The 72,089-nt window shown below is 44.2% G+C and overlaps 1 protein-coding gene across 1 annotated transcript; it reads right to left on the reverse strand.

Annotated features, from left to right (window-relative positions):
- Positions 1 to 5,590: 5,590 nt before the first annotated feature.
- Lhcgr (luteinizing hormone/choriogonadotropin receptor) lies at positions 5,591 to 53,669 on the reverse strand. Its single transcript, XM_027418006.2, has 11 exons — positions 53,497 to 53,669; positions 35,868 to 35,939; positions 33,871 to 33,945; positions 30,309 to 30,383; positions 28,009 to 28,083; positions 27,843 to 27,920; positions 20,355 to 20,423; positions 17,682 to 17,756; positions 15,609 to 15,794; positions 12,535 to 12,615; positions 5,591 to 6,743 (listed from the first exon to the last, which is right to left on the reverse strand). The coding sequence occupies exons 1-11, from the start codon at positions 53,667 to 53,669 to the stop codon at positions 5,591 to 5,593; spliced, it is 2,112 nt and encodes a 703-aa protein (XP_027273807.1).
- Positions 53,670 to 72,089: the final 18,420 nt, after the last annotated feature.

The following is a 72,089-nucleotide window of genomic DNA, read 5'->3' on the forward strand; positions in this document are numbered from 1 at the left end:
TCTTTTGGGTATATGCAGAGGTGATGCCTTAACAGTAATGCATTAGGAAAGGAAGAGATTGAAGAGCATTTGAGGAAGTAGGTAAACCTGGAGTTTGGACTCTAAAGGAAGTAGAAAAGAGGACAAAGGATCCATCACTCTCGTGTAAGAACGCCATGGGCTCGGACATGGAGGTGCAAGGGAAAGCACGGCTCAGGGAAGAGTAACTGGGTTGTTTTGTTTCATGAAGAAAATAGAAGAAGAAAGGATGGGCAGGTCTGAGGGCAGAGTCCACATTCTACGAGTGTTAGCCCAGGGGTTAACTTACATTCTCCAGGTGTTGATGAGTTGCCTGGGAATTCTGTGCAGGCACACAATGAGATGGGATAGGATTTTGGAAGGTTTACTGCTGGTATGTGTGACAGTGAGGACTTGGGAAAGACTGGGTGTGAATACAAGTTAGGTAGCTGTGGTAGAGTCCAGGAATAAGTAGGGGGATGTCCTGAGAGAGACACATGGCACTGGGGATATAAAGAACAGAACTGAGTTGGAAGACAACTCAAACATAGATTTTACAGGTGGGAAGGTATGAGAATGAGGGAGACAGCAAAGTGCGACTTCATTTATTAAAGCTTAAGTCAGAGTATAGAAAATGAAGACCATCATCTGTGTAAGAGGTCATGAATGGCTTTCAGAGCATCTATGAGGTCATGAATGGCTTTCAGGGCATCTATGAGTTCTTTAGGCTCAGACTGTTTGAGTGTGTGCTGTCCTGAGAGCTTATTTACAATGATGGGTTTACATCTTCTTATTTTACTTCTTTTCTTACTGAGTTGTTTTGTTTCTGGGATTTATGAATCAGAAAGAATATCAAGTAGTTACATAGTAGCATGATGAGTTGATATTCTGCTGTATTGCTGAGACAGACTCTAGAACGAGCATGATAGATAGCTCCATCTGAACCAAGTCATTTGTTATGGAGCAGAAAAGTCACAAATGGGAAAAAACACAGATTTAAAAAAGAAACAACTTACAATTGTCTCTGGATCATTTTGCATAATGACTTAAGAATTGAGAGCAAATGGGATGTGCAGAGTCTGGTTATGGCTGGATATTTATTTAACAAAATGCTTACAGGGAGTTGAAAACTGAAAATAGCCAAGATAACCACCAGTAGGAGGACTCTGTGGTAGAATATTAGCAAGCAACGAAAAGGAATGAACAGCTTCAAGCAGTTAAAAGGATAAACAGCAAAAACATCATACTGAGTCCCAGAAGCCTGGTGGGAAAGCCCATGTGTTATATAAATGCACTTATATGGGGTCTAGGAGAGCAAACACTAAGCTGGAAAACAAAACTCTGGCCATCAGCACCTCTACAGTAAGGATGAGCAACTCTCCAATGGTAACAGTGCTGAAGCTTGACAGAAGCTTGTGTTGCACAGGTACACGTGATTCTCAGAATTCAAGTGGCACACTTAAGATATGTCCATTTCTGGGAGGGAGAAGGGAACTGGGGTTGTTATGTAAAATAATCTTGTTTCTAATTCAAATAAAAAAAAGTCTGGAAAAAAAGATGTGTCCATTCATCCACTTGTAAATTATACCTAAGATGCAAATAAATATTAAATTACACTCTGGTGTGTAAGAGCACTGAGATTCATATACATGGGGTTGTACAGGATATACTTTTGTGTAAGTCTGATGTCTGCAAATTACTTGAAACTGTCAAAATATAGGATACATTAATGGACAGATAAATAACAGATAATTGCAAAGTAATGTATGAAAGTCATTATAGTAAATGGTGGTGGTATATGGGTGGTCACTGCATAGTTCCTTCAACATTTCTATACATTTGAAAGTGTCCATAAAAACAATATTGGGGGAAATTTAAGGAATGTATTTAAACTCTTAGGTAACAAAACCTATCTATATGATTTTTATTTGTCTGTCCATCCATGAATGTACCTTATTTTCTGGTGGATTTCAAGCCCAAGTAACTCTTGGAAAACCATGATTACCGATAGGGGAATCGTTAAGAGGCTAGGATTTGGGAGAGCTTTGAGACCGAATCATCTTAGTAAATCTTTTACTAGTTTCAGTACTTTCAAAAATGATAATCGTTTTTTTTTCTCATATAAGATTAATGGCATCTGCTATGTAGAGTTTTATGAAGATTCAGTTGGTGAAATTACATAATAAAAAATAGAAAAAATAAAACCAAGATGTTGGGTGTATAATGAGATTTCGATAAAAAAAGTTGAAGCAGCAAACAGAAGTGCTGCAATTAGACCCATAGTTTGGCTGTCCTTTAAGAGTTGATTATAATAAGTAAAAAAAAGTTTGTAACAAATACTAGATATATTTTTCAATAAACTGCAAATGATGGAAATAATGTTAATTGTTTTCAATATTTAAGTATTTTATTTTGCTTAAAAATGCAAAGGTTCATTGTTTTTTTTCCTGCTGAGTAGTACCCCATTGTGTAAATGTACCACATTTTCTCTATCCATTCTTCAGTTGAGGGGTAACTAGGTTGCTTCTAAGTTCTGGCTATTACAAATAATGCTGCTATGAACATAGTTGAACATATGTCCTTATTGTATGAATGTGCATTTTTTTGGGTATATGCCCAAGAGAGGAATTGCTGGATCTTGAGGTAGACTGATTCCAATTTTCCTGATTTCCAAAGTGGTTGTTCAAGTTTGCACTCTCACCAGCAATGGAGGAGTGTTCCTTTTTCTCCACATCCTTTCCAGCATAGACTGTCATTGGTGTAATTGATTTTAGCCATTCTGACAGGAGTAAGATGGTATCTCAGAGTAGTTTTGAGTTGCATTTCCCTGATGGCTAAGGATGTTGAGCACTTTCTCAAGTGTCTTTCAGCCATTTTAGATTCCTCTATTGAAAATTCTCTATTTAGTTCTGCTCTCCACTTTTTAATTGCATTGTTTGTTGTTTTGGTGGCTAGCTTCTTAAGTTCATTGTATATTTTGGTGATCAGCCCTCTGTCAGATGTGGGGTTGGTGAATATCTTTTCCCATTCTGTGGGCTGGCATTTTGTCTTGCTGACTGTGTCTTGCCTTACAGAAGCTTCTCAGTTTCAGGAGGTTCCATTTATTAATTGTTGATCTCAATGTTTGTGCTATTGGTGTTATGTTCAGAAAGCGGTCTCCTGTACCAATTTGTTCGAGGGTACCACTTACCTTCTCTTCTAGGAGGTTCAGTGTGGCTGAATTTATGTTGAGGTCTTTGATTCATTTGGACTTAAGTTTTGTGCATGGCGATAGATATAGATCAATCTGCAATCTTTTACATGTCCGAATCCAGTTATGCCAACACCATTTGTTGAAGATGCTTTCTTTTTTTTCCACTGTATAACTTTAGAAAATCAGGTGTTCATAGGTGTGTGGGTTAATATCTGGGTTTTCAATTCAATTCCATTGGTCAACCTGTCTATTTTTGTGCTAATACCAAGCTGTTTTCAGGACTATGGCTCTATAATAGAGCTTGAAGTCAGGGATGGTGATGCCTCTGTAAGTTCCTTTCTTGTACAGGGTTGTTTTGGCTATCCTGGGTTTTTTGTTTTTCCATATGAAGTTGAGTATTGTTCTTCCAAGGTCTGTGAAGAATTGTGTTGGGATTCCCAGGCAAATGGATGGAACTAGAAGAAACCATCCTGAGTGAGGTAACCCAGTCACAAAAAGATAAACATTGTATGTACTCACTCATATATGACTTTTAGACGTGGATCAAAGGATTACCAGTCTACAATCCACACTGCCAGAGGAGCTAGGAAACAAAGGGGACCCCAAGAGAAGATTGCATAGTCCCTCGAAGAAGGGGAAGGGGACAAGAACCCCTGAACAAAGTGGGAGCACGGGGCAGGGGTGGAGAGGAAGGAGAGGTGAGAAGGGAAAAGGGGGGGGGGAGGAGAATAAGAGGACTGAGACAGGAGGAATAGAGGAGGACAAGAAAGGAGACGCCTTGATAGAGGGAGACAGTACAGGTATGGAGAGAGGTCTGGCACAAGGGAAATGTTAGAGGATCCACAGGGATGACCCCAACTAAGAATCTAAGCAGTGGTGGAGAAAATGCCATTGATGACGTTCCTCTATAATGAGACTGGTGTCTACCTTGGTTACCATTCCTAGAGCCTTCATCCAGTAGCTGTTCGAAGCAGAAACAGGCACCCACAGCTAAGCACTGAACCATGCTCCTGGAATCCAATTGTGGAGAGGGAGGATGGATGAGCAAAGGAGCCAAGATGGTGCTGGAGAAACACACAGAAACAGTTGACTTGACCTAGTGAGAGTATGGAGACCCTAGTCATAAAGCTGGGGAAGCAGCATTGGACCAAACCAAGCCCTCTGAATGTGGGTGCCAGCTAGGAGGCCAGGGCAGTCTATGGGACCTCAAACAGTGGAGCCAGTCTTTATATCCCTAGAGCACAAATGGACTTTGGGAGCCCATTCCCTATGGAGGGATACTATTGCAGCCCAGATACAGCAAGGAGGGCCTAGGCCCACCCCCAAATGATATGACAGACTTTGAAGGTCCCTGGTGGAGGGCCTCACTATCGATGAGGAGGAGTTGGGGGATGGGTTGGGGGGGTTGGTGGGGAACATAGGAGGATTGGAGGGCGAGGGAATGGTGGGGATGGGTATGTAAATATGAGTAGTAATTTTAGTATTTAAATGAAAAAGACATGAGCATAATACATAATAACAAAAGCCTAAGGTGAATCGAGTAAACATGTTAAGTTAGTAATGTGTGCAGTGTCGATGAAAGAAGTACAGGATGGGGAAAAATGCAAAGATTCTGGAAACACCTTTTCTTGTAGATTGAGTCATTTCAGCTGGGCTCATTTATTGTGTGTTTTTCCCAAGATCCCAAGGTAGGAGACGAGGAAGCAAAACGGGCTGAGATGTGCTCTTGCCTGCCAGGTGTCTATTGTCTGCAGGCTAGACAAGTGTGCAGAAGTGTACCTTCAGATGGAGAGTGAAGTAATCAGAATGTAAATAGGAAGCAGAAGTCTCTAGAACAGAGCGGCCCTAATAGGATTCCCTAAACTGATGAAGACAATTTGCATCTGCACCCCACCCCCCACTGCTAGTCAGATATGTGATGCACGTGGAATACGGCTAAGAAACTTTCACATGCCACGGAAGGCTAATGGCTACCACACTGCATCTCTTGAATGTGTTTATCAGACATCTGAGCACAAAAACCACTTAAAATTTCCAATCTGATATGAACTAATGCTTTTGGGGATTACAGCAAAAACTACAAGATGGAAGTGAAAAAGACCAAAGACATGCAAAAACAACACCTTAGGTTTTCTTAATATTAGATTCAGCAAACAAAATTACCATGCAAATTATTACAAAAGAAACACTCCTGAAATTTATGTCATCAAGTTCCAGAGGGCAGTTCTGGCTGCCCAGTTCTCATGACCACTGGTCATGGGGAACCCTCTGAACCCAGTACAATTCTCCTAAAGTGTCTCAGAATAAATATTTTTCTTAAATGCATTATATTAAAGTGACTAATTCAGGTAGACTTTTCGTTTACATATCTAAGTACAATTCAATAATGCAGTTAGTGAATTAGCATTCTTGGTGGCAAGTCTTGTCTAGGACAGTAGGGTGCCGACAGTGTACTGTGGACAACTTCAGGGCAGGCTGGGAAGACTTCCTTGATCCTGAGAAGCCATTTTTGCAGTTGGCAATATAGGCAGAGAATTCCTTCCTTCTGTAAAGTTCAGCCCTGTGTTTACAGCAGCCAAATTTGCTCAGTAGCAGAAAGAAATCTCTTTGAAATGCCTTCGTGAAAATTGCATACAGAAATGGATTGGCACAAGAATTGACAGGATAAAAGAGGACCAGTAAAACTTTCGAGTTGGTAACAGTGATAAGGGGCATTTTGAAGGCAGCTGAGATGGCAAAAAAAGAGATGGGTGCCATGCACATGAAGTCTGTGAAGATGAGAATGGCCATCTTCTTAGCAATCTTTGTATCCTTGTTAGTAGCCATCAGCTCTGGATTTTGAACTGCAAAGTAAATCCTAATGTAGCAAGCACAGATGATGAGGAAGGCTACCACATTGAAGATCAAGATGGATAATATGTAGACTTGTGAGAGAGTGGATTCCACATCCATGGGGAGGCAGATGCTGACCTTCATGTAATTGCTGACACCCACAAGGGGCAATGTGGCAATCAGAGTAGAAAAGAGCCATCCTCCAAGCATAATTGGGATGGCATGTCTCAGCCGAAGCTTTTGGTCCAGCTGAACGGCATAGGTGATGGTGTGCCACCTCTCTAGAGTGATGACTGTGAGGGTGTAGACAGAAAGTTCACTTGCGAACACAGTGAAGAAGCCAGCTGCGCCGCAGCCACTGCCAGTCTGCCATTCTATGGCATGGTTATAGTACTGGCCTTTCGTTTGGGAGTCCACGGAGGCAATGAGCAGCAGATAGAGCCCCATGCAAAAGTCTGCAAAGGAGAGATTGCACATGAGGAAACGGGGCACCGTCAGTTTGTAACGACTTGTCAGGAGAACCAAGAGGACTGTCAAGTTGCCAACAATGGCTAGGATATTAATCAGCCAAATCAAGACCCTAAGGAAGGCGTAGCCCATAATATCTTCACAGGGATTAAAAGCATCTGGTTCCGGGACACACTGCAGTGTCTTGGGTGAGCAGAAGCCGTAATCGTAATCCCAGCCACTCAGTTCACTCTCCTCAAAAATGACGGAATAACTGCAAGACAAACATTGGCTTGAGGGAAATGTAAGAGGTTTCCTACAATTCTGAGCATTAAAAGAAGAATCAAGAATCATCCTTTTAGAGCCTAAGAAACAAAAGAAAACAAAGTTATCACAGCCTTAGCCTTACGTTTACTTGTTAAATTATCTCATTTGATGGAATTCTTTCAAAAGAAAATGAAGTCATCTAGATGCTATAATATATATCTATTTAACACGCCAATATAAAGAGTTAATGAAGCTGTTTACAAGGGGTGATTTTCTTTGGAAAAGTTTGGAGATATAATATATACATGTTAAATTTAGAAGAATCCTTTCTTGGCATTTTCTTATCTATTTATCTCATTTAGTTGCTAACGAAATTGCTACCAAGCTGTTTGTAGTAGCACAAGTGGGATTGGAAGGCTTGCAGCGTTAGGAGTCGGCAGCTAGTGGGGACTTGTTTGCATTGAGGTCCCTGGTTGAGCCAGTGTTCCAAGTGGAAACTAGAAAACAACAGCAGATTACTAGAAATGCAGGGTTATAAGAAGAAGAACATGGACAATAGCAAGAAAGATGAAATCCAGCGCTCCTTAGGGTGTGAGTCTGTTGCTGGCCAAGCACCCATCCCATTGAGATTCCCGGGCTCACACACTCCCTCAGGGGCACCTCTATTGACTTTTTTTCTTGACAGCCTTTATCCAATTTTAGTTCTCTCCATTCCAGTCCCCTGGAATGGCCTTTCCTAAACAGAAATCTGAATTCTTCTTATCGAACTCAGGCCCTTCTCCATGTCCCCATCCTCTATGGGATACAATCCACATTCCTTTTAATGAACCAGAAGGCTTTGTTTGGCCTGGGTTCTGCCTATTTCTGGAAATATTCTTTCTTTTCTTCGTCTCTCTTGAAAATTCTCCCTAATCCCAAAAGACAAATTCCTCAAGGAAGCCACTTTTGGTTTTACTCTCCAAAGAGTTTGTTATCCTTTTTTCTGCTAGAGTTGCACTTAGTTATCAAAAAATATTGCCAATAAGTAATGACATATGTTTATCTCATTTAATATTCTCTTAGTTTTTTTGAGAAAGGATACCATGTAGCCTAGGCTGGTCTTAAACTCTTGATCTTACCTCCCAAGTTTTGGATTATAGGTATGTACCATCATCCTTGGCTTTCTCTTGATTTTCATGCATGCATGTATGTGTGTAGGACAGAGGAAAACCATGAATGCCATTTCTCTGGTAACAGTCCCACCTTTGTTTTTTGTGAGCCTTTCATTGGCCTGGAGCTCACAATATAGGCTAAGCTGGCTGGCCTATCTCTGACTCTCCAGCCCTGGAACTACAACCACATTTGGCTGTCATTCTTCTATTTTAAAATATGGGAAATATGGGTTCTGGGATTGAAGGTCAGGTATTCATGCTTGCAAGACAAGAACTTTACCAAGATCAAGATCTTATTTCAGAAGTCATGGTATCTAGCAGAGTTATTGCTCCATTCAATAAATTTTTGTGGAGTGAATAAATCTAGACTAGGTTCTGGAAGGAATTAATAGGGCATGAGAACCTTGAGCATATATTTGATGGTGGATATGGGCTTAAGGAGCTTTAACTTTTTTCATAACCTGCTACTTTTGGGAGTCAGAGAAATGGGTGTCTTTTTCTGTAAAGGCCATTGCAAGTATTTCACCTTAGAGTTTCTCTCATTAAAGGTATCTTGCCCTCACTAGGAAGGATGAGACTAGCTTCCTCAGTACTAGACAGCTTTCATAGTACTAGAAGGTACTGTGTAGACTGATAGGGAAAAACAAGTCATCAACAGTCTTACTTATCTGTGAATCCTGTGAAGTATAACAATGACATGTATGGAAAGATAAACCTATGGATGCAAATGTTATATGGTTCAAATGTTATAGGGGTAACCACCTCTGATTGAATTTAAGGTATACTCTACAAGAGGAAATGCATGCCTGGTACTGTAAATCTGGCCAGGAACTTATGGTTGTGGAGCTTACAGGCCACAGGGGTGAGCCTACTATTATTATTTTTCTAAGAGGACAAGTACTAAACTACCTTTTAAATTCAATTTCTATACCCATATATTAGTGTAGCTCTCAGCCTTCATCAAAGGAGCTGCTTTGTGCTGTGAATGGCGATTAATGCAGAAACCTACAATTGGGCAAAGGCAGGGAATCGGTGTCAGAGGAGTGCTTAGCCACAGAAGAGACATCTATCCACCTCACCCTCAAGACTCAGGAACCATCATGGAAGAGGGCGTGGGAAGATTTTATGAGCCAGAGCTTGGAGAGGACCAGGATGAATGGCATCTTCTGGATATTGCAGGATGGCTGCCCTCATAACTCACAACAGCTCTGGTTGCCTGCATAAGATCTGAACAAGATCAGGCCGGTTAACAATCCTGTATGGAGTGAGCCCAGACTCTTGAAGACCTATTGACAGTTAACGGCTTCCGGGGAAGGGAGAGTCAGTTTTCTTTATTTAAAGAGTGTGGTTCCTGGTAAGTACCTATGAGTGTACAGGCACTGGACCAATAAGATTTCTTTCTCTTTTTCTTTCTTTCTTTTCTTTCTTTCTTTCTTTCTTTCTTTCTTTCTTTCTTTCTTTCTTTCTTTCTTTCTTTCTTTTTTTTTTTTTTAAAGAACATGAAGTTAGACGAGGTGGAGAGATGAGAGGTAGATGTAAGAAGAGTTTGGGGGAGGAGTGGGTGTGAATATGACCAAACTGCATTACATGAAATTCCCAAAGAATAATATATTTTAAAAAGTATCCTACCCTCAAGATCTTTCACGTTCTATACTTGGAAGCTGTACCTAATTCACTGAGTTAATGAGAATATATCTGAGGCATTCAGTACTGATGGGAATACATAGATTTTTCTTTTAAAGGACATGAAAATAGTAGAGAAGGGGAAGGTCTGTGACCACACAAAGGACAGCATTGGAACCTTACCTGTGTTATTATTAAATAACTTTAAAGCAACACACTTAGTTTTTACATCATAGACATCAATATAATTGCTTGCTGTTAGTTTTCCAGGAGGAGATGGTTATAAAAAATTACTAAGGAAATTAATCCTTCTTAGCACTGGTGCTTGGAGATCATCTGATTGAATTCCTCATGTTGTTAGACAGGAAGCCAAGATTAAAGAAGGTGGGGATATGCCCAAGGTCCTTTGTGGGGACAGTGGCAGGATTTGGCCTTCACATGCAAGCTCAGAGATCTTTATCATCTCTGAGTTGGTGGTTTCCAAAGTGTGGTCGGGTGGATCAATGTCTTTCTGAACTACCAGGGTGCTTGTTTAAAACACATCAAAATCCAGAGGCAAGGAGCCCCAGAATCTACATTTCAAGCTGGTCCTGAAGATGCCTCATAATAAATAGTAGCACAAAACTGGGTAAAAGTATTCCAACCATTGTTGTGTTGACTTCTTTTACTCTTCCCCTTGTCAAATCATCACAACTGTTTGAGGTGCTAATTTAGAACTTCTAAGCATTCTGCCATTATTTCTGAACACATAGAAGTAAGGGGTCCCACATGTTCCTCCTGCCTCCCTCATTGGTCTTTGCCCTGCCAGGTGTCTGTCTGGCAGATTTTCTCCTCCACTGGTGCCCAAGGGCAATGTCATGCCTACTGACAAAGGCAGGTTCTGGTGGCTATGTTAGGGAGTGTGACTTAGGGATACTGGCTTAGGGGGCAGAAGTAATGACTGTTCCAGTGACAATTGAGAGACAAAGAGGAAATGTGGGTGGTTTTAGGAGAGCAGTGGGATCAGCTACGGTGGTGAAAACATTGGGTTTTCTTGGGAAGAACGGCTAAGGCTCAGGGATGGCTTTAGAATGACTATCTGGTGGAGCTTTGCCTTTTTTTTCTTTAAAGGTGCTTCCAGAATTGGGGACACAGCTTCAGGGCTGGGGACAAGGCTTTCAGCGCAGGGGACACAGCTCAGCTTGTAAGAGCTCACCTAGCATGCATGAGGCCCTGGATTTAGTCCTCAGCACTAAGTAGATGAGATACAAGAGTGCATGCCTGGAGTCCCAGAGTACAGGGGATCAGAGGGTCAAGGTAAGTTTTGACTACATAGTTTGAGGCCAGCCCAGGCTATGTGAATCCCTATGTTTTAAAAATAAATGTTTCCATGGGGAGCAATGCAACTTAGGCTGTGTATTAATTTCAGGTGGTTTGAAGGGCGGGAGCCTTGTCTCAAAACAGCATCACCATAGCAAACCCAAAGGCGATGTTCTTTTAGAAAGGCTGGGGCAGGGTTGGTGGAGGTTGCTGAGGGTGGATTAAGTCTCTCCCCATAAGCACCCTTGGCACCACAACTGAATGCAATTAGAAACGGTTTTCTGTTTCTAAGTATAAAGCCCCATGACTGCAGAGGAGCCCTACAGAAGGAGACTGAGATGCAACGAGGGATGCGTGAGGAAAGGAATATTATAGGCTAGATAGGCTATAGAGAAAGGGAGAGGAGACAGGCTGGCATCCCTCCTGTGTGATGTCTTGACAGTGCCATTCACTCTGGCTCTGAAAGTCGTCTCATTTTTGTCGCTCTCTATTGAGAAAGAAAGATGTATATAAGTGTGGTCCAGAACTATTGCCCCCCAAAAGGTACCTGTCAAACTCTGTGATGCAAAAACATTACTGCCAAGGGTCACACCCAACTTTGAGATAACCTCAGGTCCGAGGTCTCCCAGTCACATCACATGTTGCCTCCACCATACTCTGAGATTGGTGGCAAGAGGACAAGAGGAAATAGAGGAGATTTTCAGAGTGTCTGAGAAGGGCGTCTGGTTTTGTAATCCTCCAGGGCACAGGGGAGGAATGATAATAAACGTGGCTTAGGGACATGGGGGCTTGTCTTCTGAGGCATGCTCTTTTACAGTTGAAGGTAAGGGAAATGCCAGGGCAGCCAGCATTTAAAGCAGGAAAATGTTAGAATCAGTCAGTAGAATAGACATGTAGCTGCCATCTAGTGTATGGTAATGATGACATTAAGATTAATGTTAAGGGGCTGGGGAGATGGCGCTACCAGTAAAATGCTTGCTGTGCAAGCATGAGGAACTGAGATGGATCCCTAGAACCCTTGTAAAAAAAAAAAAAATCCAGTGCTGAGGAAGTGGAGACGAGAGGGTCCCTTCCAGCTCACAGGCCAGTCAGCTTAGCCCAACTGGTGAGCTGGAGGTGTCAGGGAGAGACTCTGTCTCAAAAACACAAAGTGGACGGCTCCTGAGAAACATCATCCAAGGTAAGCCCTGGTCTCCCATGCAAGCACATGCATGTGTGTCTGCACACATAGGAACACACATGGAAGAGTAATACCACTCTCAGGCGCACACTGGTCAAGTTGGTCCAAATATCTTTAAAGGGAGCTACCTGCTGTTAAAGCTATATCTGCAGTCAGTTTGCCTTTACAACTATGTGACTAGTGCCAGCTACTTCAGATGAAGTCCTCATTTACAGAATCTCTCAGTGACACCCAAATGTCTGAAAATAAAACTGCAGTTTTACACACATTAACATATACAGTAACAGCTTTGTTATATTCTTAAAAGAGACCTCTTCATTTCCTTTTGCTTTTTTTTTAAAGAAAAAAAAAACAGCTAAGATAGCATGTACAACTAACCGTCACTTGCAAAGAAAAAACATTCCCATTTTTAAGCTATAGAAAAACACCTTGCAAACATCCACTCACCAAGACTTTTTATCAAAAGAAAATCGTTGCAGCAAACAACAATAAGGTGCCCACCGAACAAGAGGTGGCCTCCCGAGTGTCTGCATGTGAATACTTACAGCGTTTCATTATTTGGTTTTCTTACTGTGCCTTCACATTGTTTGGAAAAGTTTTCAAAAATGGAAAATGAAAAATTCTGCCTGAAAGAGAAGAGGCGGAAAAACAAGCCATTGAGCTTTTGATCCGTTGGCCTGATCATGGCTATTTATGCCTCACTCGTCCACATTCTTTACCTATCACACCCTCAGTGTGTTCTGCGCCATTGTCCTGACTGAAATTCTTCCTGTCTCCAGCTTAGAGAAAATGCTTTGAATGCTGAGTGTTTTGTGTGGGTTCCAGGGGGAGGGGACCCACGTAAAGTTGTGGTATTGAATCGTGGGTTTCTCAATGCTTATTAAAAGCTCCCTTTTGTGGTATGTTCAAGTTCGCTCCTCACCAACTCCTCTCCCTCTTACTGGCCTTGATTAACCACTTGGCATTCATGGCTTTGAATCGTAACTGGTAGTCTTTCTGTCAGGATTCTGTGGAGCTGGATGTGGCTGTTGTGGATTTTAGGCCTTCAGCTTTTGTGGTTTCGTGGCTGTTCCCTTCTGTTCCCCTTTGGGGACTCTGGCTTAGGAAAAGGGGACATGACAGGGAGACAGAAGAAGGATGGTGCGTAGGGACCAAACCTAAGGGGGGTTTAGACATGAGGGTATGGGAGCTGCTGCCAGTGCCTCAGTCTTCCTTGAGAAGGAGGAGAGATGAGGAGGCCCAAAGTGGACATGCCTCTGTGCTGTCGTTATACTGCATCTAGGAAACAAGTCCTTGTGGTCATGGTAGAAAGATGGGGCATGGTGCCAGGATGATTTGACCAAATGGCCTAATTTGACTAATCGTTTTGTTATTTGAGGCAGTATTATAAGTTTATAAACGTGGACAATGTCCCTTGACCCTGTGTAAGTGTGTAATGGGGGTATTCTGACTTGGCATTTGATGGGGATACTGGATGGAGGTATGTTGCCAAGTCCACAGTTACTAGGAACTTGGCCTTCAAATAATAGTATGGTGTGATAGCCATTCTATCTTCACAGTTAACTAGGAATGTCTTACAGGGCTCTGCCCAGGCAGCCATGTGCATTATCTCCAGGGAGCCCCAATTTGCACCAAAATCCCACAGAGCCAACCTCAGGTCTTCATCTTCACTGGCCTCTAAGGCTTTGGGCTTTCTAGTTACAGAAGTACCTGTGAATTAGTGGATTTCCCAAGCTCTGTCAGGACAGCCTGTGAGTGGTGACCTTCACATCAAGCTTAGATAGTCATAATTCCATAACCCTCTTTCTACCTAGAGGTGGTCTTTTCCTCTCCTCTGGAACAAAAGGTTTTGAACTAAACATTCATGTGTCAGTAATTTGAGGAGTGTGACCTCTTTGCCACAGAACCAGCCTTATCCCAAGCAACACCCTTGTCTGGGGACTCTCTTTATCAGCTTTGCCACCTTCAGGTCATCACATCACTGCTGCCCTATTGAGATTTCCCAAAAGCAAATTTGCATAGTCTCACTTAGAAGTCTTGCAGCTCCTCATCCTCTTGCTAATCTAGGGCTGGTACTCAAAGCCCACCACTCCCTGGGGCCTCTTCTCTCCTGACTCATCTTCCTGCGTGTGCCTACATCTTCCCATGCTTGATTTGAGTAGCATTCATCTTCTAGTGTCTCTTGCCCCGAGCTTCCACACCAGTCCTTCCATCTTGGCATATTTTGTCCAAGCCTTCTCTTAAAGGCTCAGCAAAAGTCATCTCCCTTAGGAAGTCTCCCATGAGCCATAGACACTCCTCTACAGCCCTTGGACATTTTGTCCTGTTCTCTGTTCTGTTACAACATCCACTGACATAGTTGTCTGTCTGCCTGTCTGCTCTGTGAGGGCTGAGACGACATCTCATCCTTCTTGTCTTCAAACCTGCAACATGGCTAGTGCTCAATTTAAGTCCTCGGAAGCTCAGTTAATCGTGTAGAACTCGAGCCAGTCACGGTGGCACCCTCCTTTAATCCCAGCATTTGGGAGGCATAGGCAAGTGGATCTCTGTGAGTCTGAGGCCACCCTTGTCTACATAATGAGATCCTCACCACCACCTACCCCTCCCAAAATGGTGTAGCTCTTTAAACACAGCAAGTGTTTTGTGTTCTCGGCTGCCTCAAATCTTTAGGTTGAACTGATTCTACTTACTCAACACACACACACACACACACACACACACACACACACACACACACACACACACACACAGTACAGGCTAGTTGATGAGCTATAAATAGGTTAATTCCAAACAAAGCCAGCTACAGCCTGGTGTCCCCCTGCAGTGCCTTATCTAATTAATTGATTGAGCAGTCTCTGCAGGCTGCAGGGAGGACTCTGAAGAGCACTGCTTTTTCCCCACTGGGAGTTGTGAAAACAACAGAACACATCAAGGCCTGCAGTGACAACAAACAAGCCTGAGACAGAGGAGCTAGAGCGCAGGAAGTGTCACAAACCTACTTCACACACTTAAAAAGTTAGCCGGTGCCTTTTCTTTGATTAATACATGTGACACTTACTAGGTTGCCATCCAGAATGATGACTCTCAGAGAACTCTGGAAAAACGATGCCCTGTAAGAAATTCTGACCCTTGACCTCTCTCAACCCCACCCCACCTCCTACCACACCCCCAACACCCCTGGAGTTCAGTGAAGCCGTCAGGCGCCCTCTGCTGGACACAGAGCAGCCAGTGGCTCCTGCCCTTCCCTTCAGACTGCTCACTAACCAATCTGTAGGAGCTAAGTTTCTGCTCCAAAATGGACTATGCTTTCCATAGGAGACAAATAGTTAAGAAGCAAAACCAAACCCCAAACGAAACCATGTTTTAAATTGACAATTTTAAGTTAAGGATTAATTGGGTAAATGATGTTTCCTGCTAAGAATTAGAACAGGCTGGTTTGGTTTGGTTTTGTTGACACTGTTTTGCAATGGCTGCAGAGGTGCTTTGTCTGTCTATTCGGCAGTTCCTCAGAAGGAGGAGCAGCTCGTTTTCTTTTTGTCTACCTGAGAGCAGCAGGAAAGGACCACGGGGCTAGGTCGAGATCTCGGCTTCCCCACAGCGGCCTGTGCTGTCCACTTACTCTTTCTTGGGCAAATTCCTGAAAGCACAGCAGTGGCTGGGGTAAGTCAGAGCGGCAACCAGGAGGCTGGTGAACTTTTCTCTGGAGGGCAGTGTTCTCAGGGAGTAGGAGGACTCGGCAATGAGCGTCTGGATGGACTCCAGCCCGTGGCTCGGCAGGGCCTGCAATTTGGTGGAGGATATATCCCTATACCGCAAAGGGGAGAAAGGCCTTTTATTGACTAATTTTACACATTTTCTTCAGCAGTCCTCCTCGAGGGGCTGAGAAATCTTCCCACCGTTTTGTTTCCCCTTTAAGTCTTCATTCCAATTACTCTTACTGATCTGAGTTCCCGAGGACTGTTCTGGGGTTTCTGTCTCATGGGCACCCCACTGTTGTAGTCAAGGTTGAATGTGACTCCGTGTACCTTCTGCATTTCTCTCTGCTCTCTCCTGATTCCCCTCTATCTCTGACTGCCTTCCTCCAGCTCTCCCTCTTTCTGTCTACCCTCCATCCCTTCCACCATCCTGCCCTCTCCCATTTTTTCAAAAACCAACAGCTTGCTTCCTAAGATAGCTGGCACACAGGTGACATCAAGCTTTTGTGTTTTGCCCTGAGGGCGGGGGAGGGGATAGTCAGAGAGCTTTGATGCCTCAGTCTTTGTCTGATCAATGCTGCAGGGGAGGTTTTCACAAAGTGCAGGCGAACCACCCTATGAAGAGCTGCGTGTGGCATTAGCCATCATCTACCCAGGAAGCACTGCACACATGCTCTAATAACCAATTGGATGTGTCCATCCGCAGCAAGTAAGCATCATGCCAGGCTAGCACAACTGTGCAAAAGGCCCAGGCCTTCAAACAAAGCTCTTTGGCTTTCCTAGACTCAAGGCAGAAATCTAAGAAAACCCCCAGACATACAAAACTTCAGGAATAGGGAGTTGGTGGCAGTTTTTGTATTAAAATCCTGCTCATATTCTAAGTGGCTAATGCCCTAACCTTTCCAGGCGGCACATCCTCTTCAACTGACTGCCCCCATGTGAGGCTCAGGGCTCCACACACGGAGGGATCAGTAGCGAAGGGAGGGAAAGGTGAGTGGGAGTGGAACGGTACAGGGCACAAGGGTACAGGTTCCTGGGGGAACAGTGGAAGCAGGAGACTTTGCCACAAGGGCCCCAGGCCCCAGGCCTCCCTCCTGCTTCTGTGTGCCTGCTGGTTTACTGTATAGTTCTATGGATAGTTAGTGATCAGGTTCCAGACTCTTCTTAGACGTGGAGGTTGCTGCCATTTGTTTTTTGAGTGGTCACATATAAAATCAGCACCTCACATGGCTGGGGAAGCCATCAGTCCCCAGATAGAATGTGCTATTATGATTTTACTAAATGGTCACACTATTAAACTGCTTTCCATGTGTTTGTGCTTTTACTCACGGTCTCTCAGCTTTGCTTGGAGAAGCGTTCTCTTGGAACAAGCCCTTCCAGTGAACCCCTGTTCACGGAGGGTTGAAGGCTCACTCCTTCCATTACTGTAGGAAGACCCTGGTTGCAGCATCTCAGCCATGGCTAGCCAAGGGCTGGGGGTGGACCAGGTCAGAATGGGCACATGAAGTCACACCTGGTTTGATGTTACTAGTTGAATTATGGACCCTCAAATTTACATGTTGATGTCTTTTTGGGGGGGGGGCTAGGAGTTCAGAATATCTTATTTGGACACAGGCTCTTTACTGAAATCAAATGAGGCCATGGTGGTAAACCATAATCCACTATGCCTATATCCCAATAAAATGGAGGAATTAAATTAATAGAGAAGACAGACACTAAAGCACAGACAGCGATAGCAGTAACACATGGAGACTGGAGTTATGCTGCACATCCAGAGGGACCCTCAGTAGATGAGAGAAAGACACACCAAACCTGCTGCTACCCCCTACAAATACTGGGTTTGGTCATAGGCAGTGTCTCATGTCAGTACCACAACACTAACACATTTGGTCCTTTTCAGCTATAGATGCTGGCAGCCTGCCAGTGATGTGACTGGCCACCAGACAGGGCTGTTAGGGTGCACTGTGTCGGAGAGGAGGCTGCACCCCTGTACTCACAGAATGCTGGGCCCTGTGGCTCCCTGGAAGGCTCCACTGTGCATCTTCTCGAGGTGTATGTTTTCTTTTAGCTCCCTGTGTGGAAAGACAGTTGCGTTAGTCAGGTTTGCGCCTCACATCAACCCCTAGAGCCGCTTATACACATACTCAGACTGAGCTGTGTACATGGTGTGGTAGGGCAGAGGGGAAAGGGAGGGGTAAACAAACTGGAAGAAAGATGCGTGTCCTTGGTGAAATTCTGAAATTGCTATTTGGCTTTGCCTGTTTGTCCTGTCCGGCCATTTGTCGAAACCCTTTGTCCTGTGACTTAATGGATTGGGTCCCTCCTGTTGGGTTTACAAGAACTTGCTACCAGGCAGCTGGGGGAGGATTAAAACACTCCTCCTTGGCAAGTCCAAGGCTACTGGGTTACAGTGCAGCCTGTGCTTTATCTTTCTCTGAGTTGCTGTGACCTTGGAGGCCTCAGCAGTTGTCAAAAGCCACATACCAAGCAAGAGTAAGGCTCCTTCCAAATGGTTCTCTTCACAATCTCATCTGACTGCTCTGAGATGTACATTCTCAGTGGCTGTGCACCAGGAACAATCACAGCCCACATCTAGGTGGCTGAAGTCCCAAAGGACTTCTGGCCCCATCTCTCTTGGGAAGATTCCAGTATCTCTTCCTCAGCCCTGTCCTGCTCCTCCAGCCTTGGTCCTTTCTGCTAATGGAAGAACATTATCTTGCTTTGACCCTCACATTCCAAAAGTTCTGATATTTGCCAGTCTGAATGCACCATCTATGCACCATCCATCTTTCTGGCCCCTGCCTGGGACACATTTCCCTTCTACTTTTGCATGTCCACATTAGCCTGGCTCAAAGCCCACACCCCCACTGCACATGTTCTGTAATGCCTTCCCCTGCCTCTGAGATCCTGGAGGAGTTGCTTGCACTCAGGGCAGGCACACCACCTTGCCTTCTGTTTGAGTCATGCATTAGGTACAGTTCACACACCTTTTGGAGCTGCCTTTCCCATGCTGTGAACCCCTGTGGGTAAAGCCTTCAGCTCACAGCTCTCGCGCTTGCATCTCTTCTGTAATACAGCACATGCCCTTCAGGCGAGTCTGATGAATAATGTTGAGTGAATGATGGAATGAGGGCATCTGGGAGTGGACCAGAGAGGCTGGGATGCTTCCCACCTAATCTCGGGGTTCTTATTAATGAACTCTTTATATGCAACTGTCAAGTCAACAAGACAATGTGAAGAAACAACCCCCATTTCTTCAGTACTTGGTAGGACCTAGACCCTGAGCTGAGTGCATAAAAATCTTCATTCTTTCGTTCACATGAATCATGGAATAAACTTAATCAAGGAGCACTTAGTACCAGGCATTGAACCAAGTACTAAGGGTGCAAAGTAGACCCTTTCATTCTGTTGGGTCAATCTTCAATGTCAGTCTACTGACAGCTTTGCCTTATGAAGGAGGACACCGTGGCTTGGGCAGGCTGACTCATTCAAGGTGATGCAAGTTGATAAATAGTGAGCTGGAGTCCAGACCCAGCTATAATGACCCTATGACATATGACATAATGACATTATGATATCAGCACAGTGGGGCTCCTCGGTTTAAGATCCATAGCTAAAAATAATTAGCATATTATATCGACCTGAGCCACTTAGCTTAAGACCTTGATGTATCAGGGTCTTCTGGGGGCTTGTTAAAAGTGCAAATTCTCAGTGCTTTTGAGGTTCCCTGAGGCAAAGCCAGTGTTGGTGGGGCTTAGGAGGCTGCTTTCACCATCCCCAGGTGATTCTTACATGTGTTAATGTTTGTGAATTATTGGCATAGATCATGTGTCACACAATTTTATTAAAGTGTTTTGTTACATTTATTTATTCATTTATCTATGTATATCTATCATCTCTCTGTCTCTCCATCCATCCACATATCTATGTGTGAGGGAAAACATGCCCGTGCCATGGCGTGTGTGTGGAGATCAGAGGACAACTTCTGGGACTCAGTTCTCTCCTTCCATGAGGTAGTCAGGCTTGGGGGCAAGCCTCTCCCTGCTCCATGCCACCACACCGACTACTAACTCATTTATTTTAAAAGCTTTGTTGTTTATTTTCATTAACTTTATCTTCAGTTTAGCTTTTCAGGAGCTCTTAGGTTTTGCTGTTCATGACTACTGAGTGGGCAGAGCCTCATCCTTTACTGTGAGGGACCACACATCCCCACCCTGGACTGAAGTGTGGAAGAACCCGGAGGAGAGCAGGAGGGATGTGGGTGACTGAAGCTGCGGTGGCTGATTAGGCTGATAAATGGTGTCACCCCATTTCCCTGCATTGGGGTCTGGGGGAAAAGTCTCCCGAAATATCCTTCCTCTAACACACCATCAACCTATACAAGGGGGCTAGAGAGGGGAGCTACAAGATGGAGGAGGCACAAACTAGGGTGTTGAATATTTCAACAAACTGTCAACTTCAATTCATGGAGGCTGCTTCTGTCTTTGAAATCAGGGTGCTCTGGGGTTTCCAGCCAGCCGGTTGCCTAGTAACACTCGTGCAACTCGGAGGACTAGCCACTTGAAAGTTTATTTTTGCCCTGAGTTAGTTGCTGAAGATTGAATGTGATCTGGTAGCCAGAGTAATACTTCATTTTTATTCACGAGCCAGGGAAATAAGCATATACTTACAGCGAGATTAGCGTCGTCCCATTGAATGCGTGGCTTTGTACTTCTTCAAATCCATTTCCGTACAGTTTGCTGGAGGAGGGAGGAGAGAGGGTTTAGGGATGTGAGGGAGCTGACAGAAGCAGAGTTTAGAAGCAGACACTTTTCCTCCTGTGACATTTACTGCTAAGATAACCACTGGCATTCAGAACAGCTAGCTGTCTCTCCAGCATTCTGGACTCTGGAGGCACATAGGGTGAAGCTGTCCTTTCTGGCTTTCTTCTGCCTGCTGCGTCACCATCACCAATTTGCAGAAAGTTTACTTGACCAGCCCTGACATGCCCATCTTCTGATTTACTTCTCATGGCTGTTGCTTCCATTCTAGTGATAAGAAAGGCAAGCATTGGTGCTGTTGGGATTATGGTTACTGGATGCAGGGGCAGAGCAGGGATTCAGGCTGAGCTGCCAGGTAGCTCAGAAAGCCCTGGGTGTTGTGGGCTTCATGGGCTACTGAGCAAAACTCAAGGGGGGAGTCACCTGCTTTGTATTTCTGTGTGTATGCTCTTGGTTTTTCTTTTCTTTCTTTTTTTTTTTTTAAATGCCAAAACTTGCTTCATAGCCCCAAAGATCTAAATGTCTGTAAACAGTTATCCAAGCCCCATTAGTGGGTAGTGAAATCAATATAGTTGAGTACAACCAGCATTTAAAAAGTGAAACGGAGTAGAGCAAGGAAGAAATGTTGGGAGTATATTCTTAGCAGTTAGGGTATGAATGTTTATCAAGTTTTGCTCCACCATTATATAGGGTATCTATAAAACAACCCCCATACATACAACACACACACACACACACACACACACACACACACACACACACACACACACCACACACAGAGCCCTGCCCAGATTGAGCAATAAGAAATTGCAGTTTCCAGCCATGCTTGAGAAGTGCCAGCACCACAAAGGAACCTAACAAGGCTTACTTAGATCCCTTTCATCTTACAAGGAAGGAAACGGCTCAGATAGGGTGGGTGACAAGGATGGTACCAGAGTGCACTTTGTCTAAGGCTACTTTCAGTACATCAGTGTTGCTGATTGTTTTGTTTTTTTTTTTTTTTCTCCTCCACTCCCCATAACCCTTCTCCTAACAGACTGGGTTCAATGCCACATGAGACTCAATGTGGTCTTCCTGTTTCAAATTCTAACCCCTCCTTCCCAATCCTTCATATTGGCCTTCCCTGACATGTCTTTCTTTTCTAGCTTTATCACCATGTAACACAAAATGCTTTAGTCCTTCCTTGTCTGCCTCTTTCCATAGACTATAATGTCATGACAACAAGGATTTCAAACCATGACATTCTTTGTAGACTCTCCTGTATCCTGAGCAACTGTTGGAATTCAGAGCATTACAATAAATGTGTTACATGAATCTGATGAACATTTGAATGGGCCTATGAAAGATGTCTTGCTATGAGTCATAACCAAACACATTTGAGAGCCACCATCCTACATGCCAATATCTGTGTCAGCTCTTGGTGATCCATGAAACAACACCTGAGTGAGAAAGGGCCACAGTGTGATATGATTGAACTCACCCTGTCTGCAAGACTATGACGTCCTTTCTAGTGTTGGCAGATGTTTGAGCAGATGACTTGAAGAATGGTACAGATACCTGCTCTGAAATGCTCACTCTTACCACAGAGAACTGGTACCCTTAGGGTTTCTTTAGTCTGCTCATGTATGTAGTGTGTGGATGTGTCATTTCTTTCCATCAACTACGGCACACTTTTGACAAAGCATCAAGAAGTAGAGGTGGCATTCATGCTGAAGTATGACATTTCAACTACAAAACTCAGGAAACCTAAATTAGAGCTTAAAAAGTAATCCCAGAGGTCTCCTCATTAGATTGAGTTCAGAGAGAGAGAGAGAGAGAGAGAGAGAGAGAGAGAATCATTCTATTAAAATCATAACTAGGAAGAAGGAACACAGAGGCTCCAAACACAGAGAAACAATGAAGACATGACAATGCTAATTTCCCTGGCCTGATTGGCATACATTGCATATACTATTGAAATAGCACACCCTGTCCCATTACCTGCTCAATAAACATACAGTGTTTAATCCCCACAGCCACCAAACTTAAGAGCCTTAAATGCTCAGGGCCCTAATAGGAGCCCTCCCTGACTTCTGGGTTTCTTTTCTGTATCCAGATACACACAGGAGCTCCTGTGACTTCTATTAATTAGACTGCTGGATGCCATTTCCCCCTACCATCTTCTAGTGTAAACTGTAAGGGGATAGGTCCTTTCAGACCTGTCATTTTGGGTGATCACATACAGCTTTCCCGTCTTCATGGCACCTGAGTCCCACGGGACCTTTTGAAGAGTGTAATACTTAAAATATTGTTCTCGCCCATTTCCTGTCATGGCAGGGGTTCTTTTACAGGTAACTCTTCAATGAAAGAGCCACACGCCTGTTTCTTCTGAGCAACTCTGCAATCTAAGTTTTCAGAGTCTAGGATGGTATTTGTTGGAGCAGATGCCACCATCCACCTAAGCGGGATCACATGACCTTGATTCTCAGAAATGGAGACTCGTCCCCCTGCATGTGCAACTCAACCCCACGGTACGGGACTGGGAAACTCTGCCCTAGAGTATATTGAAGGATGATGGGTCTTTTCCATGGTGCCAATCATATCTACTCTAGTCCAAGGTCTAGTCTTCCTACCCTTTCCTCTACTCAAAGTGATAGTGTTGCATCTCTGATGGGTCAAGACAAAGCATTCCTTCCTGGGCTTGTAGCAAAACAAAGCTGTTTGTAGTTGCCTGGAAGCCCTTCCTCTTTGCTGTGGTTTGCTACGCTTACCTTAGCTTAATTTTTGTTTTTTACTATTAGTTTGTGTGTATGCTTGTTTCATCTGCATGTATGTCTGAGTACCATGTTGTATGCCTGCTGTCCACAGAGTCCAGACGAGGGTATCAGATCCCCTGGAACTGGAGTTACAGACAGTTGTGAGACACCATGTGAGTGCTGAGAAATGAACCCAGGTCTCTGGAAGAGCAGTCTTAACTGCTGAGCCATCTCTTCAGCCTGTGATTTCGGTGTTGATACATGTTAGGATCTTGTTACTCTTCACTGGACTCATAGAGCCAGGGCTGGGTATGTGGCTCTGCAGTTAAGTCTGTAGGTATTGATCCCAGCTGTCTGGGCTTCAATCGCATCCTGCTTCTTACAAGCTGAATTACTTTGAGTAACTTACTTAACCTCTTATGCCTCAATTTCTTCATCCAAAAAACTTGGGGTGATAATAATAGTGTCAACCCTATAAGGCTGTTGTGTGTAAACATATGTCAATCATTTAGAAGTAGGTTCTGGAACACAACCAATGCAGTGGCCTCGAGCCCCAGATTGGAGGACAGAGGTCTCCCTTTACAAGATCCCAGCCCCCCTCCTCTTTGTCTGGTTACAGTGACGGACTTTTTTCATGGCTTATTTTTATTTTTGAATCATCTGGGTCATGCTCATTGGAATTTTCTGGACTGTGACTCCCTGCTTCCCTTGCAGTGGCAACTCATCTCTGTTCTCACCAGCAGGGCACAATGGAAGACACTGCCTTGGTTTGGAGAATTTGTTAATGTGAGTGGGAGACCTCGCGCTGTCAGGCTCGTACAATGCCTTCAACACCTTTGAAAGCATCTGGACAGTCACTGTGGATACTGTTTTCCCCAAATCTCCTGGTGTCAGAATGAAAGGAGGGAGGAAGCTTTCTTGGCACGAAGATGAGACAAAGGTCCCCCCTTGCTTCACTTTTGCAGTAGCAGCCCCACACTTACAGGCATTGTCTGGGTTCTCTATTCAGATATCAGTAATTGCGAACCAAACAGAAAGAACAGTGTCTTTTAATCTAAGAAAGATTCGGGAGTTAGAAATTAATCACAGACGATACTGTACTTCTGAACGATGCCTTCCCCTTTGAATAATCCTGGGGTGCCGCACAGGCTTCTGAGCTTATATTAACAGTGTTAGACATTCTCTTGATCATGTGACCACCAAGCTTTTGGCTGATTTCAAAGAAGAAAGATTATGTTTGCCGATCCTCAGGATCTCAAAGAGTGGCCCTATTGTGTAAAGACAATGCATGACAATTTAGGACTCTGCCTGCTGGTGGAATGCATGTAAGCAACTTTTCTCTTTTTCTTCCCCCTCTCCCTCCTTCCCTCCCTGCTATCTCTTTTTCTATTAAACCAAATGACCATAGGAAAGCATCCTGAAGAAGAGGTACTACTACACTAACACTTTGTCTCTGGGGTGGCTGCAGGTTTGTTTGTTTGTTTGTTTGTTTGTTTTTTATAATCTGAATAAGTCACGGTGGACAAAGCCCATTTTCAGTGCATGTCCCGGCACGGTTGTGTGGATAGCTGCTGCTCTCTGACATGTATGTGCTGCTATGATCCTGGTTCGAATGCACAGGGCCCTGCATTTCTGTGGCTCTCCCAGTCTCTGAGCTGTCTGAGCCTCCTGCCTTTCAGCAGAGTTGAGCTGTTTTCCCACCACCTCAGTCAAGTAGATGTCAGCTTATGTGACTTCACCATATGCCGCCTTCAAGAAGACGGAAGGTTTCAGAAAGGAGGATGAGGATGACAGTAATGGATGCTAATGTGGCCGATAGAGTTTTGAGAAATCCACATTCCAAGTAATAGTTAAAAAACACACAGACAGGGAGCCCGAGAAAGAGAGAGAGCATGCAGGAGAAATAATGGCAAGGGAAGCCCCCTTTAAGAATAGAGACATGGGGGGCTGGAGAGATGGCTCAGAGGTTAAGAACACTGACTGCTCTTCCAGAGGTCCTGAGTTCAATTCCCAGCAACCACATGGTGGCTCACAACCATCCGTCCATCTGTTATGAGTTCTGGTGTGCAGATATACATGGAAGCAGAATGTTGTATACATAATAAATAAATAAAATCTTAAAAAAATAATAGAGACGTGGGGCGATCATTACAGAAGAGTGATGGAATGTACAAATAACCATCATGTAATTCTCTTTGTAATTGTAAAGAAACAACGGGTGCTGAAAGGTGTGGCCAGTGGCGTATCACAAGTCACAGAGTCACAACACAGGTGACTTGGAAGGCACAAGGGGAAAGTATCACACCTTAAGCAAGCAAGCGGCCAAGCGGTAAGACAGTGTGACTTGAAGTACTTCCTGATTTGACACAGCAAAGAGGCACAACATGGCCCTTGCAGTGCCTCTGTGGCAATGTTTGGGTTGAATCTAGTCACTGCAATGCAGTCAGATGGCCTGAGTTCCTTGAAAGATCCAGAACCTAGCAGAACAGAAGGAAGCACAGGGACAACTCAGAGAGTAGAGGAGGTATGGAAGGTGAATGCGTAAACTAGATTCAAAACTTTTAAAAAATTTGTTCCATCAAGGTTCCTGCCTCTGCTGCTGCTTGAGTTCCTGTCCTGACTTCCCTCATAGATTGACTGTGACTGGGATGTGTAAGCCAAATAAACTCCTTCCTTCCTGATGTGTTTATCACAGCAATAGAAAACAAAGGGGAGTACCTGGGAAGGGAAAGGCTCACCTGAGGAATTGCCTAGATCAGATAGGTCTGTGTGCATTATGGGGCGTGGTCTCAATTGATAGATGACTTAGGAGGGCCAAGCTCCCCTGGGCAAGGCCATCTCTAGATAGGTGGGCCTGGGCTGTATAATAAAGCTATTGGAGCAAAGGCCTGGGAATGAGCCAGTGAACAAGCTGGCAAGCAGTATTGCTCCATGGTTTCTTTTCCAGGTTCCTGCTCTGACTTCCCTTAATAATGGATTGAGACCTGGAAGTGTAAGATAAAATAAACCCTTACTCCCCCAAATTGCTTTTGGTCAGAGTGTTTCATCACAGCAACAGAAAATCAAACTAGAACAACATCAACAAAATCCAAACATTTAAAACATGCCGAGCTACTGGAGATGGCCCCTAATGACTGACTTTTTCTGGGTTGTTAGTTTTTAGCTGCTAACTGTGGTCAATTGTGGCATTTGTGGTGACTGTGTAGTGGACACAGTGTGATTGGATCTGCACAAGCAGGCATTAGTAATCCCACTGAACAGAGAAGGGGCCTGGCTTTCCAGGCCCAAATTGACTGACACTGCTTGGTTGGCTATACCTAGAGCTGGGGCTAACACTGAAGCTCTACACCCAGTTGCCTTTGTACTGTGGCTTTGTCATAGGTGCAGCCAAGGATCCTGTCTCACTTTGCAAAGTCCTTCTTCTTTCAAGGGTCTTGGGAAAAGGAATTGCTGTGATGGTTCCCTAACTTTTGGAGTCCAATTGTAAATTAAGTTTGTTTGTTTTGTGAGTTTGGTTGGACCCGTTGCCATCTAGAATATTTTAAAGGCTATACAGCTAAGTGCAGGAGGGGTGGGCATATGTCAAGGAGGCCCCTAGAGGGGATTTAATGAACAGTCACAGTGGCCATGAATACAATGCACAGTTTTAGCCTTAGCCGCTCAGAGCTTTTCCTGAACGCCTTGAAGTGTTTTGTTTTCATTCAATGAGCTCACAGTTGGTGAAGATTTGGGGGAAGGGGAGGGCCAGACCGGTTCCACCAAGAGCAAACCCGAAAATCCTGCTAATAATGAAAAGAGAAGGCGTGCTCTTTTTAATTAAGGAGTTGAACTTTATCGCCGGGGGTGGGGGGTGGGAGTGGGGGTGGGGGAGATAAGGCTTTCCTTGGCAAGCCTTATCCAGCAGGGAACTCCACTAGGCCCTTCACTTACACAAGGGCCCATTCAACCGAGAGCAAGTGCCAAGCAAATGACTAATCACACCTCTTGGAGATGAAGAGCCAAGAACAGGGAGGGGGCTAGAGCACAATGGTCCACAGGCGCTCTGGGAGGGGTAGATCCCCAAGTCCCCATTAACTTCTGAGGTGAGGCAATTACACCCGGCTTGTGTGCACTATTCCTCTCCAGATCACAAGCAACGGAAGTTAATAGCCCCGTGAAAGCAATGCTGTGCAGCTCTTTTGCATTCATGCAGTATCAAGCTTTATGGAAAAGGGCTTGCTGGGAGCTCAAGTCCCAATGGATTGGTCCCAACACGTCCTTTCACTCCTGCTTGGCTCCATTCCCATCATACCTATATACCCGCAAGGAGTAACTCTGGGTTCCAGATTGAGTTTAGATCAAAACTACCTGCAGTTTTATATTTTGATGTTTGAATAAAGGCCCGGCCTCAAAAGACTTGCCCTTGTGCAGGGAAGAACCTCACCAACTGGAAGTCAATACTGCCAGTCTCCAGAACCCATCTGCTCAAAGCTAAACCCAACTCTTGGTTTAGTTGTCATATGAGCATATGACCCTGCGGTGATCCTATGCAACTTGTCCCACCGTTGGCAGTCTAGGTCAAGAAGAGCCATGTCACCAGAGTGGAAAGAATGTGGCAAGGCCTGTCAAACTGGATGTGAGGGTTGCACAGTGTGGCAGAGTAAGAAGCCAGGGTGTTACTTACAGTATGACAGACTCGTTAGTCATCCCTTGGAAAGCATTTCCTGGTATGGTGGTTATGTGTAAGTTATCACAGATTTCCCTTGAGGAAAGAAATGAGAAATATTTACTTTCTAAATTTTAGCTGCAAATAGGAAACGATTATGCAAAGCAATCAGCCCGATACTTACAGAATGAAATTAAATTCAGAGGAGGAGATCTTTGTAACATCTGGAAGGGTTCGGATGCCCGTGTTACAGATGCTCCTAGGATTCAGGGCAGGGTAGTGAGTCGGGCAGAGAGGACAGGTGATTGTCATTAGGTCATGAATAGGAAGCACTTTGCAGACACTATGTTCACGTTATATTTTAGAATACTGGGTTTGGCTTTATGAGGTACACTTTTAGCTGATGGAGAATTTCAAAGGCTCCACGGCCAGCTGAAGTTGCCATAATGGTTTCTGTTTTGTGGTTTAGGGGCCGAGACCTAGCAAACTTGCAGGTGTTTTGCCTTTGTTATTTCTAGCCCCTGTCTTTCATTTAAAGCCATTGCATCTTCCTGTTGGATTGCGATCATTCCTCCTGGTAACTACTTTAGTCCATGCTGTTGATAGCTCCAGAAAGGAACCTTCTCCTTTGGAGTAGGGTTTTTAACTCAAACATTGCAGGAAGATAAATCTTTGTTTTTTGTTTTTCGAGACAGGGTTTTTCTGTGTAGCTCTGGTTGTCCTGGAACTCACTCTGTAGACCAGGGTGGCTTCAAACTCACAGAGATCCACCTGCCTCTGCCTCCCTGAGTGCTGGGATTAAAGGCATGTGCCACCACTGCCTGGCATAGGATGATTCATTTTATGAGAAACCTATACCCTTCCTTATTAGAAACTGTAGTTAGCTACTTTGTGGTTCGGGAAGATCTTCCTTGTATCTCCTTGGAGCCATTGAACATTGTTTTTGTGTTTGGAGATAGTTAAGGCTCCTGCCTTCTATTTAGCTCCTGAAGAAGAGAGGCTCTTACTTGACATTGACAAATATTTCATTGTAAGAATGAGGCTCCTTTAGAGGCATGTAGGAACCTGGATTTCCCCCAGTGAAGTTTTAGACGCAGAAGACATGGGCTCTGGACAACTGATAGGAGCCGTGTGGCACTCTGATGTCAATAAAACACAGCTGGGTTTCTCTCCATGCTACTGTTAATTCATTGGACAAAGGTGTTCACAGTGACTCCATGCCTTGTCTGCACAGAGGTTAGCAGGAAGCTCAGACTGCAGTGTGGACTTGGATTGGGGACCTCCACTTTTTGGTATGAAAAACTAATAAAGACAACAGGCTAACCAGGGGCTTTGCTGGTCAAATTTGGGATTGGGTTACCCTTAATGCCTTCTAAAGTGGCTGACACTTATGTGCCCGTGCTACCCTGGAGGTTGGGAAACACAGCACTTGGGTTTACAATTATCCGTGGAAGATAATGGAACTACACCCCAGACAGGTACAGCTTCTGCTCAGTACCTGGGATTAAGACTGATGGTGTATGGCATCACAGAGCGCTCCCTTCCCTCATCCTCTGCTATCTTTTTTCCTTTTCATTTGAGTGGTAGTGGTAACTTTTCTGTGTGGTAGGGATGACTTGTTATATGGGAAGGTTCATTGCCATGTAGCTATAGATTTTGGGAAACTTTAGCAATTTCACATTGCTGGTGGGGCCAGTTGCTGCTTGGGCTATAGCGGGCTATGACTCAGTTTGTCATGCTAACCAGTGGACTTTGGTTAGATTTAGTAGGAAACAGAAAATGGTAGAGCTGATGTGGTACAGCGCCTGCCTCAGGCAATACTTAGAAAGTTGTCCCTTGATGAAAGAATGAACAAAGGAGAACAAAGAGAAGAAATTCCTGTTATGCAATGGGAGAAATCAAATTGGAACCACTTCTCCAAGTTTTATTTGTTGTCACTCACCTTTGAAGTTCTGATTTGTCCTTTATGAAGTGTTGTGACCACCCCTTCCCATTTCCAGCTTTGAAAATCACTGCAAAGGGGTGATGTTCTCTTCAGGTGTGTGAGGCAGAGGGAATATTGGGAGACACTTATTATATGTGTGAAAACTCCCAGCATGGTAACAAAGAAGAAACACTGATTAAATTTAAATGAGAAGGCTAACAAGGAGGGACATGCAAACAGTGTTGTCTGTAGGTTAAAAAACTTTTTCAAGGGCCTGGATCAGGGGCTAAGTGGTTGAGAATGCTTGCTGCTCTTCCAGAAGGCCAGAGTTCAATTCCCAGCACCCATGTCAGGCAGCTCACAACCTCCTGTAACTCAAGCTCCAGGGCATTTGATGTCCTCATTTAGCCTCTGTGGACATTCCACCCATGTGCAAACCCACGTATAGACACATAATATTAAAAATGAAACAAAAAAAATCTTCAGCATTTTGATCACTTCCAGTTTTACCAGATACCCATCTTCCCCTCTACAAAGGCTTAAAAATGAAAGCTTCTCACAGGTATTTCAATCGAGGGAGGTTTGTAAAAGCACTGGGTTCGATGTTTACCAGGTTTTTGGTATTCTGTATCAGTCTGTAGAGAGAAGGGAAAATGGGCAGTGGCTTAGTAGATGTTGGGATGCATGGCACTGGTCACCAGGTATTCTTAACTAAAATCCCACTGATGAAATCAACTACCGTCATATGCCTAAGACAAGCTCCTGGAACTAAAATCAGCTACCACCATATGCCTAAGGCAAGTATTTGGAACTCTAGGGTGTCCTGTGGGCCCTGCCAGATATTTCCAAGAAGCTTTGCCCACCCTTCCAAAGAGGCAGGTATAGGCACCTCAGCTGGCGTTCATCTAGGCATGGTTCTACTTCTGCACCTTCCTACCAGGTAACAGGGTCCAGGGTGTTAGAGGTCCTGGCCAAGTAAAGCTTGGAGCAAGCACACTGGGAATGATGGGAGGTGCTGTTCTCAGGAGGATGAACAAATAGTCATGGCCCCTTGGAGGCAAACTGGTTTCTGTTCATACTGAGTTCGTAAGCATGCTGAAAAGTTATCCAGATAGAGATGCATCCAGAACAGCACAGGGCAAGAGGCCTTGGGATTTCGATTTCTAGAATCTTATGCCCATTCTGTAGATACTTTGCTATGTAGGGTTCCCATCCTCCTAGTTCTCCTGAGCTGGTGTGTTTTCTATAAATAATAATGATGATACCATTCCCCATTACTCTTAACCCCTCCCCTGTCTGGTTCTTTCCCCCACAGTTAGCACCCCCTTCTGCTTTTCTCTTCCATGTAGTCCATCATTAGCATGGGTTCTGAGAAGTAAATGTGAGCGTCGGTTCATGCTAAAGTCTCTGCAGGTGTTGATGGCGGAGTTGATTTATATCTGATGAGTAACGGGACGTGAATGGGTTCTAGTTTTTCTGATTCCAACTCAGATGCTCATCTAGCACACTCTAGTGACTATTGGATATAAGCTTTGGATTCTATAGATGTGAGTGGTATTCTAGTGTAGCTTTCCCAGTACTGAAGAAAACAATCATCAGTCAGACACATGAGAGGTAGGAACTGCTTCCTCACAAAGGTCCTCTGAGGTCTAACCATACATTGTTTACTCACACAGTCTTTCATTCTATCAGCATCCTTGAGTGTCTAGGTGATGGAGCACTACCCTAGCTATGCAAGGTACCACTGTGGACAGAGCACAGAGACTGCCTGAAGCTATCATGTTGAGTCTCAGGGCCTTCTGTAGGAATCCACAGGCATCCGTTGCAGAATTCTCTGTTTTTCTTTCTTGCTTTGTTCATTACTTGCTGTCCTGATGGCCACAGCATTCTCAGGGAAGTTTGTTAATGCTGCAGACTTTCATGTCTGGCGTTGCACAGTCATCTACAAAGTAACGAACCCTGTGTATCATTTGCAGTAAATTCAGTCTATTTCCTTAGAATTTAAATACCTATTGTTCGGCTTTGTCTGTAATTGTCTGGTGAATTACTCTCACTTCCCTGGCTGTACTGTCATGTCCTGGTGGATAATTGTATTTCAGCGCCTGTGTCCTAGAAGCTCCTGGGCCCAGACACAGGCAAATAGCAGGTACTTGTGTACTTATCAGTTAATTAATCTGCTTAGATAGTTACTCACTGGACCATTGGTGGAAGCCTTTTGGTATAATGGAAAATATACAAGCTTTGGAGAAAGGTAGGTTGGAGTTCAGTCCTACATCAGCCAGTGTCTACAGCATCCACACACTCTCCCAGCTTTCATTTCCTTCTCTGAACAAAATGGTAATTGTCTAACTGAACCAGTAGCTGTGAGAGCAATGATACACAGGAGCTCGGAGGTACGATATGTACACCCCTTCCCTTTCTTTTGACATGCCTACAGGGGAATTTGAGGGTGCAGCAAGAAGCCCAGGAGGGAGCCCCCAGTGGGGGCACAAAAAGCCTGGTTTGTAATTCATATGACCTGGTGCCTAGTCCAGCTCTGGTACTAACCTGCTGCTGTATGGTATTAAGCACGTGAGTTAATACTCTGGGGCCATCAGCTCATCACTCGGAAGCTGACATGAGTCACTCTTACCTCATCCCTTTGAGGTGGGCATGTCTGTGTATGATCATTTGGAAAATTTACTTTTTAAAAAAGTTTAATTTATTTTAAGTCCTGACCATAGTTTCTCCCCTCTCTTCTCCTCCTGTTTCCCCACACACACCTACCCTTTGCCCTCCCCTTCTGTCTACTCTTCCTCTGTTTCAGTTTAGAAAAGGGCAGGCCTTCCATGGATATCAACAAAACATGGCATATCTAGTTGCAGTAAGACTAAGTGCCTTCCCTTCTATTACTGCTGGAAAGGCAACCCAGTATGAGGAATAGGTTCCCAAGAGCCAGCCAAAGCATCAGGAACAGCCCCTGCTCCTACTGTTAGAAGTCTGACAAGAAGACCAAGCTACACTACTGTCACATATATGTAGAGGGCCTAGGTCAGTCCCATGCAGGCTCCCTGGTTGTTGGTTTAGACTCTGTGAGTTCCTATGAGCCAGGTTAGTTGTTTCTGTGGGTTTTCTTGTGATGTCCTTGACCCCTCTGGTTCCTATCATCCTTCCTCCCTCTCTTTAGCAGGATTCCCTGAGCTCAGCCTAATGTTTGGCTCTGGGTCTCTGCATCTGTTTCCATCAGGTACCGGATGAAGGCTCTCTGATGACAATTGGGGTAGTCACCAATCTGTTCATAGGTGATGGTAAGTTCAGGCTATGTATCCACTGTTGCTAGGAATCTTAGCTGGGATCATCCTTGTAGATTCCTAGAAGATTTCCTTGCATCGGGTTTCTACCTGACCCCAAACTGCTCCCCCACCTGCCCTTTCCAGTTTTGCTTTCAGTACTCTCTCCTTCCATCCACCACCCAATTGGATCCTTCAAGCTCCCATCCCCACCCCCACCTCCACCCAGTCCACCTAGGAGATCCCAGGAAGATCCATGTGCCCCACCCCCCAATGGGCCCTCCTTGTTACCTAGCCTCTCTGGGGCTGTGGATTGTTGCATGGTTATCCTTTACAGAAACACCTATTTTAAAGAATAAATCCAGCAATGACAACGCCAATACAGCTCAATGAGTCCAACATTCACAGGCTTAACACAGGCTTGTCATGGTTGGTGTTAAGGAAGCACTTAAATTTGAAAGAACAAATATGTCTTGATAGCCCCAGCTGAACCAACTCATGATCCCTAAGCCCTTTTCCAACTTCCCACTTCCTCCAAGTGTTCTATACCCCCACCCCCAACCCCCATGAGGCAAGAGCTACTTGGCAGGACTTCACAATGTCAATTTTAATTTCCAGCATTGTGTTGGGATGTTTCAGAGTTTACACAGATCCTAGGGAGAAGCAGTTGTCACCATGGCAACCTTCAGGCCACTGCAGTGAGAGACATTAGTGCTTCCCCAGACCTAGTAATTGTTACAGTCTTTTCCTCTCGGATTCCTAGTATTGGATGCTTGAGCACAAATACCAAGTGGGCTCCCACCAGCCAGGGTAATAGTGTACAGCAATAAACTATCTGTTAGCTGATGCTTACATTTCAGACAAATTGAGGAGGTTGTCAAAGGCATTAGCTTCTATCCTTTCCAGGGAGTCACTCTGAGAGATTTCACTGGGGAAGAGGAAAAATTAACAAAAAAAAAAAAAAAAAAAAGAAGAAAGAAATGTGAGAGATATGATCATGTCCTTGTGATAATGACTTCCATGTGTGACCTAGTCACTGTATGCTCCTGTGACCCCTGAGAAGGAACATGAGTGTCTAAGTTGTCCTTATATCACTAAGGACTAACATTTCCCTTAGCCTTAGGGGCACCAATGGGAGTCTACAACTCTACCGCAATTGAACTGAAAGTGAGTTTCAGTCATCCCTATTTATATGAAAGTCTATTTTCTTGTTTGTCTGACTCTGAGTCATACATTTTTGGAAGTGCATAGGCCCTTAAAAAATATCTCTGATCTGGTTCCCTCGATGGACAGAGCTCTGGACAGTGATACCCTAATAGAACTTACATGAAGGTTCAAGGCTATGGTTGATGTCTCCGAGGTACTGGTTCATCACTCCAGCAAGGCTTGAATTTGGGTTGAGTTAGTTGTTTCATGACTTTTAACTCTTGGTTTTTCCAAAGTCTTTTCTGAGGCTCCTTCTAGGTAGTTACATCCTACACATTATGCTATCATATCACTCATGGCTTCTAGTTATCCTTTTCCTTCAGTGTCTCACTCTGTGAGCAAAGAAACACTTTCTATTCTTTTTTGAATCCCTGATGGCTTCATCTTGCCTGGTACATGTCTAGAGATTGAAGGAATATGGGAGCAAATAGAATCCCGATTAAATGTATTTCTTAAGAAAGGCGTGAATGTAAATGAATCAGTTTTGTCATACATCAAACCCAAGCGTGGTGGTAATGTCACAACCCACACAGAAGCTGCCATTTGCTGCCAGCTGAGAAAAAAAAGTCTCCACTTCACAAGTGTGGGTTTGTGTCTTTCTTTCTTTTCTTTTTTAAGTTCAGATTTCATTTATTTGTTCATCAATGTAACAATTATAGTTTGAAGGCCCATAAGGGCAAAGTATCAGTTTAGACTCAATTAATTAGACAGTTTAGAATGACTGGACCTATGTCATCTTAGTTGCTTATACGTGGGTTTGTGCATTTCTAAGGTTAAAGGTAACTGAAGCAAGGTAGAGCCTAAGGCAGCATCACTGTAGTGGATAGCTCTTGGGATCTTTCATCTCACCCCTATCTGATGGTTTGCTTATTTAACTGTGCTGGGTTTTCTCAGGAGGAGGTATCCATGCGTTAAAAGTCATAGAAGCTCAGCACAGGGCAGCCTGGGAAACCCACACCTGCAACTTGCAGGGAGTCAGTTTCCTGTAAGACACACTGTTATTGAGGACTTAGAGTTTAAAAGATTTATTTTATGTGTTGTGTGTATGTCTCTCTGTGTGTACATGAGTGTGTGTGTGAGAGTACCTTCAGAGGCCAGAAGACAGTATTGGATCCTCCCAGAACTGGAGTTACAGGCAGCTATGATTCACACAACATGGATTCTGGGAACCGATTCATGCTTTTCATCAGCACAGCTATAAATCCTGTGCTTTTGTCAAGCACTTATTATATTTTAGATACAATGATTATCTTATGATACACAATAAACTTCTAACATATTTTCATCTATGTGGGAATTATCAAAAAAAAGTGACATTGGGGAATAGCTGCTGTAGCAGAAGGGGAACTTTCATGATTGGAATCTATCTCTTTTCTACTTAAAAAGGATATCATCACTTATCAAAATGCATTCAATTATTTGAAGTAAGGTTAATTATCCAGATTTTAATGACTTTCAAAAATCATACCATTTCTTCAAAGGCTGCTAGATACTATTTGTATTATAGAGATAAAAATAGTTGGGTTTCCTAAACACAGTTTCTCTCCTGGAAAAATTATCCCCTTTCAGCTGCATTTTTCTCTTTTGAAAAAAAAATCATTATTTCAATTATAAATGTCTTTTGATGTGTGATATCTTACTTACATTTTTACGACCTCATTAAGCCCCTTGAAAGCCTGAGATGGGATCACTTTGACAGGGAGATAGGTGAGTGATCTGGAAAAGAAAAAAAGAAAAGGTAAAAGCTTAAGGGTTGGGACTAGCTGTTTATCAAGTTCATGAATAGTGGTGTGTGTGTGTGTGTGTGTGTGTGTGTGTGTGTGTGTGTGTGCTTGCACTTGCCATTGTAAGATGAACATCTGGATTCTGGTTTAATCATCTTACTTCTATCAGTAGGAGGGAGAGTATGCCAGGAGTCATTCCTGGCCCTTATCAGAATGGGTCAGTTGGTGGTTAAAGTCCCCCTACCTGGTTATACAGCTCTGATCATGCCACTTAAACACTCAGTTTCAGTTTCTTCATCAATACAACTGGAATAACAATTCCCGACTTGTAGGTTGTTGAAAGATCTCATCTGGATAGCCCAGAACAGGGCATGGCACCAAGTAAATAGTCATCAAAAGCTCTGAAGTGTTCTGCTTGGTTTGGTTTTTAAGGTGGACAAGAAGCTATTTGCGGTCCTTGAGGAAACAATGGGGGAATGACCATCAGAAACCTTGCGTGGGAGAAGGAAAGATCCACTTGGAACATGTTTCTATCTCAACCTCCATGACCTTTTGCAGGTGGCTGATTCCAGCCTCTGCACCTGAACACTTCCCTCCTCTGGTTCATTCCCCTGGGCATCTCATGGCATTTGAGGGAGTACCTGTGGGAGGGTTTCCTTCAGACACGTATTCTTACAGTTGTCCCCTGAGCTGTACAGGACTTAAGTATTGAGAAAAGAGTGACAGACCGCTCCAGCAAAACCAGTAGATGAGTGACTTGTGGACATCAAAGTGACCCGATGTAAGATAACTTAGGAGATGCATTGTCAAGGCGAGGAAGATTATCCAACCATTGCTTGAATATCTGCAATGGCTCAAGACTTTTGCGCACAAGGCTATGAAGGAAGTAGATCAGGACATTTCTGGTGACAGTACACATGTAAGAACCATGGTCGCTCAGCCATCTGGAAAGCTCACTTCCTCTCTGATAGCAGACTTCAGTCAGTAGGTGACAGGGGGGACTTACTGCCTTCATAAGCTGCCATGTGAGTGATGCACACCCATCTGTAACTTTATTTAATTCACATGACAGTAGGACAGTGGGGGGTGAAATGGGTACTTCCCTTTGACAACAGGAGAAATTCGGTCACAAAGAGATTGAATACACGGACCAATGCAACAACCATGCAGATTGCCTCAGAATGCCTTTCCTCTGGGCACTGAAGGGGACATTCAAATCCTAACTTTTCTCTGTTGGGAAGCAAGGCAGCACACCTTGCTTCTCATGGAAGAATGTTCTAGAGTATTCTACCCTCCCTGTTCCTCTCACAAACCCATTCACCAGCAATTCCTTCCTGGAATTTCTGAAACTTCATTTCTGGAAACAGCTTTCACTCAACAGTTTCTTAGAGACCATGCAGTCCCACTAAGCACCCCCACCCCTACCCCCATATTATTTAACCAGAGCTCCCAGAACAGCAGGGGCAGTGGAGGGAGAAACCTTGCCATGGTGTGTTTGCTTCCTATATTTCTCCTGGAATCATGTCTGCTTGGCTTACTGATTAAAAACACAGTTTTATTGCTCTCCACACTGCCATGCCAATAAATTTCCAAAAGAGAAAGCTGTATTCTACTGTACCCCACACAGCATCAATAAAACTGACAGCCAAATTCCGATTCCAGGATCTTTATTGCTGGGGATAATGCAGCACAGAACATATTTTGGAGAGTGTTTACATAAAAGCTTCAGCTGAACCCTTCATAGCTGTTTATTCATGCAAATGGAGACCACAGCTGAAGCCTCAGGGCAGACAGCCTCCTTTTCCAAATGGGAGCCTGCTATGGTTCCCGCAGGAGCAGTTTGGTTTAGAATTGACCAGGGAGGTTGCCTGAGCTCTTGATTGATGTAGGGCTCAGGGACGAGGAGCAAAGGTTGGGCAGAAGTGCGAGTAGCTGTAGATCACGCACTGGCTGTCCCCAGAGCAAGATGAAATTTTGCAGTTGATGTCGACTCTGCAGAGCCACGGAGGCAGCTGAGATGAGAATAAAGAGTCCCCACCATCAAAAGGACCACTGAGAACAGTGGGCGGCTTTGTGGGTGTGGCTAGGTCAGGAGAGACGCCTGGAGCCAGAGGCTGAGGGGAGAAGCGGAGTGAGGAGGTGCCTGCTGCTTTCACAGATGTGTTCCCACAAAGCGGCATGGAGAACATGGTCCTATGGCTCCAAAATAGACCCCGAATGGTTTCTCATCGGCACATATTTTTATCTCAAGATGTCATGTTTTCATCTCTGATTTGTCTTCAATTGACAACATTTTCTGTGCTGTCAAGTGTCTGTTTTTCAACTCTGTAAAGCACCCATTCATGATGTCACCCTTTTTTTTTTGTATTAAATATTGACACATAGTTATGAGGGGCACTGTGACATTTTCACACAGGCATACAAAGCATACTGGGCCGATCGAGTAATTGGTACACCCACCACCTCACACACGCTGCATTTCTTTGTGTTGGAAATTGGAAGACACTGGAAATCCTCTCTGCTTGCTGTGTTCAAACAGTCAATTAATTGTTACCATAGTTAACCTATTGTGCTGTAGGATGGCTCTGGAGTTCTTCCTCCTCCCCAGCTGTGATTTGTGAATACCCATTTGGAAGTCCTCCCTTTGAGGGTGCTCCCTCCCTGATGGATGCCTCCATTATTCTTTCTGTGGTGCCAGGAACTATCGGCAGTGGGAACAATTATCTAAATAAGCCCACAATCCTATCCCCAAGAACACTAAATACCTAAGATGAAACACATGCACATAGTTTAGAACTGTTACTCATCCCCAGTGAAGAAGAACAGAAGCTAGAAAAGGGGATTCAAAAATTAACTAAAGTCAGAGACTCAGGTGGCCAATGATCTTGTCACCCCGATGAAGACATATGTTCAATTAAGTCCCTGTACCCCAGAAGCAAAAGAAGAAAATTTTGTATTTTGATTGACTGGCTCATTTCCTTTTCATTCATTCATTCATTCATTCATTCATTTTCTGAGGTTAGAAATACTTTCATTCAAAAAAAAATTGACTGCCAGGAACACCTGTGGAAAAGTTGATAAAGAGCAGAAGCCAGGGAGAGGTGGGAAAGAGGCCAGAGTGAGGCTAGGACAGCAGCTCTCCAGGCCAGCTTCCAGAAAACAATGGGTGCTATGCATGTAGCAGAGAAGGCAAAGGAAGGCCCTCCCTGTTCCGTCTGTAGCAAGTGGATGGCACTGTACACCTTTCCCTAAGGGACAGGGATGCAAGGGCAGGGACCTGGTGGACTTGGCTTATTACTATTACTACTACTACTATTATTATTATAATACTCTTTAGGCCCCACCACCCAGCTTCCAAATAAATGCATGGAGACTTATTCTTACTTATGAATGTCAACCCTTAGCTTGGCTTGCTTCTAGTCAGCTTTTTTCCTAACTGAAATTATTCCATTTCTCTTTAAAGACATTTTGCCTCTGGGCCTTTTACCTTTCTTGATTCTATATATCTTCTCTTTTCACTCTGTGGTTGGCTGTGTGGTTGTATGGCTGGCCCCTGGCATCCTCCCCCTTCCTTAGAGATTTTGCCTCCTATCTACTCTCCCTGCCTGCCAATCCCCTCCTGCCTCGCTATTGGCCATTCAGCATTTTATTAGACCATTCAGTTGTTTTAGGCAGGCAGAGTAACACAGTTTTGCAGAGTTAAACAAATGCAACATGAAAGAATGCAACACATCTTTGCACCATTAAACAAATATTCCAACAGCAAAAATGAAATGTAACACATCTTAAACTAATTTTCCACAGCAACCTGGTGATTCAGACCGAGGAAAAGCTATAAGGGAAGGGACCTCATTCTTAGATGGCCTCTGGAGCTACCAGGAAGCTGCCAGGATAAAGAAGCAAGGAATCCAGGATGAGTGGGAGGAATCAGGGACCATGAGAGCCCAACTTGCAGCATATGTTGTTCTCTGAGTGGACAGCCAAGGAACCACGGATGTTGCACTGATTTCACCTTCAATCTTAACATTTGCGATTTGGATTTTTAAATGAATCAATGATGCAGTACAGGTGATACCTGGATGATGACACATCTAACTTGCCTGTGCGGTAGAGGTTACAACAAGTACTTGACTGGGATGGCAAGGGCTGCCCTAGCTTTACTGGCTTTAAGATGGTCTCTACTCATTAATCCAGCCCAAGCCACATACAGGCTAAAGCTGCAGGAGTGGTCTGTACTCCTTAGGGTTGGGATGAAGCCACTTACAGTCCAAGGATCCTGCAAATGGTCACGTGTCCTGATTACTTGTACTGTCAACTTGAGTCATCTGTCAAGGGGGAGCCTCAGCTGAAGAAATGCCTGTGGCCAGGTCTGTGAGAGACTTGTCTTGATGAGTGATCCATTCAGGTGGGTCCAGTCCACCGTGGGCTGCAGCATCCCTTGAAAAGGGTAAGAGAGCCAGAGAGGGAGCAGGCTTTCTGCTGCAGGTTCTTGCCCCTACTTCCTCCAATGAGGTAGTGTCTGCCCAATGTTGCTCTTTGTCAGAATGAAACTAGAGCATTGCAATTCCTGCAGAGCCACGGCGTATTTTAAATGGGCACAACCATCTTTGGAGAGCACAGATGCCCCCTAGTGCCACTTACGTGCCATTTTGGTGCTTGTTTCACCCAATTTCCTTATCCAATGGTTAACCTCAGACACCATCTAGTTCTTCCTTCCTGTTTTCCCAAACACCAGATCCCTATTCCCGAGGGAGCACACCTAGCAATCTGTGTAGGATTAACTCAGTAGCTCATGCTGCTGAATTCTGGTTGTCAAGTTGGGCCTCCAGGCACAGATGGGGACCCTGTACCGGGCTGTGTTTCAGTCAATCCTCTGGTGAGCTGCCAAAATTATCCTTTAGTGTATAGGCTCATTGTCTATCTGCCACCTCTGTGGAATGGTGCTCCCAGACGTAGTACACATTCATCCTAAGATTGCCATTCTCTCATGAGCTGTGGAGGAAGGCACCACCCCTTTCTCATGGTGGCCACCCCAGAAAGGACCATCCTATCTTTTTAAAAAAATTTAAAACCAGGGCTGCTAACTGCATCCCGTTTCTACCCAGCCCCAATTGCCAAGCTGGGTGCATCTTGTGCCAGAATGAAACAATGTACAAACATTCATGTCATTTTGATAAATCCTATTTCCACAAAGAAAACAAGGTCAGTTTATTAGGCCCCCCTGCCCCCACTTTTCCAATGTCTCTTAGGTCCTTGGGGATGGGGTTTGGGCTCCAATTTCTTTTTGAGTTTAGTATTATAGACATCCTTGAAAGGAGCCAGCCTGTCCAGTTCATTGGCTTGTTAACCACCTCTCAGTGTGGGGTTAGTTTGGAGAGTGTCATTGCTCTGCAGGAGGGCTCTGGGGCCGCCTCTAAGGAAGCAGATGGATTTAGAAATCCTTGGTTAAGAAAAACCTATCAATTGAGATACATTTGAATTATCAAAAGGTCTTTGTTCTAAAGAAGGATTCACTGCAGGGTTCCTTGAAATAGCAAACTCTCTAGGTGAATAAAAAAAAAATAGACTTCAATTGACACTTTTTTTTTTTTTTAAAAAAAAAGATAGCTTCTGGCTGCATAAAGCAAATGATAGCTGTAGGGTTTTCACCTCCCTGAGATTTCTCAGAGTTCAAGCTGCTTGCTTCCTAGGCCTATGCCTGTGGTGGGGAGTGGGGTGGAGAGCCAGCATTCATTTGAAGTCCCCAAAGCCTGTGTAGAGTCTTTGGTCAGCTTGTGGGAGCTCTCACCTTTCTTTCTGCCCAGTGTAGGGCAAGAATGAAATAATTTTATTAACCATCTTCTAATTGTTTAAGAGTGCAGTCCACATTATTCATTCAAGAAAGGTACAAACACACATACATTTTCTACAGACCATTAGCTTATTGCTAGAGCTACACCCTGAATTTTAAAATGGAGAACAAGGGAGAACTCAGAGGTCAAAGCTTTTGATTTAAAAAAAAAAAAACAAAACTTTTTGTACATAAGCCTGTCGAAAAGTGGACATGTGTATTTAAATTCAAAGAATGCTAATGCTTTTGTGTTTATTATGCATGGTTTTGTCCTACATTTAAGAGACACAAGACTTTCCTGCTTTTTCTTGGACCTTCTCAGCAATTACAATAAAGTTAACTTTTGTTTAGAATGAAATGGAAATGGTTTTCCTTCATCACTGTGGGTAGCTTCGTTCTGGTCTCTAAGCTTCAGATTTTCCCTTGAGGGAGATGAGGCTTCCATGCTAACTCAACATGAAGTAGGTTGACCAGATATCTGCTAGTTAAGCTTTACATCAGGGAATCTTGGAGTGGCCATGGAAAGGACAGTAGGGTGAATACCACTATGATCTGCTATACACACTTCCTGTATTAAGTTCATGAGCCAGAGCAGGGGATCATTATAGATTTTTTGTCTCTAGTTCCTCATTGCACAGAGGCAGAATGTGCAGGCTAGGAAAAGTGCAGTGACTTCCTGGAGCCTGTGATAATTCAGGGGCTGCTCCTGATATTGGTCACCACATTTGTGGTCCACTGTTGGACCACAAGAATCAAGTCAAGAATCAAGTCACCAATCTCACCTTTCTGAGGGGAGCCCTTGGTGTTGTGAAGGCACACTCTCAGTCTCTTTAACTTGAAGATGCAGCAACATTCCTATTCTTCCTTGAAGCTTTAGAGTCCCCCAAAGTGGATTGTCTCTCCTTACTTTGTCCAATTCTGGGCTTAATGACTTCATTGCTTTTAACACTGCATGTTGTGGGGAAATTTCCAGGTGTTTATACAAACATGTCTCCTCTTCCGTCATTGAACATCTAATTTCTGGTGGCTTTTGCATTCACCTGGTCTCTTGTTTTAGTCCCTTTGTTTTTCACTAATCACCACTCCTGGTCATTCTTTACTCTACCTTGAACATTTTGGGGTCTGCTAAAAGATTTTTCTCCATTCCACCTGGACTTCTTCATGCCCTGTCTATTACTGTTCCTGACAACTCCCATTATGCCACTCTAGTGCTCAATGCCTTCTGTGATGTCCCTTGGCCTAATTAACTGTCCACAAATGTCTTAGACTTAGAGTGTACTCATGTCTTAATCTTTGCACTTCCTACCTCTTTCCTATACTAGACTTGTACCGTCCAATATATGGCAGCCACTAGCACAAATGTGGTTGGTCCCCAGTCAATTAAAGATGTGTCTGAATTGTGATGACTTGCAAGTCTCAAAAACATACCAAGCTTTGAAGATTTGCTAAGGAGAGAAAAAAAAGTAAAACATCGCAATATGTGTTGTATAGCTTGCTTATCGAGATGATATTTTACATCTACTGGACTAAGTAGATTATTAAAATTCATTTCAAATTGGCCGGGTGTTGGTGGTGCACGCCTTTAATCCCAGCACTTGGGAGGCAGAGGCAGGCAGATCTCTGTGAGTTTGAGGCTGGCCTGGTCTACAGAGCCAGTTCCAGGACAGGCTCCAAAGCTACACAGAGAAACCCTGTCTCCAAAAAACAAAACAAAACAAAACAAAACAAAAAAATTTCATTACAAATTTAGAAAGCTTCTTAAATGTGGCTACTAGAAAATTTCAAATTGTGCTCATGGCTCACACTTTCCCTCTTGATAGTCTTTCCCTAGACAAATCAAATTCCTTGTGCTTTTAGAACTCGTCTCACATGTCCCCAGCATCGTTCACTTTGTTTCTACTGCCTGTCGAATCTTCATCTTGCTCCAATGGCCAAATTCTACTGTTACTTACAGGTTCCTCTCAGGCTATGCACTTGAGGGAATGTATCTTCCACATGCAACTGCAAGTGCTTCTCTCTTGGTCAGTGTGAGGTGAACAGAACACGTACTCTGGAACCAAAGCACCCAGTATCAAATCACAGCTTCATTTCAGGTCTATAGAATTCAGGTCATCTGTAAAATCTAGTTTTGATGCTAAATTTAAAAATACCAAGATAGAGAGGAGGTGGGGGGGAAGAGATAACCAACACTAGGGATGTTTGGAAATGCCTCCTAGAAACCTACTATTTTATAAGGGTGGGGAGCTCAGAGGCCCCTTGACCTGAGTACAGTACCATTGTTTTCCTAAATGGACATAGTATCAAACTGTTCTCCAAATTCTTATCTCTATGCCCATGGGTTAGTGCAACTCTCATACCTTGTCAGTGACATTTCCTTGTCTAATGGACAATAGTTAATGCAGAAACTCGTCACTGAACAAAGGGACAAGAATAAGTGTCATGGAGTACTCAGCCAGAAATGGGACATCTGTAAAAGTCCACCCTCCTCCGTGTCCCCACCACCATCAAGGCTAAGGGACCATTGCAGAAGAGGGGGCATGTGAACACCAGAGGTCAGGGAGGACCAGAGTGAAACACTGTCTTCTGGACATGGCAAGATTGCTATACTCATGAGCTTACACCAGCTGTGATGGTCCGCAAGAAAGGCTCATCACGCCAGCTTATGAAGACCTCTTGTCAACTGATGGATTCTGGAAGAGGGAGAGTCATTTCTCTTTAAGGGTGTGGTCCTCAAGGTTTCTCACTCCCCAGTGTATGAGTGTGTGGGCAGTGTTGGACTTAGTAGGCTATTTTTTTTTTAAAGTGAGGTTGTCAAGTTGCCCAGGGTTACAGAGAGGTGGATCTGAGAGGAGTAAGGTGAGGGGAGGAGTGGGAGTGAATATTATTCATACATTGTATGCAATTCTCAAATAATTAATAAAATATTATGTTTAAAAATCTTATACAATAAGATTATATAATAATTCAACACTTGAGCCCAAGACATGAACTCAGCATGTGTGTTTGTTTAGTCACAGCTTCTCACTGTGGATAACTGAAGCTCTCCGGACTATGTCTCACAACTCTACCTCCTTGGCAGGGGCCAGCATGGATGGGTTCAGTAGTTTGGAGCTGAGTCTTCCGTTTGTCCTCAGTCACTCTTACATCTATAAAGTACGTGTTACTTGTTCTTCACTCTGCCTCTCCACTGGTTAGGGATAGGATGACTGTGAGGAAGGCTGGCTATCCCCGCTTGGTACTTTTCTCTTAGGCTCAACTCTTAGAAGCCTTGCTTGATAGCCTTTTAGGGAGATGACAAAGAACAACTTCCTGTGAAATGTTTTGACTCTAGGGAGCCACTTTGAGAGTTCGCATTTGCTCATTGATTTAAAAAATTCCAGCCAGTTGGAACTTCCCCAGTGGGAAATGCAGTTTGAGCGACTTGCCTCTAAACGGCCATTTCCAGAGCACCCAGGAAGCTCCTGCGAGGAGTTTATGAAATACCCTGTGAACAAAGATGTTAAGAAGATTCTGTGGATAATGGCTTTTCCAAGTCATTTGTGCAACAACTAAATTAAAAATATAAAGCCTCTGAGGAAAATGGTAAACACATCTAAGCCCTTACTCAAAATCCATTTAAAGTTTTCTAAAGACACACAGCAAAATAACTCAACGTGCCCGCTAAACTAGAACCCTTCCAGCAATAATATAACATGACAAGAATAACTCTGGTAAAAGAAACTACATGGCGAATTCTCCCCAGGGAACATCTGTGTCATCCGTAATGATTTCTCAAAAATATTTCTCAGAGGTAGAGAATATTATGTTGTCAGGGCAGCGACCCTGTAGAGATGTTTCAGGAAGCTCCTTCATCCATTACAAGTTTCTCATGACCAATACTTCTTTCTCCTTCTTTGGAACTGAACATGTAAATACTGTCTGCAGTTGATATACCAAATACTGCTAATTGATCTGAGAATGGAACTGAAGTATCTGAAATTACAAAACTCATCTTGGTGAACTAGCCCTTCACTAAGGCTTCTTTGCTACTTTGGCTAAAAATAGATGGTTCCCACCACTGAACTCCACCATGTTTATGATCTCCATCTGGTTTGTAATCACCGGCATTTCCTTCCGTCACCTGAGCATTGGTCCTTTCTCTCATATGGCTCCTGGAGGGCAGGTCATGGGGTTTTGGATCCCATGTTTCAGTGTATAGACCCTCAGTGCGAGCAAGTCTGACCTGAACATTTTCCAGGTCTAGCCTGAGCTCTGGGGATGGGAAATGAGGAAAGAAAAGAACTGAGAAGGAGTGTGGCAGTCCTACGATGGGGCATCTGAGTCTGAAATCAGTGTAGTCCTGGAGAGGGTTATCTAAGAGTCAGCTCAAGCTGGGTTGTCAGAATGTTAGACTCCAGGCAATAATGAGCTCTGTTATTTTGAGATTTTTAGCTTGTTCACCTCCTGGGTTGAGTAGAACCAGTGGATCATTTTCTCTAATGAACACCTCCCAGGCACAAAACTGTTCTGTTAGGCTTGACCCTTGGTTGATAGATCCTTGCTGTGTGGCTGTATGTCTGGGCTGTGGATTTTTCAGTCTTCCTGCATCGCTAGTTTGTTACAATAATACTTTGTCATTATGTGAAACCTGGATTTTCTAGTACTCTTGGCTTTGTTGCTGTGCTCATCCTCTTCGAACAGAGCCCCACTTAGAGGCAAGAGCCATCATACTAGACCCATCACACTAGACCCATCACACCCTCCTTGTAAAAGGCACAGGCTTTCCCATTAGACTCAACCTGCAGTGAAAATTAGGGAAGAGAGCCTGTGTTAGAATCTAAAGTGCCCAGGATTATCCTCTTGATCAATTCAGACCATTGAGGGGCTGGGCTAGCCTCTTCTATATCACACCAGAGCATCCCTACCCCAGGGATCAAAGCTGCCAATGCTGATGGTCATGAGGAGTTGGGGACCCAGGAGTAAAGTCCAGGCATCAGAGACAAGGGCAGCTGTAACAGCAACAAAGGGCAAAGCCTTCCTTCTGCAAGTTGAGTTTGTTTTCGACCTGGGCTTTTCTGAATTTGGCTCAGGTATTATTAGAGGGTTATGGTTCAAGGCCATGTGCAGAGCAGCTACAAGCAGTTTGCTGCCTGGGAGAGGGGTTACTTCCAATGGTGTGGAAGCTGAAAAAAAAAAAGAAAAGAAATAAAGAGTCGGTGGAGAAGTTCCCAGAGACTGCCCAAAAGCCAGAGCCTGGTGAGTGGTATTCTTTTAATTCCCTTCTTAAACAAAGCAAAACAAAAGATCTGGTGGGAAATTTGCTAATCTTCATTAAAACCTGCAATTTCTCTCCAACCAAGAGGAAGTGCAGGCACAGAGAACATCTGTTCTAAGGTCCCAGCTCTCTTTAGCCTCAAGTGAACAGCAAGGCTTCTCTCTCCATGGTCCTGACTCACCTGCCAAACCTTGTGAACAACCAGAGTCATATAGGGTTAAGTCTCCTTCAGGGCTGCTGCTCTGGGTATTTTGGCAAGAGTTTTTTTGTTACCTTACTTCAAAAAATGGAGGCATGGATCAGAGGTTGAGACCACTTGCTGCTAGGGGGCTGGAGAGATGGCTCAGTGATTAAGAGCATACTGACTGCCCTTCTAGAGGATCTGGGTTCAATTCCCAGCACCCACACGGCAGTTAACAACTGTCTGCAATTCCAGTATCTGACACGCTCACACAGACATACATTCAGACAAAGCACCAGTGCACATAAAATAAATTATTTAAAAAAGACCACTTGCTGCTCTTGCAAAGGAGCCCAGTTTGATTCCTAGTGTGCCTCTCGTGATGTTCACAGTCAAACATCTATAACTCCAGTTCCAGGGATCTGATACCTTCTTCCAGCTGGGCACCACTCTCCCATGTGGTACATATACATGATGCAGGCAAACACTCATACATACAACATAAAAAAACCGAAGTTTTCTTTACAAAACATTAATACTCCCCTTGCTCTCCCCCTCACCCTGTGTGTGTGTGTGTGTGTGTGTGTGTGTGTGTGTGTGTGTGTGTGTGTGTGTGTTGTGTGTTGGCATCTGCATGAGTTTATGCTTCAAGTGCCCCCAGAGGCCAGATGGTTCAGAATTACTAAAACTGGAGTTACAGGCAGCTGTGAGCTACCTGTTACTGGTCCAGGGAGCCAAACTTGGGTCCTCTGCAAGAGCAGTATGTTTTTAACTGCCAAGTCATCCGTCTCTCAAGCCCCAAATAAGTAAATAAATATATAAAAAATAAAAAAAGAAGTGAAATCTGACTCATGGGCGTGAGAGGCGGAGAGTGGCCAGTGAATAAACAGAAATGAGCCTTGAATTCACAGATCTTGGAGTTAAACAGTCAAAACCCCAGACAGCCCAAGGAACTATCATTTTCTAAATGAGGATCTACTCCCAAAGCCAAAGGGATTCTTATCTGGCCCAGTTGGTTTCCATGCTTTCTCACTGAGATTTTAAGAGCTGTTGGTGTTTTCGTGTCCTGTTATGGGCATCGCTCTCCAAAAGGATGATTTTTTCAAAAGCAAAATCTGGTCCTCCCATGGTACAAGGAGACTATTTATCAGCTCAACCAGATATAAGAATTGCCTTCCAAGCACTGCTGGACCGGCTGAGTCTGAACAGTGCAGAAAGTCCTTGTTCTCACAGGAAGTCCTTGTTCTTGCAGGAGCTTGGGAGGCTCTCTCTTCTGTTTTGTGGACACTTTCATGTGACCTGGTTGCTGGTATTCCCTGCTTTGGGAACCTGAATGTCCTAATGCATTTGCCTCAGTTGTTATTGTTGTTGCTTTAATGGCTCCCGGAATGTGGACCAATTATTAGAACAGTCTAGATGGGTACAGTCATATTAATAAGTTGTAGTCCCCACCTCTTGTTTTGTTGGCTGGTTGATTGGCAGGTTGCAGATTGCAGTACTGGGGGTGGAACCCAGGTCCCACACCTGTCAGGCAAGCTCTGTCACTGACTTACTTTGCCAGCCAGTCCTTTCATCTCTGGAGATACAGCTGCCATTTGCCATTCAAAGGACAGACAGAGTGGCAGTAGATTGCAGAATTTGGATGCTAACATAGCTCAAGATACAAAAAACTTCCTTGACTACCCACAGACCCCTCTTCACTATTGTTCTTGAGTAGATGGAGATTTTCGATGTTTAGCTGTGGTATGTGTTAGCACACATAGTCACTTCTTGCATTGGTGTATTGTTCCATTCACCCATGTACTCAGCTTTCCTAGGCTGGCTTGATCCTGGAGCTTTAGCTTCCTGGGTGCTGGGATTACAAACATGCACGGCCACACCTAACCTGTCTCCTCAATTCAATCATTGTGTAGTCCAATAAACAGTTTAATCTTCTGAATGCCTATGGAATTCTGGGAATCCTGAGTTAAATCAGACTTCTTCAAATGATTCTCAGTCTAGCATATTGATGTTCAATCAATAGCTGAGGGAAGATTTGCCCCACAAGGTGTCTCTATTTTGGCTTGTTATAATTTGGGAGAACAGTACTACTGACATCTAGAGGTCAGGGTCAGGGGTCAGGGATGCTGGCCACAGTCCTCCACAACAAACCACCTCTGCCCTCAAATGTTAAGATACTGAGGTTCAGACATTAGCTCTACTGGAGAAGGCACACTTGAGCAAATGATAAAATATGGAAGAAAGATGTCTATGAGTATGCAGAGGGGTGTGTGTGTGTGTGTGTGTGTGTGTGTGTGTGTGTGTGTGTACTCATGTGCTGTGTGTAGCAAGCATGGTGAAGGCTTCAGGGGGAAGAGATTCCTAATCATGGTCTTTGAATGCAAGCATCAAACAATGACTTGTATTAGTCACCATGGATATTTTCTCTTTTTGTACAGTTCTCTGGGTAATTAGTCAAGGATTTCTGGTGACTGTCCATCTTCCTTTAAAACTACTTTTATTGCTATTATTATTATTCCAAAGGGTCTGGGAGAGGAAAGGCGAGGGAGAAGTTACTTAGCTTTGTTCTTTCCTTTCCAGCCAGTCCCCTGTAGTGGAACTTGGGGTTCTTGCTTCCTCCTTCTTTATTTCAAGGTTCAGCTTTCTCGACCTTGGTCCACAAAGCCTTCCTCTGCAGTAATCAGTCTCCCACAATTCACTGGAACTCTAAGTTTCTTAGAGCCTTTTATAACACTTTCTCTCCTCTTACAGGAGTCTCCTGGGTGAGATTCCCCTTCCTCGGGACAGAGTCACACTCCCCACATATACCTGCGGCCACTGCATTGAGTGCTGTTCTAGACTCCGATCCCCCTGGAGTGGCGGAAAGAGACACCTTTGCACCAAGGTGTTGCAAGATGCTCATCTGCCAGGCACACTGGACTGGTGGGCCCTCACGCTTTCTCCTTACAGAGTCTCTGTGTCACAAGTGAGCATCTAGAAACCTGATCTCTGTGTAGAAGGCACCACATGCAAACTATAAATTGCCACAATTATTATTAGCATTTACTCACGGGTTTTCAGAAGCTGTTTCCATATCAAGCAGATCAACCTTTCTGTTGTCATAGAGACAAAGATCTTTATATAACTATGTGCAAGGTGAGATTCCCCCCCTTCCTCCTACTAGTTGCTTAGAGCTAATAAGAAGAAAAGAAAGGGAAATTTTTAATTATTTTTCATTCATCCCCCCCATTAAAACAAATGAAAATGTAGGAGGCTGCTTCTTGTGTCATAGTTTAGGTTTTAGACACTTATATCTTTAATGAGAAATGGAAGGGGAGGAAAATTTGAGTAATTTGAACAATGACGTTTTGAAAAATTGCCAGCAGTGTGTTGTCAGTGATAAGCAATTATCACCCATGCACCCTTTGTTCTTCTTTTTAAGCCACATAGTGAACTTCAGACAAAGATCTGAGAAGGCAGAGTTTCAGCATCTGAAATGACTAAAGCACAGATGTCTCTACTGAGGGACACTGATGAATTCTGAGACACTGTGAGGTGGTTCCCCTCCCTTTTAAACCACCACAGCCTGGGCGCCCCCTTCCCCTCTGCAAAACCTAACCTTGCCTCCATGTGCATGCCAGACCACGGCTCCCTTCTGGAAGCTTTACTTCAAAACCTCAGCTCTCTTTTGTGTATTCACTCTGGCTAATTCGCTATCCATAGCATTTTTCTGTTTTGTGATGATTTTTCTGTTGCTTTGTTCATTTTTCATCATAAATGACACATTTGTGATGAGGACGGCAATTTCAATATTGAGTTACACCTCTGCCCACACAGACGACCCTTATCCTAAGACTAACCCTTCCCTTAAGTGTTTAGACCATTGCTTCCCCCCTACTCCAATTGAGAGCTCGCTCTAACAAATCTGCTCCCCCCATCCCTGGTGTTCTCTGCCTGTGGAATTCTTCCTTTATTCCCCTTTGAAGAAAAACCAAACAAAACAAAACCTTCCATTGCCCTGATTGGTTTCCATCTGTCTTTGAGTTTGAGCTTTTAAATTTATGCTTTCTTCTTCCAATAAGTAGGCATATGTACAGAGGGGGTGATAGGGAAGGGATGCATGAAGCTGGAGGAAGTTTATGCCACCATGAAGAGCAATGCTTGGAGTGTTCTCTGGGGATTTCCCAGAGTTTCTGATTGGGTATCATGGGCCTGAGATCCAAGCCTATCCTTTGCAGGCTCTAGTTCACACTTGGAGAAACATTGTTTCCAAGTGACAAACTTCCTATTTTTTAAATAAGCATCTGTTTTTACATGGATGTTGGGTTGTTACATGGATGTTGGATTGTCCGTGTTGTTCCTACAAAGGTTCTGCCTTCACAGAGCTCTCTCCCTGAAGGACAAGGTCATCTTTCAGTCAACCGGCCTTCAGGAAGCATGGCCTTGTAAGAGTTGCTATGCTTGGTTTGTGGCTTTCCAAATGTCTAGGAGAGGATGCTGTCAACAGTGGATGCTAAGGGAGGGCCTGTGGAGGATGCTGAGGATTCTCTAGGACCCCTCCCAAGCCTTCAGAACCATCTCCTTCTAGAGGACCAGAACTACTCACTCTAAGTTTATTGTTCCTGCTTCCAACTTAGCCACAGTGTGCACGTCAACTATTTTTTGAAGGCTTGTTTCAACCATGCTATAAGGTAGTGAAATTAGCATCTTGTGTTTTCACTTCAGCTTTCTTCAGGGAAGGGATATATCTGGGGGTCCCCTCTGGAGGCAACATGTGAACAGCTTAGTATCAAAGAGGTTAGGATTTGGCTTATCTATTTCTTCTCCATTCTTTGCTATAGGCAGTTTCCACCCAGTACCAAAACTGGGGAAGTTGGAAGTAGTTTTTTTTTTTTAATTAAAGGAAAAGTAATTTTCTTAGGAAGACAGGCAACTGCAGAAAGATAATTAATAAAGGTTCTCTTCCAAGTGTAATGGCTGAGGGACCTGAAACAAAGAATCCTATCTAGTTAGACCTCAGCATCGTTGTCTAAAGTGTACACACCAAGCGTGCAAGAAGGGCTGTTAGCAACACAGTCACTTATAAGAGCAATATAGGAAGGTTGTCACAGAAGGACAGGGCCAGAACTTGGGAGGCAGGTTCCATGGATTTGTTGACTGATTGAAACAAATTCTATCAGCATGCTCATCACCTTCAGGGAATAGAGCTGACAAGATGGTGAATGGAAACTAATTAAGAGAAATCCCTCAACCAGTAACAGTTTCTCACAACCACAACTATTCCTAGAAGGCCATTAACGTGTCCACAGGGAGCAGACCAAGTGCTCAGAAAGGGTAAATTCCTCCAAGAAGCTGGCACAGACAGACTACTGGCCTTCTGAGGGGGCTGCCAGGGTTTTGTATCATGTCACTGTTTCAAATGGAGCCTGGGGAAGACCTCTACCACACTGGTGCGTTTGTGGTATCTCCTACTTCCTTTGGTAGTTTTACTGTGATGAAAGTCATGTAACTTAAAATCCACCCTTTTCAAGTGATGGTTCTAGTATTTTTATGAGAAGTCATTACCACAATCCAAGTTTAGAAAATGTTTATCACCCCTAACCTAACAGCCATTAGCAGACACCCACTCCTAGCCCCCAGGAACAACTAACCTACCAGTCTTCAGTCCACCTGACCATTTCCATATTAACAGGATCCTGCAACAAGAGGAATCCTTTTATCTAAAGGGAAAGACATTTGGTATGTTAGTACTAATGGCTTCCCCTTGTCTTTATCCCCTGGCTTCAGGAAGGGTGGCTTTCCTCTTCTTATCTGTGGGTGGCACCCCAGAAGCACATGCACTTATTAAGCTCACCTAGTGGCTGGAGGCCAGACGGGCCAGCACCCCTGCTGACCAGTCAGTCACTCCTGGCCCTAGGGCCCCAGCACTTTGCTCTTAGATGACCACAGGTGCCAAGCCCACAGCAGCCTCCCTAGGGGCTGGCCAAAGCTCAGAACCGCTCAGACTGCTCCGGCAGAGAACACTGGTACAGGAGGGCTACCCCATTCACCAGACCTTCAGGCAGAGACAAAAAGAGGCCTCCTGTGGCTTTGGGGCAGTTTTAAGTTACCTGCCTCAGTTTCCCCCATGCGGAAAGTGCAGGTCTGGGCTGCTCAGGAGTAGCAAAGGTGGACTCAAACTCTGGGTCCTCATCACTCGGAAAGGTGAGACGTTTACTAGGGTGAATTGCTATGTCCTGCCTTCCAGCAAAGGGACCCGACACTGAGTAGCAAAAGGCAAGTGTCCTGGGGCGCCATGTACTCACAGTCGGGCGAGGCCATCCCGAGGGCCGTGGCAGCGCAGGGCGCCATCAGGGGCGCAGTCACAGGGCTCGGGGCAGCGCGACCCTGGCAGCTCTCGGGGCTGTAGCGGTGATGGCTTCAGCACCAGAATCGCCAGCGCCTGCAGCAGTCTCAGAGCTCGGGCCCGCCGCCCCATGGCCGGCCAGCCTGAGTGTGAGCTCCCGGCTGGGCCAGCATCCTGGACCAACGGGGAAGGGGGCGCCCGCCCCCTCTGCCAACCCCTAGGTCTGCCTTCCCACCCGCCTGCCCCCCCCCCCCGCCTCCTGCTCCCCGCCCCCGCCCGCCCACTCCAGCCCTCCCCTCTCACCCCGCCTCTGGCGAGTCCCTGCTCTCCTTGACCTGGGACGGTGGCCAGCTACCCCATCGCTGTTTCTCTGTGACCTCTCCTCTACTCTAGGACTGCAAATGAACTGAAAGTCAGAAAGTAGAGTGACATGTGGTAAGTGCTTCGAGGGAGAAGTAGGGGTTCTAAACTCTGCCCTGCCGCGGGTGTGAAACCTGTTCTGGTTCTGAGAGGATCAGATGGTCGCAGTCCGTATCCACACCAGAAGAGGATGAGGTGCCGCTGTCCTGTGTCTCACTTAGCTCCCAGCTCTGCTCTTCCATACCTAACTCTGAAGTGTCTTTCCCCTCTCCCATTCCCTAGTAACTTTCTCTGCTTCTCATGGTTGTAACTGTTCTCCTCATAGCCTTTTGGGTCTGTCCTCTCTCTCTCTACTGCACCGTGAGGCCTGTGAGAGCGAAATCCAATTCGGATTTACTTTGCATTCTTTCTGCAGTTAATAAAGATTTGTTGTGTGAATGGGTGAAGTGACTCTATTATGCCAAGCATTTAATCTCCATGCGTATCCAATATACTTTAACTTTTGTAACAGATGCTTTGCCTCTTATCATGTCTAAGTATCATGCCAAACTTGCAGGGCATTTACTGCAAGAATTTGGTGTCCTGAGAGGCATACAATTTCTTTGATCATCCAACTTATAGATGGAGGAATCATATTTGGAATCGTGTCTGCCATTCACTGGTCTCTTACCAACATAAGACCCCTGCCACATATTCTGTGATTCTACACCCTTGGAAAGAAGAGCTGAACTTCCAGCAACCCAGTGAACTAATCACTTTCCCTCTCCTATGTTCCTTCCAAGGATTAATCTGACTCTAGGAATGTTAGCAGTTTTTCTGGATGAGGTAGACTGAGAGCTGAGAAGGCCCCTGAAGCATTTCAGGGTGGGAATCAGGACAGATCTCTCCAGAAGGCAGCTCTCAAGAGCAGCGTTCCCAGTCACCGGTTTGCAGTCTTTATTGCTAGTATTATTAAATCTCTCGGTTTTGCTCACGTGTGATCTCCGACTTACATAGTCATGTCTTTGTTCACACTTCCTGAGGCTTTCATGATCTCCTCCTCTTCTGTCCTTCCGTTAGGTAAACTCCTGGTTGGATTTCAAGACAGACTGCTGTCCCTTCCACGTGACCCTTCTCTGGCTCAGTATATCTTACTAACAACTGTCTCTAAGCTTGTAATTTAAAACTGCAATTCAGGATGTGATTTTGCTTGGCCACCCCACCCCGGGCAATTGATCTCAGTACTGAGAGGCATGTCATAGCGTCTAGCTTGTAGCTGGTGCACCGCACATATCTGCTGAACAAGAAAGTGAATGGTGAGATCATCTGCTCCAGGCCTGAGCCAGGTCACAAGAGAAGAGCGTCACATCGGTATTTGTTTATTCTCAGCATACCCATATATACATTGGGATCATGTTGTACCCCCATTTCTAGCTTTGCCAGATTTTAGTGGTGCTGGTGAAGTAACACTGGGCTTTCAAACATTTCTACCATATAGCCTGGATGGTAGGAGAGTATAGATCCTCATCTATGCTCCAAAAGCTGCCGAATGGCATTAATTTGCAAGGCTTATGTTTTATGTGTGGCCTTTCTTTTTATTTTATAGCTTGTCATGTGTGTGTGTGTGTGTGTGTGTGTGTGTGTGTGTGTGTGTGTGTGTGTGAATCTTGGGACATATGAGCGTGTGTGTATGTGTTCCTAGAGCACATATCTACTTCCCATTCTCTCATGTATGTTGTTTGCAAACACCGTTGAGTCTTTGAGAGCAGTGGCTATTCCAGGAAGAGCTGTGTCTGGGAAGAGCTAAGTAGAGACATCAAGAGGTCCTTCTGCTCTGTGACTTGGTCTTTAGTGTCTTTAGTGTCTTTCTCTGTAGGAGAAAGGGTTGCTTTTTTCTAAAGGGTCTTCCTTTTCCAAAATGCATGGACTTTGTAAGGAGTTCCCATGTTGTTGCCATATATATGACCTGATGAGAGCTTGTTATCAAATCCTGTTTTTATGAAGCTGTTCATGTGGAAGAAAGTTTCACTAAAAAATTGCTGTCCATGATTAATTTCTGTTGGATCTTATCCCCGTCAATTCTTGCTAAGCATCCATGATAACTAAATCACATTGAATTGTTTATGATCACAAAAATTTACTACGGTGGAAGTTGCCTTTCCTTTTCATTAATATGTGACCTATGTGACTTCCATGGAGTGGGTTGTTTTAGAGCTGAGGGACTTCTGCCTTCTATAACTAGCTGTGTAGACACTTTCATCATAAAATGTCAAAACAGCATGGCATATAGGATGGCTAGTTACATTTTACTGACAAAATAATGTGGTTTGAAACAAAAAATCCCAGGAAAACTCCCCAAAGTTTCTGAACAGAACTTCTCACATTTGAGGTTGTGGAACTGTCATTTACAAAGCTTAAAAACCAAAGATTCCCAAGACTTCCCCCAAGAGATTCCAACTCAATAGATGTAAAGCTAGGGCCAGAAATCTGCATTTTGACAAGCTACCCCACATAACTTGATAATACATTGAGGGTTCTCAGAGCAAAATTTGGGAAATCCAAAACCAAAAATCTAGAACTGAATTTGTCATGGGAAGCTCAAGAATCATTATTAACAGCTGGATATGGTAGCTGATGTCTGTCCATACCTGGGAAACTGAGGCAGGAGGGTCACTGAGAGTTCTGAGTCAGTCTGGGATAAAATAAAACAAGCAATAATTCTCATTAAGGGCTTTGAGGGAAGCTTAAGGACTTTGCTATCTTGTTAAACCCAGTATATATAATGAACAGACATTAGTGTTTGCACTTAAATGTTGAAATTTATGTAGCATGTTGCAATGGTGAGGTTGTTTCTTTAGGTTTTTGCTTTTGGGATGTCGTAGGATCATGGAACCTGTTTTCTTTATACCTCACTCAATCAAAATGGTAGCATTGGGTGATAGACTTCAGGGTTGGGGCATTTGCAAAGCAGTACTAATTTAAAGAAATGGAAGTCAGCACAGGCTAACATGTCCTGATTCTTGAGAACACACTCAGTTAGCACTGGGACCAATGCTTCTTCTGTATTAAGAGCAAAGGTTTTACTTCTCCCTTGGAAGAAAAGGAAAGCCTGCAACAGAGGCAAAAAAGGGAAGCAAGGAGTGACTACTGAAAGTTCCACCCTGAGCTGGAGCAAAATCCAACCAAACTAGGCAGAACAGAAAGACGGCCGCTCAAAGTTGGGAATTTCATCTTGATGTCACAGTATGAAACCAGCGATGTGACCAGTTGAGCCACCTGCAGAGCCCATCTGAAGCTCTTATGGGCAGGAGAGAAGCTGTAGCTGCAGTCCACAGGTGCCTGGTCCCTGGATGGGTTCAATACTAGGATCTAAAGGTTGGTCTGGAACATGAGAAGCCTTCTCTGAAACTGATGGTATGGAGGCTGGGAAGGGAAGCAGGGATGGGTGCTGCTACCTGCCTTGCTTCAGGAAAACAGCCTGTTTGCACTATGAATGACTAAATCTTGTAGAGAACAGCAGAGAGAAGAAACACACGGGGCAGGCACACTTTATGAATCCAGTCACACTGTACTCCATCAGCATTCTTGGGCTTCAGGGGTAATAAGGCAATGCATTCACTAATTTGCTTAAGCAAGTTGGGGCTGAATCCCTGTCACTTGCAACCTCAAATCTTCGAGCCTTGCTGTGGGCTTAAAGATCTACTTTGCCTGCCTTTTACAAGATGGGAGGGAAACAGAGTTTCTCAGTTCTTATCTCTGCAGTAAGACTCTTTCCCAGTGAATTGTTCCCCATCGTGTTGTCAGTATTTCTCATTACGCCTCTGGGAGAGCAGGTGAGTGAATGAATGGGTGAATGAGTAAGTGAACAAAACGGTAGTGCCAAGGACTACATCATCCTGTTTTAGGGGAGCTACATGTTTTAAAGGACAATTCATCAAATATTCATTTAATTTCACATAAGGTTTTCTGGCAAAACTGACCTGGATTTAGAAGTTAGACTTTGAGCCAAAACATTAGATAAACTCAACAAGGAAAGAAGAAAACTAAAAATGTCAATGAAAGGCAACAGGGAAATAGGATTTGATTTTCAAAAAAATTGACGTAGAGTCAAAGTGTGGACCCTAGCATATGGTTTTCTGCTTGCTAATTGACAGTATTTAGGGAAACGGTGCCCAAACTCAATAAGGTTCTTTAATGTGGGACTTCTTTCTCCCTTCCTTCCTTCCTTCCTTCCTTCCTTCCTTCCTTCCTTCCTTCCTTTCTTTCTTTCTTTCCTTCTTTCTTTTGGTTTTTTGAAACAGGGTTTCTCTGTGTAGCTTTGGAGCCTATCCTGGCACTTGTTCTGGAGACCAGGCTGGCCTCGAACTCACAGAGATCCACCTGCCTCTGCCTCCCGAGTGCTGGGATTAACGCTCTGCTTTAATGTGGGATTTCTTGGTTCTGGATATCTAAAAACACTTGAGCATATGCAGAGGGAATGATGGTACTTTGACACCGTGGAAGAAATGATTTGAGAACACACCGAGAAAAGGGATTTATTCAGAACTTTAAAAAAACACCTTGATTATATGGCCAAGAACTTTTCTACTGGCCCAGAAAGGTAGCTGCCATGTGGTACCAGTGTGTGGACACAGTGCCGGCAGGAAGGTCCTTTGGGCCCTGTCTTCCTTCCATTCCTCAAGGCTGACATATTCCTTCATTATGTAATGTTTTAGCTTGCCCTCACCAAGCTCCTTTTCAAAAAAGGAAAATGCACCTCAGAGGGGGTGCAATTGGAGCCAATAACATTTTCACGTGAATGATCTACTTTTGGAGGATCTGCCAGTTCTGGGAGGCCACTGGAGTTGGTCCCAGAAGAAAGGAATCATCTTTACTACGAGCTTGATCTCATTACTGAGCCATTAGAAGGCTCTACTTATAGCATGCTCAGATGTATTCAGAACAAACTTTGGGGGAAGTGGAAAAACCTTTGTTTCTTCGGTCTGTTGAACAGGGTGTGGCATCTCCTTTCTCTCACCTTCTTCTTCTCATCCCCTTAGGGGCTGCTTGCCTCATGCCAGCACTATCAGAGGTGTCCCATCTCTCTGCCCGCTGTTGCTAAAATCCATCACTTCAAGTTATGTTTTTTGCACATCTTGTGCAGTGTTTCCTGGGGCTTGCAAAGCTCTTTATCAAAAGGGGGACCTGTCAGTGAGTTGAGAATAGCACATGGTACTGTAACCAGAAATACTGTGTGGCTAGACAGGGCTAAGTTGACTTGTCTTGGGAAGATAACTAGGTGGCAGCATATGAACTGCACTGATCAAAGCAGAAGAAATGCTGAAATGAATGGAAGGAACTTTAGAATCCATCCATGGTCCCCATCAGTAAGGAACTTGAGATTTCACCCATGGTCCTCATCAGTGAGGAACTTGAGACTTCATCCGTGGTCCTCATCAGTGAGACTTTATCCATGGTCCTTATCAGTGAGACTTTACCCATGGTCTTCATCAGCCTTTAATAATCACTGTGGGTAGTTCCTTGAGTTCTTGAGTTGGGAGTACCCACTGTGGAGAATCTACTCCTGTACATTTGACATCCATGTAGGAAATGTACACCCTAATGTCTCAAGTGACTTTTCAGGGGGATGGGAAAATGTCACCATCTACAGAAGTATTCATTGGAGTGTTATGAGGAGCTCATGGGGAAGGGAAACAGATGGAAGATAGCATCCAGAGAGCTGTAAGGAGAGTGAGATAAGCTCCAGTCAGGAACATAGACCATCTTCTACTCCAGTAACAACAAAAACAGTTGACAAACCTAAGGGCAAGTTCATTCCACTCTGAGTGAAAGTTAAAGACAACCTTGTGTATAACTTTAAAACTAGCCAGGAGAAAAACCATGGGGAGGAAACCCAAGGGTGGAGAAATAATCGCAAAGCCAATTTGCTGGTGCATGTAAAATGACCGAAGTGTTTTTGGAAAGCAGCTTGGTAATTTCCACTGAGAGTTAAGAGTTACACATACATCCTTCAGCCAAGGGATTCCAGAGTTGAGGGTTTTTCAAGAGAAAATATTTGATCATTACAGACTTTCAACTAATAGAGATGTCCTCAGCCCCACACTTTCCCCACCTTTGGTAAAGCCCTAAGACTTTTTGGACCCTCTAGTCAAATTAGCTCAATGCTTATTAGCATTCCTTTGTGTTGGCCTTTCAGGTTGTATTCCTATGGCAGCAACCCCTAGTCTGCTTACAAACATTTGTTAAGACTGTCTCACCTGCAGTGTGCCTTACCTCTGGGTCCTTCAAGGAACACATGCCAAGATGACATCAGACATATTCAGGATTCTGTTAGGGAAAAATGGAAAGGGAGCCAGAAATGGTGGTTTCAGACTGAGAGGAGAATGAAGGACAAAGGGAAGGAATGCTGGAGGAACCCTCCTAGCCCACAGTGAAGTCTGAAGAGACTTCAACAAGCAGGCAGGAATCCCTGAGGCAAACCTAGCCCTGGAGGAATCCCTGGTCCCCTGAGTTCCAGCCCACTGAGTTTACTGCAGAGCAGTCCTCAGATGTAAGAATGTCATTAGCAGATGGAGAGGGACACAGGACACACACACACACACACACACACACACAGAGGACTGAGGTGCAGATAAGGGAGGCCAAGTGAAGCCAGGAGAAGGGACTGGATCCCCTACAGGGCTGGGTGCAGTAAACAGGGGCTCCACTCCCTCAGACATCCAAGGTGGTCCAGGGGTGTGCTGGCTAGGTGACTTTTGTCTGCAAGAAGCAGGACTTTCACTGTTGTGTCTTACATAGACAATGTCCAGGAGGCTGGCAGTTCAAGGCCAGTGTGATAGTAACGGTGTTCTGCTAAGTCCTCAGGGTACTGCCATCCTTCTGATCCACCTAGAATGAGTGAATGAATAAATAAATGAACCAGAGCCTTGTGTGGTGGTGCATGCCTTTAATTCCAGCACTCTAAAGGCAGAGCCAGAAACAGGTTGATCACTGTGAGTTCAAGTCCCCCCTGGTTTGTATAACGAGTTCCAGGCCAGCCAGAATTACATGGTGAGACCCTGTCTCAAAAGCAAGCAGGCAGCAGGCAAACAGACAAGCCAGCAAGATGCTAGAAGGTAACTGATTTTCCTGGGAAAGGCAATATGAATGCCCAAATCCTGTGGTAGTTTTGTTGAACAATCTACTATGTTAACAATTTGAATATCTTATCACTTTAAAATGTGTGAATGAGCTAGAACATGAACCACATGTAGGTTATGTAATGTTAAGTAAAATAAAATGTTCAGGTAATGTGGGGATATTAATAGCAGTTATGAAAAATTTATATCTGTGTAATATAAAAGAAAGGAGAGGCCATGGTGTCCTGACACTAGTTGAGGTTTATGTGAAGGGACTTTCTTTTCCTTTTTGATGATTCTGTTTATTGTTCACTATAAAGTTGCTCAAATACAGAATTACAAAATTTAAAGGCCCATACAGAACATTTCTTGAGATCGAAGGAGAAAGTTACTTCAAAAATGCAATCTTTGGTCATTAAAATATTATTGCCTTGTAAGCACATGCATACACACTGGAATAATTCTCTCCCTTTGTCTCTCTGTCTCTGTCTTTGTCTCTGTCTCTCTCTCACACACACACAAACACACAGACAACCCCCCTGCCCCCCCCACACACATAGATGGTCATAAAATTCTGATAACTCAGATTGTTGTGATTAAAGTCTCTAGTGAGTTTGCTTTTGGGTAATCAGCCTTCATTAAGGACTAATTTAGGTTTCTTAGGGTTGGGAGGGGACTGGATTATGGATGTGCCATTATCTGTGGGTCATAAAGGCCCCTTTGCCAAGTCTCTCTCTTCCCATTGTTCAAGGCAAGGTTTTGTGACCTTCACACTGTGTCAACAATGCCTTCCTAAAGAAGGGCTTTAGTAGCTGGGAGGACAAAGGCCACCACACTGGAGCCTTGCTTCTTTTGCAGGCCGAGGTGCAAGTGGTTGTTCATGTCTCTGAAATCTTTCTCTAATCGAGCTGAAAGGAATCCCAGGGCTCGACTTTGGCCTCTCATTTATCTCCCTGCCCAGTACCAGTGACACCAAATCATTTCAGAGAGGTAAAGTCCTCCCATTTTTAAGTGTCAGAAAAGAACATTCTTCACTCATGTGTTCCTTGTCTAACAAGACCCATCCTAGAACATGTCCTCAAGCTGAACACCCTCAGTTCCTCACAGGCTATGGCCTGTTTCTTGTTAGATTACCACCATAAATGAAGAACATTCCCTCCTGGCTCACCAGAGCTTTTCCATGAAAGTTCTAGCTGGGCAAGGGAACATCACTGAGGCTTCTGACACATGAGACTCAGAGCTCAAGTCATGTGTGTAGAGGCTTAAGGCTCAGTAACCTAACACTCTCTTCAGTCTTGGTTTCAACATCTGAGCAGAGAGGAGCCACCTCACCTCACATAGGCTTTGGAAAGTCCCACTGAGAAGATGAATGAATCTCTTCTGGGAAAAAAAGTAGATGAATGAATATTTCTCACCTTTCTCTATGAGTCTGACTCAGCCATTGCTCAACTCCCCTCCTGGAGCACAAGCTGTGCCCCTCTTTGTATAGTGTCTCTTTCATAGTGTCTGACATCATCTTTGGTTGTCCCTGGTGATGCTATTGGTAATAGTTAGTAGAGGCCAGATAACTTACAATGCGCGGTCCCCAGACTCCAGTGCCAAAATGTTAATAGCATTCAGGCTGAGGGAACTTTTACTATATGCTCAAGTTCAATGAACAATGTATTCTTTTTTTTTAATCATTTAAAAAGCTTTATCAGGTATAAAGGCAGAATTACCATGCAATAATGAGCAGTACAATGATTAAATTTGACATTTGCATATGTGAACTCATTCCTACAATCAAAAAATTCAATGTGTCCATTGCTCAGAGGTAGGCAGATCTCTTGTGAGTTCAAGGCCGGCCTGGTCTACAGAGTGAGTTCCAGGATAGACAGGGCTATACAGATAGACCTTGTGAAAAACCAAACCAACCAGCCAACCAATAAACAAACACCCCAGTTCTTTCCCTTTTGTAGCCCCACGCTCTTTCAACCCACCCCTGGCCCCATCCACAGTCAACCAGTGAGTTGTTCTCTGTCCAGTTAGATTGGTTTGCATCATTGTGGTCATGTGCTCTTTTTTGTTTGGTTTCTTAACACTCAGCATGATTATTCTGAGGTTTTTCCATGTCATTGACAAACTGATTCTTGAAATATGCTTGAGATAAGCTATGGTGAAGAACAAAGGGTTATGACATCTGAGTTCTTGGGTCATCACTAGGCACTCTTGATCATGTTTCTTCCTAGATGTCACTTAGCTCTTCCATGTTTTTGTTTCAATTTGGTTTTGTTTCCACAGTTGCTTTCTTTATCATGGTCCTTTATGGTTTCTTTATCATGTCTCAGTGGTTTCTCACTAGGAGACTCCTAGCCTCTGCTTCTGTTCACTAGTATAGCTCTAGTCTGATTCTCCAACTCCTCCTCCACCCCCCTTCCCCACAACCCTATCCCCCACCCCCAGGAGTTCATTTCTCAGTGTGTCAATGTAGAAAACGGTGCTTAACAGAGTTGCTTTGTCTTTTCAAAAACAAAGAAAGAAATCTATATTTCTGTCTTTACCTGTGGGCTGCTGTGCCACAGAGAAATGAAGTGAAGTGCTGTTCACATGCAATACATTTTTCTGGAATGCTATCCAGCTAAGAATAAGTGTTTGACAGTGGGATGGTGCCTCTGACTGGGGACTTTGTGAAGACATAAAAAGTTAGTGAAGAACTGAAATCTCACATTATTAAGAGATTTATACACGTTTTACTACGTAGTTAGATATATTGTTTGTGGCTAAGATTCTTGAATAAATCTCAGATTGCTACTTTCAAGGTAACTGGTAAAATATTTATCCCTAAGAAAACAGTTCTGTATCTCATCTGCCCCAGAATCTTATTCTCCCATCCCCCTGATCCTATAGGGTCTTCTCTGTTCTTTTCTCTCCCTGAACTCTTCTCTGGGGCTGCTTACTACTCATTTAATGCTTATATCCCTTTTCTCTGGTTTTCTTGCAGCATTTGCACTGGTGAGTGCTTCATGTTCCTTTTAAGTCCTGAGTGTTAGCTCATGGGCTGAAGATATTCTCTTTCCCTTTCCCTCCCCTCCTGCCAACCTGTGTCTTGGCAAGGCTCTGGTCTCAATGGGCATTGGCTGTTTTGCCTACTTAGGATTCTTTCATTTGGTCAGAGCCTTTGCTCCCCGCCCCCCACTTTGGTAGGAAGGCTTCTGTCCCTTCTTAAGTGTGTGTAGTTATCATTCAAAATGCTCCTTGGCCTTCATCTTCCCTACTGAATCGGTGGGGCCCTCAACCCCTGAATTAGACCCCTCAAGTTTTCTCCTGAGAGTTGTGTCTGGTGAATAACTTGCAGACTGAGGTGGCTGGTGAGGACACATTCTACTTTCTTCTGTGAGATCCTAATTGAATTTGTACTCTTCTTTTCCTTCTTGAGGATGGATTGTTCAAATCTTGCTTTAATAAAAAGACATTACCCAGATTTCTGTCCTCCAAGCAAATTCTTTTGTCTATATATTTCTTCAGGTATTTTCAGTCATTTGTAGGAAAAAAAAAAAAAAGACCTCAGTGGCTGTGACAGTCTCTATCCCCATCCCCTAACATGGTCATTGTGTCCTTTACTTCATTGCCCCAAGGTGGCAATTGAAAAGGACAACTTCTCTCCTAAGTGAACAAACGAACTTCTCACCCATGGTTCCAGCAAGAGGCTGCCATAGCTCACACGGCATTGGTGTATCCATTGGCTGTTGAGACTCAGTGAGGCTATTGAGAACAATGAATGAAGAGGAAAAGCCGTTTCCTCGGGAGTCTAATATGGCAACAGGGCTGGAAGGAGGCTGTGAGAATACAGCAACATGAACATCTCTTGCCTAGCATGGCAGCGAGATTTTAGAGGGGCAAAGGAGGAATTTAGGTCCCTGCATTCCAATGACAAAACCTCCTTTTCTTCTAGCAGGAATATTGGACATCAAGGGCTCACCATGGACTGGGACAATGACGTCAGCACTAACCATGCTAGAGAGAGGGGTCTACTCCTAACGTTTGAGCATGTCAGGATTCTCTTGTATCCTTGGAGAGACTCTGAATGAAAAAGAGATCCAAGCAATGCCCAAGATTAAGGATTCTTGTAAGCCTAGAACTCAAATGGAAATGAATTTAATTTAATGAAAATAACTGTGTCATCTTTTGCATGCCTCACAATGCACTTAAGATAATTCTCAACCATAAAAGTAATGGATTTACTGAGTGTCAGCTCTACCCTTTGTGGGTAAAGCAAGGGCTCAGTGGCTGTGCTCTAGTCTTAAGAACTTGGCCTTGGTAGAGTGAGAAGACCCAAACAGCTAGGAGCCAGTTAGAGCCTTATATAACACAACCACCAGCCTGTCAACAGCTTAAGAGCTAGCCACTGCTTGTACCCAACTGGTAAATGAATGGCCAGGCCCATAAGCAGGGAAATGGAAGAAAAGAGAACCAATTTCATGACTTTTGTTCCTCCAAAGGTAGTCTGAGTGTCGACAGTTTTGGAAAAGGAAGCTTGTTCCTGGAGTCATCATGTCCCTGAGCCCATGCTTTGCCAGGACTCTCAAGGTCCCTTTTGCAGAGGAGGGGGTCAGGCCAGCTGGAGTGCCCCTCAGAGATGAAGCAGATCAAGAACACTCCTCAAGGTGTCCTGTGCTTTTCCTTTCCGAAATAAGTCCAGTACTTACCTGGACAGGTCAATGTCAGAAGAGCTTATGTTGCTTTTGAGCAATGAGACCCAGCAGGCAGGGGATTGCTAGGGGATTAGGGGATGGAAGAGTGGCTTTGTGTGTCAGTGACAGGGCCTCTGCTGCTATGCAACATGAAGTTTTGCTTTTTTTTTTTTTTTTAAAAGACCCCGAGGTTAGGCCCTGCTCAGAGTTCTTGGTCACTGTGAGAGGGGCTGGTTCCTCAGAGGACGGAAGATAAAGAGACAGAGGAGGGATCTGAGTTGTCAGAATCCAGGGTGAGGCCTTAGGATTCTGGAAAAGATCTACTGCTCTGTGGAGCTGGTTTTACTGTCTTCTTTTTCACAGCAAATAACACAAAGATCTAAATATCCTACATCAACACGCCAACAAGTGGTTATTCTCTTGGCCAAAAAGGGGCACTTGCCTTTATAAGAGTTCATGTGACATCTGTTTACAGGGCAGAATTTGGTTTGTGGAGGACATACCTTCACCTTTTAAGGAGAATGTCTGCTGTAAAAGAAAATTCTTGTCTTCTGCATCTCTCCTCCATCCATCCGTTCTCCCCCTGTGAGACCTGCGAAGGCCACATTTCCATGGTTGCTTAACAGATATTGAAGATCTGAGCTGAATATTCAAATTGCTTATGAGGTCCCCAGTATAGACAAACAGGGCTCAGCCTGAAGTGGATTCTGGTCTGGGTTGAAGAGACCTGAGTTCTGATCTAGATTTTTTTGCTGTTGAAGTTTGATACTGTGTTGGTTTGAGCAAGTCTCAGAATGCCTCCTATTGTGTGGAATTAAGGATCATCAGATTGTGTCTTCTTTTGATTTTGTATTTTGTCAACAATATCCCCAACTGACTAGTTTCTAGTCCCTCTGTTTTCTGGACCTCTGTGTGTCCATCTGGAAAACACGGGAGAACTGATCTGCAGTGTGAATTAGGAACCTAGATGGGCTCTGGGAGAGTCTAGAGAATAATATCTCTTGTCTCTGAAGACTAAGTTCAGTGACATCTCAGTTGGGCAGGGCAGACTTCAGTTACATTCTCTAACTCCAAGCCTCTGGGGAATGGAACCCTAGCTAAACTGGCTTCTGCACTGGCTTCCTCTCCTGTGGTCAGTAGCTGCGGAAAGTTGAGACCTAAGACACCTGTAATTTGTTTTTGAGCTGTCTTATGGTCTACCTCAACCTTTTAAAACAAAGATAAACCCAGATGTCAAGTGAGCTCTCCTCGTATTTGAGCTGTGTAATTCCAAGGTTGTGCAGATGTCCCTGGTTTCTTCCTTTAGTGTGCACCCTCCTCCTTTCTTCCCTCTCAGATTTTTTTTTCCACAGCACACAAACCTCAAGGGCAAGCAGTTGGATCTGGCTGGAATCAGCTGCCTGTTTGCAGGGTTTATCTGGGGAAGAACCCTCGGGTCATTGTCATGGTAATTCTGATAATCCTGAAGTGTGCAGATGTGGCCAGCCATCCAGGGTTATCTGAGGGTGCTTCTCCTCCTGCAGCCTCAGAACTCAGGGTGAGGAGCATTTGTCTCCCTCCCCTTTCGTCTCCTGTAATTTTTTTTTTTTTTATTAAGACAAAACCAAAAAACTGATTTTCAACATTTATTATCAAAATCCTGGGTTAAAAAATGTTTATCAAGAACTTCATCTGTAGTTAAAAAAAAGTATTTCAAGTCACCATAGGATTGGGCTAATAGTTCATTTCTGCATATTCACTGTCTTTTTATTCTCTGTGAGCATATCTATTGACCCCCCTCATCTCCTCCCTGCATTGTGATCCAGAGCGTGAGCTCTTCAGGACCACAGACTTCCAGTTATATTGGTGTCTCCAATGCTCAGCACTATGTCTAGGTGTGTCACTGGAATTAATGTTTGTAGAGGCTTGATGAGGGAGGCAGAAGATGACAGAAAGATGAGTCAGATGATTTCTTTTCTTTCTTCCTTCCTTTCTTCCTTCCTTTCTTTCTTTCTTTCTTTCTTTCTTTCTTTCTTTCTTTCTTTCTTTCTTTTTTTCGAGACAGGGTTTCTCTGTCTAGCCCTGGCTGTGCTGGCACTAGCTCTGGAGACTAGGATGGCCTCGAACTCACAGAGATCCACCTGCCTCTGCCTCCTGAGGGCTGGGATTAAAAGCGTGCGCTACCAACCCCAGGCTGCCAAGTGATTTCTAATGGGTAGAGACTGAATAAAAGCAAGTGCGTGGGTTAAAGAAAGGGCTTCCAGTTCGGATAGTAGGAGAAAGTATGGATGGGTGTGGAGCTGGGTGGTGGAGGGAGAGGGTACCAAGCTCGAGTGCTAGACAAGGTCATTGTGGACAGAATCGCTCCTATGAAGATCAGTTCCAGGAGAAATAAGCCCTGATCCAGGATGTGTGATCAAGGCTTGTGAGAACTTGGAGACAGGATGACCAGGGAGAGTGTAAACCCATCATGTTCTTCAACAGGTACATCAAGAGAAATCTCTAGGGAAGCCTCAGGAAGAGTGAGAGTGATTATTTATTGCAGGCTCATTCACCTGGAGAATTTGGAAATCTTAAAGAACTGGGTGACCAGTCACAAAAAGACAAACAGAGTATGTACTCATTCATATGTGGATTTTAGACATAGAGCAAAGTTACCAGCCCACAATCCACACTGCCAGAGAAGCTAGGAAACAGGAGGACTCTAAGAGAGACATACATGGTCCCCTGGAGAAGGGGAAAGGGACAATATCTCCTGAGCAAACTGGGAGCATGAGGGGAGGGGAGAGGGAGCTAGGAGAATGAGAAGGGGAGAAGAGGAGGGGTGAGGAGGACATGAAGGAGCAGGAAGTTTGAGTTGGGGGAAGAATAGAGGAGAGCAAGATAAGAGATACCATGATACAGGGAGCCATGATAGGTTTAAAAACAAATCAGGCACTAGGGAAAGGTCTGGAGATCTACAACGATGACACCAACTAACAATCTAAGCAACAGAGGAGAGGCTACCTGAAAAGCCCTCCCCTGAGATTGATGACTGACTTATTTGCCATCCTATAGCCTTCACCCAGCAGCTGGTGGAAGTGGAAGCAGACACCCACAGCTAAACACTGAACTGAACTGGAATCCAGTTGCAGAGGAGGAGGATTGATGAGCAAAGGGGTCAAGACCAGGCTGGTGAAACCCACAGAAACAGCTGACCTGAACAAGGCAGAACTCTTGGTTCCCAGACTGATAGCTGGGAAAACAGCATGGGACTGATCCAGACCCCATGAATGTGGGTGTCAGTGAGGAGACCTCGGAAATCTATGGGGCCTCTTGTAGTAGATCAGTACTTATCCCTAGCATAGGAATAGACTTTGGGAGCCCATTCCACATAGAAGGATACTCCCTGAGCCTAGATACAAGGGGTGAGCCTAGGCCCTATCCCAAAGGATATGATAGACTCTGAAGACCCCCTATGGAAGGTCTCACCCTCCCTGGAGAGCAGAAAGGATATGGGATAGGTAGGGTGATAGTTGGGGGGGGCAGGGGGGAGGGAAGGCAGAGGGAACTGGGATTGACATGTAAATTAATCTTGTTTCTAATTTAAATAAAAAATGGAGAGAAAGAAAAAAAAGAAGAACTGGGTGACAACTCTTACACACACATACTAACAACCACAATGATCCTAAGAGTTAAAAACTGGAAACAACTCGTGTGCCCATCAACTGATGAATGTATAAGCAGTGTGTGATATATCTATGAAATGGAGTATCACTGGGCAATAAATCTCGAATACATTAAGTTTAGGGAGTCATGAAAGATCTATGTGAAATTATTCTGTTCATAGTAATGTTCAAGATAGGCAAATCTATATAGAGAGAAGGTCAGATAGTGGATACCAGTGGCTGAGGAAGGGAGAAGTAGCGAGTGTGCCAGGGGATTTCTTTTGGGGGTGATAAAAAACGTTTTAGCATTGCATAGTGGTGCGCATGTTTAAATTCATCCAATTACACACTCTGAAAATGTGAATTTTATGGTAGGCTCATGTCTCAGTAAAGCTGTTACTAAAAATAAAAGCCACCCTCCTGACATGAGTATTTAAGTGTCTCATAGCCTTTGAGAGATCACAGGGAATACAAAAGAATCAACAGACCCTTCAGGCAGATTGTCCATGTCAGTAAACAGTAGTGTGTGTGTGTGTGTGTGTGTGTGTGTGTGTGTGTGTGTGTGTGTGTGTGTGTGTGTGTGCTACAGGTCTACAGGTAGCCATCTTGTTTTCATTGCAGTTTACTCTAAATGTACAGGATGTTGTGAATAGCTTGGGCACCCACAAACTTCTGTTCCCTCCTTATCTAGTCTGTCTTGGTTTCCTTACCTGATTAACTGTGTGTATGTGTGTGTGTGTGTGTGTGTGTGTGTGTATGTGTATGTGCGTGTAGGCACATGCACATATGTTTCTGTGAACATATAAAAGCTAGAGGAGAACCTTGAGTATCATTCCTGGGGTGCTGTCCACCTTGTTTATGGAGACAGCATGTCTCAGTGGCGGGGAACTCACCAGGTACACAAGCTTAGCTGATTAGTGAGAGTCAGAGCTTGCGTGTGTCCACATCCCTTATTGCTGGGATTGCAAATGTGTGCTATCATTTCTGATTTTTTTTTTATGTAGTTCTGGGGATTGAACTCAGGTTCTCATGCTTGCATGGCAACTACATTACTAGCCAAGATCGTCACAGCCCTGGTTTTTGTTTTATGAGACCTGGTCTCATGGATCCCATACTGGCCACAAACTTGCTATGCAGCTGAAGTTGGCCTTGAACTACTAATTCCCTATTCTCTACCTCTCAAGAGCTGATGTTGCAGGTACGAACTACACTTGGCTTCCTGGTGTTTATCTGACTTTGGGTCCAGTTCATTTAGAGAGTACAGTAAGTGGCTTTCTAGCCTGGGGATTAAAGTAAGAAACCTAGATGCTTAGGAGAATGTGTTGACAAGTTGGTGTGGATATAGGTAGAGAAGGAGATCTTCATTTATATTTTATTTAGTTTCCCCAGTGAAAAAAATGCTAACACTAATGACTAAATGGTGGTGCTTAATCCTGCAACTTAGAGGGAAAAGAAGTCATTAGCAAATTGATTATTATTATTAATACTCAAGGTAATCAGGCTCTTTATTGAGGTTGATTAAAAGTAAATGTCCAAATGAAAACACCAGGTTTGAATTAATGGAAGCTGGAGTCACACACACATTTGAGTTGATCATTTATGGAACCATAATAAAGTTAAAGCAATTAGGTTATTGGCGATATTGGAACAGGAGGGACTGTGTGCTTTATCTTTGTCTCTTTAAGGGAGAACAAGAAATAGAGATTTGCCTGCCAGATACCTCAGTAAAGACATTATTCTTTTTTCCATTGAAAAACATATAGTTTCATTCAAAAACTCTTCTCTGGTGGTCATGGGATTGTTACAATTACCACAAGAACTGATGGAAATGTCACAAATGAAGAGATTCCTTTGAGTCAACTGATTGCCTGTCCCTCTTGTTTTGCCTGCTCTTTTACGTGATTAAACAGTTAACATCCCAGCCTGAATAGGACATGTGATTCTTTTGCTTAAATTAGAAATAAAGAAGAAGAGGAAGAGGTGCAGGGTGAGACATATTAGACATGTTTATTATAGGCCCGGCAGAGTAAAGAGACTAAGAGAGAAGAACATGGTTAATGGCTGACCGCCATGGCTGGTCGCCATAGAGAGGCAAGAGAGTGTGTAGGTGGGAGAAGAGCAGAGCAGAGAGCAGAGAGAAGAGTAGAGAGAGAGAGAGTAAATGGGAAGGGGTCTGTCTTTTAAAGGGGTCCTCTGCACCTGCGTGCAGACTTAGTTCCTATGGAACCCTGGGCTGACTAGGGTACTGCCTGTTCCGCCAGGTAACAGGGACAGGCCGGCATATTGCCTGAACCTTTCAGGAGAGATGCTAATCAGTTACTACAGACACTAGCCAGTTACCACAGACGCTCGCCAGTTACTATAGCTGTTGGCAGGATAGAAGTGGTCTGCCTAGTGTAGGACCTACTTTCCCCTCTACTCTCTCCTCTCATCTAGTCTACAGGGTCGCTTACGCCATCTCACCATGCGGCCCTTCAGTCACTTGCTTAAACATTAAATGAATGAGATTAAGAGATAGAAACTGGCCAGTTGGGGCCAGGACCCCACAGAGCAGTTCTGGGGACGTCCTTGCTGGGGGCTGGGGAGCCCAAAGAGTTTCTGGGTGAGTTCCTCCCCTAGAGGATACAGGTAACAGGGTAACTGAACTGAAGAGGAGGTACCAGGACACCTTGTGGTTGGCCCAAAGGGACCACACAGACCTCACCCCATTTTCTCCTGTACGGTCTCTAAAAGGCTTTCAGACCAGCAACTTCTGGTTTCCTGGAACACCCTCCTATTATATCTGGGCATGTTCTCTCT

The sequence above is a fragment of the Cricetulus griseus genome, chromosome 5 (assembly GCF_003668045.3).
Source record: "Cricetulus griseus strain 17A/GY chromosome 5, alternate assembly CriGri-PICRH-1.0, whole genome shotgun sequence".
NCBI lineage: Eukaryota > Metazoa > Chordata > Mammalia > Rodentia > Cricetidae > Cricetulus > Cricetulus griseus.

Bases quoted from the DNA above. Each gene is read 5' to 3' on its own strand.
- Lhcgr (XM_027418006.2), bottom strand. From the start codon at position 53,669: ATGGGGCGGCGGGCCCGAGCTCTGAGACTGCTGCAGGCGCTGGCGATT. The intron at 33,946-35,867 runs GTAAGTAAGATA...CCTCTTCCCCAG, and splicing joins CTTAATGAGGTCGTAAAAAT to TGAAATCTCTCAGAGTGACT. The intron at 30,384-33,870 runs GTAAGCATCAGC...TTCTCTCTACAG, and splicing joins CTCCTCAATTTGTCTGAAAT to ACTGATACAGAATACCAAAA.